This window comes from Dromiciops gliroides, chromosome 1 (genome assembly GCF_019393635.1).
Source record: "Dromiciops gliroides isolate mDroGli1 chromosome 1, mDroGli1.pri, whole genome shotgun sequence".
Lineage (NCBI taxonomy): Eukaryota > Metazoa > Chordata > Mammalia > Microbiotheria > Microbiotheriidae > Dromiciops > Dromiciops gliroides.
The window spans coordinates 218,147,885-218,219,973 of NC_057861.1; the positions used below are offsets into that span (position 1 = coordinate 218,147,885).

Here is a 72,089-nt window from a genome sequence, read left to right on the forward strand (position 1 = left end):
CTTCTTCATCAGCAGCATCACATAATATCATTCTCCTCCCACCTGATCCCTTTACAGATGCTGCTGTAAAAGGAAATTAAATACACCAAGCTGAGTAAGGCTTGCCAGGAATACATCTATGTGAACATAGGGAAAAGGACATGGGTATACATCATCTAAATCTACCTGTTCCTTGGCGCTGAGTGTGCATACAAAAGATGTAGCTTGAATGATGCAGGTTGGCTAATCACATTGGTCAAGTCAATCATGTAATTACTAGATCTCTCATGTGTTTTGTGCTGTTGTAGCCAGGAACAAAGAACTGTACATGTGTCACAAATGATCTCAGTATCCTTGATCATCGTCTGTCATCAGTTCAGTTGAAGACACATACTGTAGGATATATATATATATATATATATATATATATATATATATATATATATATATACATATATATATATATATAGTCAGTAGAGTGATGAATTTATACATTATGAACACCAACAGCATTGCTTGATTTTACTTTTAAATAGAATGTGAAGCTGTTAGTTTTACAGTAATAAAACAGAACCCTTTCTTAGATTTTATGCCAATTCTATTTTTCTAAGATATTTAAATATTTTATTTCCTATTCCATTAATTTGGACAATGTATACTTTTTTAATATGCATCCATTTCACTTAAATTGTCATATAATTGGGAATATAATTGGGCAAAATAACTTCTAATAATAGTTTTATTTCATCCTCATTGGTGGTATAATTCATCCCTTTTATTTTTTATACTAGTAATTTGGTTTTCTTCCTTTTTTAACCAAATTAAGGAAGGGGTTATCTATTTTATTGATTTTTTTCATAAAACCTACTCCTGAGTTTATTTATAAGTTCATTGGGTTTTTTTTTAATTTTCAATTCTATTAATCTATCCTTTGATCTTTAGCATATCCATTTTGATGTTTAGTTGCAGAATTTCAATTTTCTAGTTTTTTTTAGTCACATGCCCAATTCATTGATCTGTTCTTTCATTGATTGATATGAGTATTTATAGTTATAAATTCTCCCCTAAGTACTGTTTTGGCTTCACTCATAAATTTTGGAATGTTGTGTCATTGTTGTCATTCTTTTTAATGAAATTATTGATTATTTCTCTGATTCATTTTTTGACACACTCATTCTTTAGGATTAGATTATTTAGTTTCAAGTTAATTTTTAATCTATGCTTCCAAAGTCCTTTATCAAATGTAATTTTACTGCATTATTATCTGAAAAAGGTGCATTTAATAATTCTATTTTCTACATTTAGTTGCGAGGTTTTAATGCTCTAAAACACAGTCAATTTTTGTGACATTACCATGTGGAGTCAAGAAAAGAAGTATATTCCTTAATATTCCCATTCAGTTTTCTCCAAGTCTATCATTATCTAACTTTTCTAAGATTCTATTCATCTCCTTGACTTCTTTCTTATTTATTTTATGCTTAGATTTACCTAGCTCTGAGAGCGTAAAGTTGAGGTACCCGACTAATATAGTTTTACTGTCTGTTTCTTCCTGTAACTTATTTATCTTTTCATTTAAGAATTTTGATGCTATGCTATTTGGGATATATATTTTCGTATTGCTATTACTTCATTGTCCATGATTCCTTTTAGCAAGATGTAGTTTCCCTTTTAATCCCCCTTTTAATTAGGTCTATTTTTTTCTTTTAAATATAATTTTATTTTCCAAAATATATGTAAAAACAAATTTTAACATCAATTTTTTAAAACTTTGTGTTCCAACTTCTCTTCCTCCTTCCCTTTCCACCCCCCACCCACAAGGACTCATGCAATTCAAAATAAGTTATACATAAGTAGTCATAGAAAACATTCCCACATTAGCTAGGTTGTGAGTGAAAACAGTCAAAAAAAAAAAAAACCTTCAGATTAAGGACTTGTCAAAGAGGAAAAAAAATAAAGCAAAATTTTTAAAATGTGTTTCCATCTGTTTTCAGATACTATCAGTTCTTTTTCTGTAGATGGGTTGCAATTTTCATAAGTAATTAGGTCTACTTTTTATTTTACTTTGCTGAGATCATGACAGCTACCCACGCCTTTTTCTACTTCAGCTTGTGGTAAAAAGTTTTAACAGTCGGTTAGATAATGGAGACGCCAGTTTTGGGGGTTTTTTAGGACCACCCTTTTGGGGAGGAGACCGACAGCATTGCCTGCTGAGCACTCGACTTCTGACTTCCGGGGTGCGAGCTTAAAAGGCAAGGAGAGAACGGAAGTGGGAGCTTTTTCCTGCTCTGCTGGTCTCCTGGCTGTGCTGCACAGACAGATGCGGACTGGAGTTTGACTCAGCCCGGCTCTCAGTTAACAGCACGTGCTTGACTTGGTCTCTCTCCCCAAAAGTGGCCTTGGGTTTTGGTGAGTTTTATACAGAATATAGACTAAGCCTAGACTTAAGACGATTTGTATTGTATTTCTACTTTCCTATCCTTCTAATCAACATCACCTTGTGACTACCATACAATAAAGGCTCTATCTAGAAAACCAGAAGCTTCTTCCATTTACTAGTCTGGGAGATAAATTAAGGGAAAGGTTAAGTAGGGGAGATTTATGATCTAATATCCAATTTTAATCTCACAAGCTGAAACATAATAGATTCTGTTCTAGTCCTTTATTTTAATTCTGTATGTGTCTCTCTATTTCAAGTATGCTTCTTAAAAACAACATATTGTTGGATTGCAGTTTCTAATCTGTTCTTCTATCCACTTCTGTTTTATAGGTGAATTCAACTCATTCACATTCACATTCATGATTATTAAATGTGCACTTCCCAACATTAAATTTTCTTCTGTTTATCCTTCTCTCTATTTTTATCCTGTTCCTCCTCTAAAATTTGCTTTACTTCTGACTACTGCCTTCTTTTATCTGCTCTCCCTTTTATCACCCTCCCTTTCTTTTATTCCCCTTTTCTCCTACTTCTCTGTTGGATAAGATAGATTTCTGTTAGCAATCAATGTATACATACACACACATATAAATAGAAGCATATGTGTGTATGTATAGTTCCCACTTTGACCGAATTTATATGTGAATGAGATTGAAGATTTTCCCACCTGACCTCCACCAATATCCCCTGCACTGCAAAAACTCTCCTTTGTGTAGCTCTTTGCTGTGAGTGATTTTTCCCATTCTTGCTCTTCCTTCCCTCTTATCCCAGGGCATTCATTTTTCTCACCTATTCATTTTCTTTTATATCATCCCAAGATAATCGACTCACTCCCATACCCTCTTTCTATATAGAATCCTTATAACTGTCCTAATAACAAAATCATCTTGCCTTATAGTAATGAAAACTGTTTAGCCTTATTGACCATCTTATGATTTCTCTTTCATGTTTACTTTTTTATACTTATCTTGAATTTTGTGTCTTAAAGTCAAATATTCTATTCAGCTCTGATATTTTCATCAGGAATGCTTCAAAGTATTTTATTTCATTATGTATCTGGTTTTTTCCCTGAAGTATTCTACTCATTTTTGTTATGTAGGTTATTCTTAGTTGTAATCCCAAAAGTTTTGCCTTCTGGAATATCATTTTCTAAGACCTTTGCTTCTTTAATGTGGTAGCTGCTAAATCTTGTAAGTTCTTGACTGTGGCTCCATGATACTTGAATGATTTCTTTCTGGATTATTGAAATATTTGCTCTTTGGCCTGGGAGCTCTGGAATTTAATTATAATATTTCTGAGTGTTTTCTTTATGGAATTTCTTTCATAAGCTCATCAGTGGATTCTTTTTTTAAAATGTTTTTTGGCAGGGCAATGAGGGTTAAGTGACTTGCCCAGGGTCACCCGGCCAGTTAAGTGTCAAGTGTCTGAGGCTTGATTTGAACTCAGGTCCTCCTGAATCCAAGGCCAGTGCTTTATCCACTGTGCCACCTAGCTGCCCCATCACCAGTGGATTCTTTAATTTCTATATTACCCTCTTGAACTATAATATCAGAGTAGTTTTCCTTGATAATTTCTTGAAATATGATGTCCAAGCTCTTTTTTAATATGACTTTCAGGTAGTTCAATTATTCTTAAATTACCTCTTTTCACTTTTTTTTCCCAGGTCAGTTGCGATAGTACTCCTCATTGTTTCCACTCTCTTTTGACCAAAAGTGCTCCTCTCTTCCCTTGAACTATGACCTAGAAGTAGGTACAGGCAATGGAGTTGCCAAATAGTTGTCTCTAATGGCTTCTATTCCTTCTTGACCAAAAGCGCTCCACTCTGCCTTTGAATTATGACCCAGAATTGGGTATAGACAATGGAGCTATTAAACAGTGTCCGGTCCTGCACCCAGTGCTAGAACAGGGGTCCAGTGCTAGCTAATATCTTTCAGTTACCAGCTGCTGCTGCTTCTATCACTATCACCTAGTCCCATCACTGGTGTTTTATCTAAATGGACTCTGGACTAGCCTCCACCCCCTTTACAGATCTCTCTAGCCACCTGTGTTGTCTTTGGCTGAAAGGATTTCTCACTCTAACTTTTTGTTGACTCTACCACTCCAGAATTCAAGCTGAGGCATTATTTTAAAGGAAGAATGTTGGGGATACTCAAGTGCTTTGTCTACTCCACCATCTTGGAACTGCTTCTAGGAGTCCCATAATGCCTGTTCTTTACCAAAACTCCATTAATCAATAGAACCTTGCTTCTAGAGTCACATTTAAGTAAGATTATCTCCTCACTAACATCTCTATAGCTTTACCCTAAAATTTCTGTCTATTCTATACCTATTCAAGTAGTCTCTAAATCTTTTCTGGATTCTCTATCCTCAGTCCACTGGTCTTACTCTCTACTCTTATCCTAATAAGAGACATACACCTCACAGTTCCTTTAGGATAATATATTTTTTTCTCCTCCTTTGCCCCAGTCTCAGAGGATACATCAACAAGTCCAACAACAAGCATTTATTAAGTGCTTACTGTGTGTCAGGCACTGACCATTCTCTTTCCTAAGGCTAACACATCTACTCATGCTCTTGATCCCATCCTCTCCCATCTTCATGAGGATATTGATCAATTGGTCCTCACTATAGTAAAGAAATCTTTTCATTCTCCCCAACTGATAATCTATCCCACTTATCACAACTATTCCAAACATTGTCTTCTCTTCTGAAGCCTTCCACATCACATTGCCCCCAAACCTTCTTAACCAAGAAAATCAAGGTCATTTAATGTGAACTCTTTATGCTCCTCTTATCTACTCTCAGAACCCCCTGACATAATTTCCCCTATTATCTCCTTTATTCCAGTCTCTTATGAAGAGGTAGCCTTTTAATCTTCTCTTCTCCACAAATTCCCCCTGTCATCATAACTCATTCTCTCTAGTCTTTAATCTCTCCCTAGCTACTGTTGCCTTACCTTCTACCTCCAAATGTGCTGAGATCCCTACCATTCTTTTTTTTGGGGGGGGGAGGCAATTGGGGTTAAGTGACTTGCCCAGGGTCACACAGCCAGTAAGTGTTATGTGTCTGAGGCTGGATTTGAACTCAGGTCCTCCTGACTCCAGGGTCGCTGCACCACCTCACTTCCCCCTGTCCCTACCATTCTTAAAATAATTTCATTATGTTTTCCAATCTCAATTATCTAAAAATCCACACCTCTGATATCTTTTTCAGCCAAATTCCTTTAAAAAGCTATGTGAATTGTTTCCAATGTTTCTCCTCTCACTATTTCTGAATCTTCTGCAATTTGGCTTCTTCCCTCTTCCCTCTTCCCTCTTCCCTTGTAGATGAAATTACATCTACAAAGTTATTTGATGATTTTTGATAGGCACATCTAATGAAATTTTCTCAATGTCATCTTTCTTTACCTATGTGTGGAATGCGACACTATTGACTACATTCTCTGTGTCTTAATATCTCTCTTTTCTCTTAGTTTTCCATGCAATACATTCTCAGTCTCCTTTTCTGGATCATCATCTATGCTATGTTTCCTAACAAAGTCCCAAAGCTTTTGTCCTAGACCTACTTTTCTTTTCTTTCTATACATTTTAACCAGTGATCTCATCATCTCCCATGGATTTAATTATAATCTCTAAAAAAATGATTCACACATATCAGACATCTATATATCAGGCTTGTACCTCTCTACATCTCTAATCACACAACTGCAACTGCCTGTTTAATATTACCTCCTGAATATACTATATGCATTTCAGGCTCAACACATCCAAATCACATCCATTATCTTCCCCACAAAAATCCATCATCCCTTCCAAACTTCTATTAGTATAAAGTGCTAGTCACCTAGTTTCATGACTTCAGTGTTATCCTTGACTCATTCCTGTCATTTACCTCACAAATACAATCCATTTCTAACTACCTCCCCTACATGAGGTCTTTCCCCTCAGCTGCTACTGTCTTCTCCTACTTTATACATTTTTGCATATATCTATAGATGTACATACTATTTCCCTCATTAGAATATAAGCTCCTTAAGGGCAGTTTCATTTTTTTTTAACTTTTGTCTTTATGTCCTCAATTTCTGACAAATAGTAGGTGATTAAAATAATGCTTGCTTAATTGATGATCACTTACACCTTCATCAATCTTTCCTTCTCATATGTAGTCTCTTCTAGTATATGAACATGCTAACTCCTCAAAAGATAATTGTTCCTCTCTCCTCCCCTTCCTTGCTGAAATTCTCAAAGAGTAGTCTACATTTACCAATTCTACTTCCTTAAACCACCCCCCATTCACCCTGTGACTCCCTGATGGCTGTATCCCTACCAATCTACTGAAGCTATTGTCTCCAAGATCACCAATGACCTACTTCTTATTGGACAAGTCCAATAGCCTTTAGCTGGCCCTTATCTTCCCTGGATCTTTTCAGAGCATTTAAAACTGTTGACTTTTTTCTACTCCCTGGCCCTCATATAACTACTCCTCAGCATTCTACACTAATTCACCTTTCTCTGTTCCTACATTTTGGCATTCCCAAAGTTCTGTTTTTGGACTTCTCTTTCTAAACTCTTTCTCATGATAACAATTTCATCTATGTTCATGGCTTTCACTCTCATCTTTATACAGATGATGCCCAAGTCCATGCAGCCACCAAAAAATCTCTTCTATAAGTTCTGGTATTGTGCTTCCAACTGCCAAATGGACGTTTCCACTAGATCTCCCACCAGCACCTCAAAATCAACATGTCTCAAAATGAAATCAACATCTTTCTTCCCTAAACTTTCCCCTCATCCCAATTTCCTTAATTCAGTTACCTGCACCACCTTGTTCCTAGTCATCCAGACTTAAAACAGATATGTCTTTGGATTTTTCCTCTTCCTCAGTACACCTCCAAATAAGCAATACATTGAATCTTAGATATTTTATCCATGATATCTCTCCAATCCATACACTCACACTGTCACTACCTTAGTTCAAGCTTTCATCAGCTCTCACATAGACTACCATAATAAACAACTGTTCTTACTGGTTCCAGTATCCACCTTCTCCAATTCACCTTTTACCTATCAAAATGATGTTCTTAATGTGCATATATGACCATATTATTTTTTGAAAATTTTCAGTAGCTACCTATTACCTATAAGGTAAAATATAAACTCCTTAGCCAGTCATATAAATCTTTCCATAATTTGGTTCCAATCTATCTTCGCTGTATTAGTTCATATAACTTTCCCATTATATGCATACTTCTCCAAATTAAAAGATTAGTTGCTTCATGATCTTACCCTGCAACCTCCTATTTCACATATTTGCAGCTTACTAGTACTGGAATGTATTCTTGTCATATCTTTATTAAAATTCTTATTTTTCTTTCTTCAAATCCTTCTCTTGCCTTGTCAGCTAAAAATAATGGTCTCATATAGTATACATATATATGGTGCCCTAAAACTATTAATCCCATTTCAATAACTTCAGAAGTATAAATTTTGTAAATTTACTAAAATAGCATTCCAATATTTAATTAGGGGGACAGAGCCAAGAGGGGGAGGAAAGGCAGTGACCTCTCCCCAAAATCCCTCCAAATACCTTCAAATAATGCCATAGAAGAATTGTTGGAGCAGCAGAATCAAAAAAAGGAGATACTGAAATAATTTTCTAGCCAAAGACAACTTAGAGGGTTGGAAGGAAAGGTCTATTGTACCAGGATGAGAGTGGAGCTCACTAAGTGGACCTAGCCCCAGCCCTAGCTGGGCTCTAAGCTGTCTTTGGCTAGAAAAACAGAAACCAAGACACAATAAAGCAAATCCAAATGAATGAAACAATAGAGGGTAATGTGAAATATCTCCTTGGAAAAGCAGCTGACCTAGAAAATAGACCCAGGAGACATAATTGGAAAATCATTGGACTACCTGAAAACCATGACAAAAATAAGAGTTTAGACATCATCTTCCAAGAAATTGTCAGGGAAAATTGCCCTGATATTCTAGAAGCAGAAGGTAAAATAGAAATTGAAGTAATCCACCAATCACCTCCTGAAAGAGATCCCAAAATGAAAACTTCCAGGAAAATTATAGGCAAATTACAGAGATCTCAGGTCAAGGGGGAAATATTGAAGCAGCTAGAAAAAAAGGAATTCAAATACTTTGGAGCTATAGTAAGGATAACACAAGATCTAGAAGCATCTACATTAAAGGACTGGATGGCATGGAAATATGATATTACAGAGGGCAAAGGAACTGGAACTATAGACAAAAATGAACTACCCAGCAAAACTGATTATAATCTTTTAGGGGAAAAAATGGGACTTCGAGGAAAAAGGGGACTTTAATGAAAAAGAAGATTTTCAGGCATTTTTGTTGAAAAGACCTGAACTGAATAGAAAATTTGACTTTCAAATACAAGACCCTAGAGAAGCATAAAAAGGTAAACAGGAAAAAGAAATCATGAGGGATATTAAAAGATTAAAATGTTTACATTCCTAAATGGGAAGATAATACTTCTAACTCATAAGAACTTTCTCAGCATTAGGGCAGCTGAAAGGAATATACTTAGACAGAGGGCAGAGGTGTGAATTGAATATGAAGGAATGATATTGGAATGATTGGAATGATGCCATCTGCTGGAGAGCTACTGTAGGAAAGCTCCACCATGAGGAAAAGGCATCTGAGGGCAAGCCATGTGGTCCCGTCCTTGGCTTCAGGAAGTGACGTTTGCTTGTGGGTACTGTCAATCAAAGCTATCAGCCAATTAGCTTGGAGCTGTGTGTGTGGGGACAGGACATTTCCAGTTTTCACAGGAGGCTTGTGGGATTGAGAGAGGTGTGGTTCGCACTCTTTCGTGAGGGAGGACTCTCATGGAGGGTGGAGCTAAAATGCACTCTCCCTTTAATAGATGAATCTAGGCCTTTTTCTCTCTCTTCACCAAATTCTTATTCTCCTTAATAAATGCTTAAAAGTCTAACTCTTGCTAAAGCTTATAATTTATTGGTGACCACTCATTAGAAATTTTAGACAGACTAGCTAGAATTTTAGCCACTTACAATGTCTGTAATGATATTGTTTATCCTTGTTTTTTTATGGGGCAGGCAGGGTGTGGTGGCTTGTGTCTGGGGCCAGATATGGGCTTGGGGCCTCCTGGGTCCATGGCTGGTGCTTTGTCCACTGTGTCATCTAGCTGACCCATCATGACATCTTTAAAATAAGGTTAATGGGGAAGAGGAATGCAGTGGATGAAAGGAAAAGGGAGAGGTGAACTGAGGAAAAGAAGCTCACGTAAAAGAAACAAGTAAAAGCTTATGTAGTGGAGGGAAGATGGGGAAGGAGTGGGGAAGTGAATGAACCTAACTCTCATCAGAAATGGCTCAAAGAGGGAATAACATACACACTTAAGTGGGTATAGTAATATATTTTGCCCTGTGGGAAAGTGGAAAGAGAAGAGGATAAGGGGTAGGGGTGAAGGAAGGCAGGGCAGATTGTGGAATGGAGCAGTAAAAAGCAAAAAAATTTGAGGAGGAATATGGTGTAGGAAGATAGAAAATAGAGTAAATATCAAGGGGAAGGAATAAGGTGGAGGGTAAGACAGTTATCAATAGTAACTGCGAAAGAAATGATGAGCAGGATGCTTTCAGAAGGATGTATGAAAAATGCAAACCATCAACAGAGGAAGAACTGATGGTATCTGAATACAGATTTAAGTATGGTTTTATTTGTTAGCTCATCTTTCTAAAGTTATTTTGTCTCTTTTCTTTCACAACCTGACTAATGTGAAGATATTTTGCATAACTGCACAGGTATGACTTATATTGAATTGCTTGATTTCATAGGGAGGGTTGAGGAGGGAGGGAGGAAAAAAAGTTAGAACACAAAGTTTTTTAAAAATCAATGTGAAACAAATTTGTTTTTGATGTTTTTTACATGTAACTTTGAAAAAATTCTAAATAAAATGAATTTTTTTAAAAAGAAATGATGAGCAGGATGCTATCAGAAAGACTTAGGAAAAATGCAGTCCATCTACAAAAAAAGAACTGATGGTATATAAATTCAAATTGAAGTATAATCTTTTGTTAGTACTAATGTGGAAATGTTTTGCATGACTGCACAAGTATAACTTATATTGAATTGCTTGAGTTCTTAAAGAGGGGTGGGGGGAAGGAGGGAGGAAGAGAATTTGGAACACATAGTTTTAAAAAATTAATGTGAAAAAATATGTTTTTTCATCTAACTTGGGGAAAATTCTAAATAAATAAAAATTTAATTCAAAACTTTTTTAAATTTTTTGTAAATGGGGCAAAAGGGGCAAAGAATCACACTATTTAAAATGCATATATATCCTTTCTAGAATCACAAAAAATAGGATTTTAGAGTTGGGGAAAAAAACTTAGATATCATATCCTCTAACCTCTTCAGTTTGCAAATTAGGAAACAGAGATCCAAGAACTTGCCCACGATCACACAGGTAGTAAATTTTTGTGAGAAGATTAAATGCAGAGTTTATTATTCCAAATCTAATAAGCTTCTACTACATGAAGCTACCTTTCTTTTCCCCTATAATGAGCTCCTTTATATCACACATATTTCTGTACATGACATATGTAACAATTATTCTGACAAGGTTTGACTGGTTGCCTTGTAAGTGGCCCCAACCCATTAAAGACCCTGGCAGTTGCATTGCTTCTCAACTTGGGAAGAAAGGAATCTCTTTCAGGATTAGAACTATAAGACAGATGAGACCTTGACATGATTTTACAGGCTAAGAAAATCATGCTGGAAGACAGAGGGGTCAGGTGATTTATTCTGATCATATATTGAGTATTTAGTAACTGGGGTCTACAGCTAGCATTGAAAGCCAGTTCTAACTCAGAATCAAGTGTCCCCCCATATATCCATATTTATATTGCCAGTAAGGGCTTGGAAGGGTGGTCATGCCAGATCTGTTTTAAGAAGACCTCTCAGCACTGAAATTGCAACTGGCAAAAAGAGATGAAGGGATTCTGTTCTTCAGTGGTTATGATTTTTTCTTCTGTTGTTCTTTTTAAAATACATCTGTGGGGGCAGCTAGATGGCACAGTGGATAAAGCACCGTCCCTGGATTAAGGAAGACCTGAGTTCAAATCCGGCCTCAGACACTGGACACTTACTAGCTGTGTGACCCTGGGCAAGTCACTTAACCTTCATTGCCCTGCCCAAAAAAAAATGTGATGGAGGAGGAAGAGGTAACCAGTAGGCATTCAAAAGATGTAATCATGTTAGGAAATGCAGGAATCAGTGGGAGTAAGAATAGTGGAGATTTGGAGAGTGGAGGGGTGGGGTAAAAATCAGTAGAATCAAAAGCAAAAGCAAAATTGTCATTACACAGAAGTATTCTACAGAGCACCAATATACAGAAAGATCAATTCACAAGTTTTGCAGAAAGGCAAGCTATAGAGACAAGTATATGACATCATGGATAGAATCTTGGATCTCTGAAATTGGGAAGTTATGGAATCGAGTTATTCACTAGAGCTCTTTTCTCTCTGCCAAAACTAGAACCTAGATTTTAAAGCACTTGACTTAATAATTCTTAATTAGAAGAATCTAAAAATAAAGTGAGCAGCCTTAGGAGGAAGCAACTTTCTTTTCATTGTTAGTCTTCAAGCAAAGGCCGGATGATCATTTGTCAGATAGGTTATAGGTCACTTCTTTCCAGGTGTAAGTGGGAACAGATAACCTTTGAGGTTCCCTCAATTCTGAAATATTCTAATTCTGTGATGCTAGAGCACTACCTACTCAAAGCTCACAAACAGGTTATTTGTTAGCTGGGCAGCTCCAACTGTTCTTTCCTTGACCTCTCTGCAGATTTTTATACTCTTAGTCAGTCTCTTCTCCCAACACTCTTTTCTGATGGCTCCTGGTTCTTTTTCTAACAGTATGACTGCTCTCTGTTATCTTTTGCCATATCTGCTTATTATGGCTATTCTCCAAGGTTCTGTCTTGTGCCCTCTTCACTTTCTGCTCTATTATCTTTCATTTGTTGATATCATCAGTTCCCACTGAGTCAATCATCTCTCAGATCTATTTATGTAATCATAACCTCTCTCCTGATTTCCTATCTAACAACTCCAACTTACCATTAGACATTTCAAACTGGATATACAGTAACGATCTTAATCTCAATGTCATTATCTTTCCCTCAAAGTCATTCCCTTTTACTAGGGCACCATCATCCTCCTAATCACATAGGCTTGAAATCTAAATTTCATCTTTGACTACTCACTCTCACCTGCCATATATAATCGGTTAAATCCTGCTAATTCCACATTCACAAAATCTCTCATATACAGCCCCTTTTCTCCTCTTAACGCTAGCTCTCTATTACCTCCAGAATCAAATATGAAATTTTCTATTTTATTTTTAAAGCCCTTAATAAGCTGACCCCTTCCTACCTTTCCAGTCTTTTTACCCTTTACTCTTCACCACCACCACTTACTCTATGATCCAGTGATATTGTCTTCCTTGCTATTCATCACACAAAACACTACCCCACCCCAGGAGAATTCTCCACCTTCTAGCTTTCCTGTCTTCTTTCAAATCTCAATTACGGTCCCACCTTCTGCATGAAGCATTTCCCAGATCCATTTAGTGCTAATGCTTTCCCTCTGAGATTCCTTTCAATTCATCCATTTATCTTGTATATATTTTCTTTATATATAATTGCTTGAATGTTGTCTCCCCGTTAGAATGCTGGTTCTTTGGGAGTAGAATTTGTTTTTGCATTCCCAGTGCTTAACACAGCACTTGGCACTGTGTTTCTTGCTTGTATTTGTATCACCTTAGCGCCTGGATGAAAAGCACAATTAGGCATAATAAGCATGCATTGAATAGTTTTTCATTCATTCAGCTATTCATTCACTAATCCATTTGTTCATGATTCTAGGATGTACCAGAGCCTAGGCCAACTGACAGTACTCAAAATAATCAATATCAGGAGTAGGAAACCCAGGGCTGGTTCCCTCTGGCCAAAAAAGAAAAAAAAAGGATGGAAGAATAGGACAAACAGGTTTTCTTTACTTACTGGAAGGCTCACTCATGCTGCTATATCTCTCCTTCCCTTAGTATACAGTGCCTAATTTAGAACAATGGGCTTGTAATAAGTGTTGGCGACTAACAGATACAAAAAAAAGCAACACCAGCTTCTCTTCAGGAGTAAGGTAAGGCCGACAAACAGCACTTTTTAAGCAAGTGTCCTTTCTGTGGTTGGTTACCAGGGAAACACTCTTTGTCTTCTTCTTTTCAATATTGATTAAAATTCATCCATCTTTCTGACCATTTTGCACATATCCCTCCTTTTCAAATGTTTAATTCTTTATCAGTGACTAACTACACCAAACAGTTTTTTACCTTTTCTTTTGATTTTTATTCTTTGTGAATTTTAACATACTGGACTAATGCTAATCTTCTATGATAGTTATCCAAGCTGAATATCTCTCTTCTTCCTTATATCTATGGGCTGATCAGGATTAAGGTGGGAAGACTTATGTCTTATTTAAATATCAAAGGGAAATACAGTTCAATTCAACAAGCATTCATTTAGTGTCTATTATGTGCCAGGCACTGAGCTAGGTGCCTCAACTTCTTAGGTCCCTTATACTTCTAAATCTATGCTTCCATGACCCAAAGTCCAGCTATAGATAGGGTTTATAGGATCCCTGCCACCTAAGTTGACAGCATATTACCTAGGTTTATGCTCTTATAGTATAATATAAACAGTTAGGGAATGGACTGGATAAAAAGCTGAAACTGGAGTCAAAAAGTCCTGAGTTCAAATCCAACTTTGGACAAATTACTTTACCTTTGTTTACCTCTGTTTCCTCAACCATAAAATGAGGATCATAATAGGACCAACCCCCCCCCCCGGGTTGTTGTGAAAATAAATGAAATAATATTTGCAAAACACTTCATGAATCTTAAAGTGCTATTTAGGTTAATGTTAACTATTATTACCATTGCTACATAAAGTGGCAAACCATGCTTTCACTTACTGTAGTGCACTTTAAAAGCTAATTTTAACATATGACATTGGTGAGAGCAAGTCTGATGGGGAAGCCTATAATGGAAATATCTCAAAAAGGAGCTCAGGACTTTACTGATGAATAGTGACCTGCAACAGAGCTAACCAAAAGCTTCCTGTGGTGCCCAAAGGTGCTGAACAATGTCACTTTCAGCTTTTATCAAGAACTCTCCTGAAAAGAAAAAAGAAGAAATTAGAAGAAATCAAACCAAGATTTCATAAGGGGGAGAAAAGCAAAATTACCTAAAATTATCCAAGATGCCATTAAGAAAGAATACCAAAAAATCCCCTTTATGCAAGGAAACCAATCACAATCTAAAGTAAAAAATAAAAATAAAATTTAATTTAATTTAATTTTTAAAAGCATTTAGCCTTAATGTCAATTTTTCCAGTATATTAAAAGTCCCTCAGGAGAAAATTCAATGAGTCAATTATTGATTGCAAATTTGGGGGCCAGTTTACTAACCCACCCAAAACAAAACAACACATGGTGCTTTTTCTTCTACTTAGTAGCTCCCAAATTGTACTTTCAAAATATTTTAGCCTGAGCTCTACCTGAAAGAAATGTATCATTGTCATTTTACTCCAAAAGCAATTACAGTGAAGCTATTATCAAATCCTCTTTTGAAAGTTCTAAAACAATTGGCATTTATTCACTGTGCAATGACAAGTAATTGCATAATAGTGCCCCAAGACATTAAAGGGGTTTCCAAAGCAGCAAAGAAATTTTTGGGATTCAACTTCAAATTCTTGAACTCAAGAATAAATCATATTTTAATTATTTACAGATTAGTAAATCATCCATGATACTTGGGATAACTTGCTCTTAACTATAAATTTTCTCTCATTCCTCAACTATGTCAATTAACTAAAATTTTAAGTGTTTCTCCAAGCACTCTCTTGTGACTAATAAGGGAAAGCACTAAAGAAACTCCCTGAAATGTCATTTACTTTTTGGCAAACTTTTTAAATGATTTATGTAGTCAGGGAGCTTGGAGGTCCAAAGGCAGCATTCTGATGTTCTCTTATCTTGACTACTAGGAGAAGGCAGGCATCAACAGAAGAGCAAAACAGAGTAGGCAACACTGACTAGCCTAAGCAAGTATCAAAATTTTTCTGAGCAAAGCTTCCATCTCATAGACATGACTTTTTTTTTCTGTCTTTCTTTTTGCATATCTAGCCAGCCCTAGGTCATTTTTCACAACTCATCCAGCTTTCCACTAAGGAATCAGGACCTACCCAGTCTTGCCGTCTGTCATGTCACCGTTGGAATACTTCAATTTTCTTTCTACCTCTTGTTCTTGGCTCTGGATTCAGTAATCAAATGAATATTCTCATTGGGAAATGTGTGGCAATCACCTCTTCTATTGCTCCACTCAGAATTTCTGTGACTGTCTACATCAAAACATTCTTCCCTGACCAGCACTTCACTATATGTGTATTATCATCCTAATAGAAGGTAAACTCCTTGAGGGTAGAGACTGTCTCACTTTTGTATCTGTGTCTTTAGCTCCTAGCATAGTTCCTGGTACAAAGCAAATGCTTAATATAATCTCAGTTATTCATTCATCTCTATGGCTATGAGTCCTAGAAGTATGGTAAAGTGCAGAGAATCCTCATCTCAGAGGCAGAAGCCTAGGTTCCAGTCTTAGCTATTATTAACTGGCCACTAGGCATGTTATTTCTCTGGAACTTGTTTTTAGCATCTACAAAATTGAAGATATTGGATTATGTCATCTCTAGTATCCCTTTCAGCTGAATAATTCTATGATTGTGAGACTTCCACAATCTCCTCCTTATAGCTCTTCATTTTGCCATGTCCTCCTGCATTTATAGCAAGAATAATAGGAAAGAAGTATATAGGGGCAGCTAGATGGCTCAGTGGTTAAAGTGTTGGCCCTGGATTCAGGAGTACCTGAGTTCAAATCCAGCCTCAGACACTTAACACTTACTAGCTGTGTGACCCTGGGCAAGTCACTTAACCCCCATTGCCCCGCAAAAAAAAAAAAAAAGAAGTATATAGCTGCTGCTTTTTAAGAATATATTTCAATGTATGAATACTGGCTACAAGGAAGAAGAGTTGGTAGTTATATTTAGTTATTAGAATGATGGTAAAATAAGGTGTTTTAGGGAGACCTATTCTGCCAAGAAGTTTTGGGTTAAATTGATTGTGTGTGTATGGGGGCGGGGAGGTCAGTTTCCTACAAGGGATACAAATCTCTGGAAATTATTTGTGTTAAAAGCATTTGAATTACCACTACAGTACCCCCTCTAGAGTAAGAAGAAAGGTGGAGTTGGAGTGAGGTGTTAATGAATGAGATTCTACTACACATCAGGTGTAGGTGTTTAGGGACTTAAGCTCCTTTTGACCAAAGAGAGAATATTATATCCCATGTGAAACTATATCTTTAAAGTTCATATATGGAGAGCTAATTTTGTTATTTCTACAAAATAATAATAAAAAGAAACTCCAAATATATAGATACATCTAAATGAGAATATCATTCAATGACAGGGCAATATGGGGCAATATATGTAAAGTGCTTCCCAAACTTCCCAAACCTTAAAGCACTAGATAAATGTGATCTATTAATATCAAAAATATCCTCACACATTCCAACATACTTCTCAAATCCCATCTTTCACTTCTATTAATGATAACGGTATGTTCTAGTCACTCAGTCATTAATCATTGATTAAATGTTTCCTATGGGTCAAACATTGTGCTAAACACTGGGGATAAAAAGAAAGGCAAAAATAGGGTCCTTCACTAATCTACTATTGGTGGAATTGTGAACTGATACAGACATTCTGGAAAGCAACTTGGAACTATGTCCAAAGGGCTGTATACCTGTGTATACACTTTGATCCAGCAATACCACTGTTAGGTTTATATCCCAAAGACATCAAAAAAGGGGGGAAAGGACCTATTTGTACACAAATATTTATAACAGCTCTTTTTGTGGTGGCTAAGATTTGAAAATTAAAACGATTGGCTAAATTCCAATTGGGGAATGGATAAACAAGCTGTGGTATATGATTGTAATGGAATATTGTTATGCTATAAGAAATGACAAGCAGGATGATTTCAGAAAAACCTAGAAAGACTTACATGAACTGATGTATATAGTGAAGTGAACAGGACAAAGAGAACACTGAACACATTAACAGCAATATTGTTTGATGAAGAATTGTGAATGACTTGGCTATTCTCAGCAATGCAATTATGCAAGGCAATCCTAAAGGACTAATGATGAAATATATTACCCATCTCCAGAGAAAGAACTGAGATTTATTGAATACAAACTGAAGCATACTATTTTTCTCTCTTTCATTTTTTTCTTTTATTCATTTCTTCTACAAATGACTCATATGGAAATGTTTTATATGTATAACCTATATCTGATGACCCCACCTCAGGATAGGGCAAGAGGAGAAAGGGAGGGAGGACTGAATTTGGAACTCAAAATTTTAAATAAAAAAAATGTTTATTTAAAACAACAGGGTCACCCAGGAAATGGAGATGTCAGCCCAGTCCCTTCCTACCTTAGCTGGTGGCCCAGCTAGAGCAGAGGATGGCCCCCTGTGGCCCCGGCATATGGACTAGGGTGCAGTGGCCATGAAAGCTGGCAACATGAGGATCTGAAACAAAGGTCATCACCCAGCAGGTGGTATCCAAATAAAAAATGAGAAAAATAGACCATCTTTGAAAACTGAAAAATGATAACAAATCAGAAAAAGTCTAAATATAAGCCACTCTGAGTGAAAGTATTTTATCTTGATTTGCCATCTGTTATGATCTCTGAAAGTTTGGAAAAGGACATAGGAACTAAGAGGGAGAGTTGAAGAATTTCTCAGTCAAGTTATGTTACCTCATTTCAAATAAAAAGGAAGCAAAATACGCTCAGAAATTGGGATGTATTTCTCCTGTCCCAAGTTCAGAATCAACAAATACAGGAGGATACACTTCACTGCATCTTAGCTGTGATGAAAGTTCATTCAAGACTCCCAATACAGTATGTATCAGCAGAGGAAAATTATTAGTTGAAAAAGCAATCAAGGTACATACATTAAATACTATCTTGAACAAAAGAAAAAATTATTGTATCAGATCAAGAAACCCAGCACATCACTAAGAGAGGCAGGGAAATGATTAGGTGTTCAGAAAACCCGAAAAAGGCTCAAAAAGACATTTGTAAGTGAAAGATTCAAGCCACCATTACAAACCATTTTACCTTCAGTTGACCAATATACCTCTTATAAACTATTCCTTTACTAATTTTGCAATTCTTTTGATTTGGATAAATCATCTAGTCTGTAGAAACAAACACAAGCTAAACAAAGGAACAGAACAGATTGTGAAGCAGATAAAGGAAGGGCAGAGCCAAGATGGTGAAGAGAAGCCTCCCATGTTTCCCTCAAAAACAACATTAAGGGGCAGCAGGTAGGTGGTGCACCAGCCCTGGAGTCAGGAGTACCTGAGTTCAAATCTGGCCTCAGACACTTAACACTTACTAGCTTTGTGACCCTGGGCAAGTCACAACCCCAATTGCCTCACTAAAAACACACACACACACAAAAAAACCACAAAAACATTAAATCAAGCTTCTAAACAGACTCTGGAACTATAGAACCTACAAAAAGACAGAGAGACACAGTCCTCATACTTGAGATAATTTAGAGGACTTCGGGAGAGGTCTGTCTCACCTGGTGCCTCAGCATGGCTGGGCTTGGCTCAGCTTGGCTGGGCTTGGCTCAGCTTGGCTTAGCTAGCCTTGGCTCAGTGCTAATCAGCTCGGCACTGCTTGGCTCAGTGGGCAGCTCAACACAGCTGAGAGTGGGGCTAGTCAGAACTGTAAGATGCTAGCAACACTGACCCCTATGCCCCAGAAACAGACCTCAACTTTATAAGTTTAAAAATAGACTACAATATGAATAAAAAACAAAAAAGGGCCCTTACCATTGATAGCTTCAATGGTGAAAAGGAAGACCAAAACTCAAACTCAGATGAGTTTGTCAAAATGCCAGCAAGTGAAGACTCAAGTGGGAAGAGGATCTTGTCTTAATACCAAAAATTCTTCTTTGAAGAGTTCAAAAAAGCTTTTACAAACCAAATGAGAGAGGTAGAAGAAAAAAATGGAAAAAGAAATGAGAGTTATGCTGGAAAAAGAAGCACAAAAATAGATTGAGGAAAACAATTTCTTAAAAAATACAATTGGCCAAATGAGAAAAAAAACTGGCCAAATTGTTGAAAAGAATGGCTGAAAGGGAGGAAAAAATGGCCAAATAATGCCTTAAAAATTAAAATTGGGCAGATGGAAGCTAATAAATAACTCCATGAGACACCAAGAATCTGTCAAGCAGAATCAAAAGACTGAAAAAATAGAAGAAAATCTGAAATGCCTCATTGGGAAAACAACTATAAAATTTTATATCTGAAAACTCCTGACTGCCTGGCTGGCTATCTGAAAGAACTATAGCTAGCTATCTGACTTTCTGTAGGCTATTAGCTGCCTAAGCCAGCCTGTAGGCTTTTATCTGCCTAGCCAATCTGTATGGGGGGCTTCTAAAGATGTCCCAGGTTTGTTAGGCCCATGTGAGCCAATCTGTAGGGCCAGCCCCCTTCGCAATTGCTTCTCCCAGACCAATAAGAAAAAGCCTCTTTCAATTTAACAACAAAAACAGGGTTTATTTATAAGAATAAACTTAGAGATAAGGATAAAGAAAGATATAAGACCGGAAACTTCAGCCGACCTCAGCCAACAAAGTCGGCTGCTTCCTATCCCCCTGAGCTTCCTCTTGCCTCTCCTTCTCCTCTCCATTTGCTGCATCTCCTCCATAGCATCCCCTCTTGCATCTCCTACAGACCATGCCCCTCTTCTTTGCTACTTCTCCCCTTTAGCTACCCCCTGCATCTCTTAAAAAACCTTCATCTCTGAGGAACCTCAGGCCTGCCAACACCCATGCCCCCCAAGCTAATTCGTTGGCAGCACCCAAGGCCAGCTGGGTCACAAAGCTCACCCCCCCCCAACCTGTGCTGGGCACACCCGCTGGATGGAGGGAACCAGGCAGGGCATGAGGTTTTCCATGCTTATCCACACTGGGAAGAAGAACTTGAGGTGTATCCCAGCTGAGCAGGGTGTGGTACAGGAGGCTTGCATGCCCTGGTGGGGGAAGCAGGGAGCCAGGCAGAGCCCACTCAAGGTGGGGGTCTCCAAATCAATTCTGACAGAAATAAACAGTTAATAATCTTAACTGTGAATGTGAATGGGATGAACTCTCCCATAAAATGGAAGCAAATAGCAGAGTGGATTAAAAATCAGAATCCTACAATATATTGCTTACCAGAAACACATTTGAAGCAGAGAGATGTACACAGAGTAATGGTAAAAGGTTGGAACAGAATATATTATGCTTCAGCTGAAGTCAAAAAAGCAGGGGTGAAGCAAATAAAGGGCACTGCCCTCTGTTGCAGCTCCCCCCTCAAAGAAAACAATAAGAAGGGATACCATGAGTACTGCTCCCAGAAATACAAGGTACTGCTCCCCAAAATAGGAGGCTCTCCAGGCCCATCTTCTCACTAAACAACACAGAAACTTTGCATCAAGTATTCAGTATCAAGTTGTTGATGATATCATATTCAAGTTGGTGTATGACTTTGTAGAACACAAAAGCAATATATCCAGAAGAGTAAAATGCAGTATTGGATCTTTTGCCCCCATGATTGGAAATACTTTTAAAAAGAATGAAACTGAAAAACAACTGGAATTGCATGTTTCCCTGAATGACCTGTAATGATTGGAATGATGCCACCTGCTGGAGACTTACTGTAGGAAAGCTCCACCATGAGTAGAAAGCCTCTGAGGGCAAGGCCATGTGGCTTTTCTTTGGTGTCAGGAAGTGACATTTGCTCACGGGTACTGTCTATCAAGGCTACCAGCCAATCAACTTGAGGAGCCTCCCATTTCTGGGAGGAACACACGAAGTAGGAAGCGAATGCTCGCAGAAGAGATTGCTCTCTTTTTGGTTCCTGACCTGGCCATGGTGGAGGCTAGACTCCAGAGGACTTCACAGGGGAGTTGAAGAAATGAGTGTAGAGCACTGAACTTCTCCTAAGGATGTTAGCATTTCAACTTTGCAGCTCACTCTCCACTTTCCATCTCCTACTCTGTTTGGTTTGAACTTCATGGAATAAGATGTCCATGTGCTGGGTACCCCCTATTGTCACCTTCTCTCCACCACTTTCTAGCTTCCTTTCATGTGTTGTCTTCCCCCATTAGATTGTAAGCTCCTTGAAAACAGTACTGTCCTTATTTGTGTCTCCAGCACCTAGCATAATGCCTGGCATGTAGTAATCACTTATTAAAAGCTTATTGAGGGGGGGCTAGGTGGCGCAGTGGATAGAGCACCAGCCCTGGATTCAGGAGTACCTGAGTTCAGATCCGGCCTCAGACACTTGACACTTACTAGCTGTGTGACCCTGGGCAAGTCACTTAACCCCCATTGCCCGCAAAAAAAAAAAAAAAGCTTATTGAATTGAATTGAAGATTTGTATGAACTAACGCAGAATGAAGAGAACCAGGAGAACCAATTAGGCTGTGACAATATCACTGTAAAAAATGTACAATGTTGAAAAAATCAATAACCCTCATAAATGCAATGATCATTCATGATTGTAGAGGTCCAAAGATGAAGAATGCTACTGACTTTCTGACAAGGTGGTGCTAGAATCAAGATATAGAATGAGATACATTTTTGGACATTGCCAAGATAGGAATTTGTTTTGCTTGACCAGGAATATAATTTATAAGGGTTTTCCTTTCCTTTTCTTTTTTTTCATGGAGGTTGGGAGGGAGAATTAAAAAAAAACTTAATTTTAAAATAAAATTTAATTTTAAAAATGTTTCATACACACTAAAATAGTTATAACAACAATTTTTATAGTAGTAAAAATTGGAAACAAAGTAGATGCCCACTAACTGAAGAACAACTAAACAAAGTATGATATATGAATGCATTAGAATACTGTTATGCTATGTGAGGGCCAAATTTAATATATGGAGAGTTAATTGAGTGGCTCACAGTAATATTGGGGTCCAGGAAATGATGAGGGACCTCTAGGTCCAAAGCTCCCTCCCCTGAACTGCCTTTTTAGATACTTCTCCCAGGCCAATAAGAAAGGTGCCTAACAGCCTCTTTTCCACAAATGAATCAGGTTTTATTAATGGGAAAGAAATAAACAGTAAAGGTGAAATTAATAAAATCAAAGACAAGGTAATAGGGAAAAAGAAATACAGATAATCCTCCTAACTCTAACCTAAGTCTATACAATCCCCAAACTCGCTTCCAGTTTAGCTAATTCAAAAGAGCAGAGCTCATATGTTAACTCACCACCTGGGGTCCGTAGCTTCAATTGAAAACTAGATTTGCAGCTAGGGCCTGCAGGATTCATCTGCTCCTGCTGCTTGTACCACTGGAAAAAAAGTCACTCCAGAAGAAACTCAGCCCCCCTCAGTGAGTGTTTACTCTTCCTCCTCCAAAAGGGGAGGTCCTTCAAAACTGCCTGTGGAGAGTGGTTTCTCCTGCTGACATCAGCAGCACATGTCACTCAGGGCAGGTCAGGTGTGTCTCATCCCAATCGGTCTGCCAAATTCCAATAATCTTACCACAGGTATAAAAATTATGAATATAGAACATTGTTCAGACACAGCAATATTGTTTGATGAAGAACTGTGAATGACTTAACTATTCTCAACAATACAGTGATCCAAGACAATTCCAAAGACTAATGATGAAGCATACTATTCACCTTCGAAGAAATAACTGGTATTGATGGAACACAGACTGAAGCATGCTATTTTTCACTTTCATTTTTTAATTTTATTCAAGTTTTCTTTTACAAAATGACTAATATGGTAATGTTTTACATAATTGCACATGGATAACTCATATCTGTTTGCTTATGGCCTCAGGAAAGGGGAAGGAGAAGGAAGGGAGGAGGAATGAAAATTGGAACTCAAAACTATAAATAAAAATGTTTATCATTTTTAAAAAGAAATTATAATAGGAGTTATAGGTTACTATAACATGTTTTGTGCATTTCTAGGTATACAAATGGGTCTTCTCTGTTTTTAGCAATTGTTTTATAATGGAGAAAATAAATAACTGATCTACTTTATACACTGAATACCTTTCTAGAAGAGACCTTCTATGGAAGACTAGACATGAGTCACACCTAACCTCTGTTTTAGAATTCTACTAGACAAGTGAATATGATGAGCCAGAGAATTTGAGAAAAGCCTCCCCATTTGAGATCCAATTCCCACAGAACTGATTCTAGTTCCCTTGAGTCCATAGCCTTGGACTGTTCATCTTTACATTGATATTCTATGACCATGAAGATAGGAAGAAGCTCTAATCAAGGTCTGGGTCAACCCTAAGCAAGTCACTTAGCCCAATTTGTCTCAGTTTCCTCATCTATAAAATTAACTGGAGAAGGAAATGACAAACCACTTCAGTATTTTGCCAAACAAACAAACAAAAAATTTGTTCTCAAAGAGTCAGATACAACTGAAAGAACCACACAAGAAGAAGTCATTGCAAATTAAGGGAAAAACAATAACAATAACCTGAAGATTTACAAATCACTTTCTTCCCAGACACCCTCTTAAGGTAGACAGTTCATGTCTTATTATCCCCACTAAACAAATTCCAAGTTTGCTGTTCTCCAAGTGCACTTCTACCCACACCTGAATCTCAGCCAGCTGATATCAATTTGCCTAGAGGTGTATATATGGCAATCAAAAGAGTTCTATCTAAAAAACTTCATTCAAAAGAACAAGAATAAATGTTTGGAAATGTGGCCTAGAAGCTAAAGTTAAAGGGGAAAGGTGGTAGGAGTGGGAGTTGAATCATAAGTTAAAACTTTGTTATCTGGGGCAGCTAGGTGGTGTAGTGGATTAGAGCACTGGCCCTGGAGTCAGGAGGACCTGAGTTCAAATCCAGTGTCAGACACTTAACACTAGCTGTGTGACCCTGGGCAAGTCACTTAACCCCAATTGCCTCACCAAAAAAACAAACAAACAAAAAAAAAAACTTTGTTATCACCAGCACTGGTCATATCTGCCCTGAGAAGGCTACGACCATGTTGCCCAATTCCACAACAGCCATGATTTCTTGAACCAGTTGATTTCCTGCCAAAATCTTTGTTGACTGAAGCCAGATTATTACTGACTATAGGATAACCAGAGCTTCTTTACTGAAAGTTTTGTTTGTTTTCAATAAAGATGACGGGGTTTTTTAAATCTTTTTTTTTCTACGTTTTATCTACACCTAATTGATATGACTAATCCATTCATTTTATTCATTTTGATAAACACATTATTGTTTCAGTCTTGAGTCAGTATGAATATTGAAAGTCATAAATTAATTCCTCTTGTGGCTTCACTTCTGACTTCCAGGACTTTGTCTATTTGTCATACCACAAAAACCTCTTTACCCTGGAAGTTCATTTTATCCCTGAACTTCATATATTGGAAGTACTCTCCACTCTCTCCCTCTAATTGGCTGGTTCCTCACAGAACCACCATGAGCTGCCTATTTCTTTATTTAATTTTATTTTTAATTCATGGAATAAAACAAGCATTTCCATAACATTGCATAATGGGAAAAGATCATTTCACATGAAACTGCAAAACTACTATGTACAACTTCCTGTTCCTTTCAAATATACAACAAAATTATCATGTACATTTTTTCTTCCCCCTAGAGATAGTTATCATTATACACAAATAGGTGTGTGTATATGTATGCACATATATGTATATATGCATATATCTGTAAAATTATTCTATACACTCCTATTTATCAATGCTTTCTCTGGATGCAGATAGCATCTTTCTTCACATATCCTATAAAGGATATATAACTATAAATGATATATAATTATAAAGTTAATTTGCATATTTATAATATTCAAAATAATTCATTTGCTCACAGTCATTCCTAAAACAATATTGCTGTTAGTGTATACAATGTTCTCTTGGTTCTGTCCATTTCACTCTTCATTATTTTGTGCAAGTCCTTCCATGTATTTTTTTAAATCATTGAGCTCATCATTTTCTACAGCACAGCAGTATTCCATCACAATGAGAACACAACTTGTTCAGCCATTCCCCAATTGATGGGCATCCCTGAAATTCCCAGTTCTTTGCCTACACAAAGATAGCTGCCATAAATATTCTAGAATATATAGGTTCTTTTCCCCTTTCCTTAATTGTCTTCAGAAATAGACCAAGCAGTGGTGTTGCTGGGTCAAAGGGCATAGGTATTTTAATAACTTTTTGGGCATAATTCCAGACTGTTCTCCAAAGTGTTTGGATCAGTTCACAGTTGACCAAAAATGAATTAGTTTCCCAGTTTTTCTACATCCCCTCCAACATTTGTCACTTTCCCCTTATATTATTTTAGCCAATCTGGTAGGTGTAAAATTATATCCAAAGTTGTTTTAACTTGTATTTCTCTAATCAATAGTAATTTAAAGTATTTTTATATGACTATAAATTGTTTTGACCTTTTCATTGGAAAACTGCCTATTTATATACTTTGATACAGCTAGTGAGTGTCAAGTGTCTGGAGCCATATTTGAACTCAGGTTCTCCTGAATCCAGGGCCGGTGCTTTAACCACTGTGCCACCTAGCTTCCCCCTTTATATATTTTAGATATGAGACCTTTATCTCATCAGCTATTTATAAATTTTCCCCCAATTTTCTGCTTTCCTTCTGATCTTGGCTACATTTGTTTTACTTCTATAAACATTTTTTATTTCATGTAATCAAAATTATCCATCTAAGACCTAACTTTGCTCTCTATCTCCTATTTATTCATAAATTGTTCACCTATTCATAAGTCTGATAAGTAATATGGTGTGTTCTAATTTTCTTTTAAAAAGTCTCTTTATATTATATGTTGGCTACTCTTTATAATATATATTGGCTAATACTCTGTGTTATGACCTATCTATTCCTAACTCTCAAAAACAGAGGCCCTCAGGTATTGTGGGTTCCAATTTCTCTGGAATCAGACCCTGCTATGAACTATATGGAAATGATTCTGGCTCAGAAAGAGTACCTATTCTAAATAAGACGTGTCAGGCACATGGCCCATGGGCTGCATGTAGCTTACAAAACTTCTGAGAGCAGCCTGAACCACATTAAAATGTAATTCCTACTTGATTTTAATGTGTTGATATAGTAATGAGAAAGAAATTTGTAAACATGCCTCTTTTTCTAATGCACTATGCAGTCCACAGGAATCCTTATGTAAGATTTAGTTATCCCTGTTTTCATTTGAGTTTAATACCACTGATCTAGATACATTATGTCACCCCTGTGGTAACTTGTACAATTGATAGGGACCCAATTTAGCCCAGCATAGTGACCTGAAGACAAAGTCCCATTCAGTCTAAGTGGAGAAATATGAGATAACCAGCCAAAATATAATGTTTCTACTTCTTCCAGTAGTAGTGAAGATTAGTAGGATGATGTTACATTACTCAAAATTAACGAAGTTAGGTGGTGCAGTGGATGCAGTGGGGCCTGAAATTAGAACAATCTGGGTTCAAATTTGGCCTCAGGCCCTTACTAACAGTTTAACCCTGAGCAAGTCACTTAACCCTCTTTGCCTCAGTTTCCTCATCTGTAAAAATGAGCTAGAGAAGGAAATGGCAAACCATTCAAGTATCTTTGCCAAGAAAACCTCAAAAGGTGCCATGGGGAGTCAAACACAACTGAAAACCAACTAGACATAAATACTATATAATTCAGCTGTAGTGGGTTTCTCTGTGTGTGTGTGTGTGTGTGTGTGTGTGTGTGTGTGTGTGTGGGTGTGGGTGTGGGTGTGGGTGTGTGTATGTAGTATAGTGTAGAATTTTATACTTATCTGGCATGGATGTGACTATAATCAAGACAGATTATGAAGAACAAGCTAGGAAACTGCTAGAATTAATGGAAAACTGAGACAAAAATTGAAGCACACTTCAAACAAAACAGAAGCTGGCTACAGTACCATCTGCTACCAACATTGTCAGATGTATTTCCTAGAAGAGCTGTATGCAGCATCTAGTGATTGTTTCCAGCTGCATACTGAAATAGAACTCCTTCACCCCAGTATCAAAACTATTTACATATGTTCAGTATAGTTGGATCAGAGAAGTTGTCCCCAATCCCCAAATATCTGACTATGAGATCAACCTATTTCTTGACATTATAATCATGACTATACAGATTTACTTGATGATCACATTAGAGATAAGAGGAGGCAGCCCTGTAAAACTTGGACCTAAGAGAAATAGTTCCCCTAACCCTCTATTTGCACAGGAGGCAGATATCTACTGCTCATTGTTAAAGACCAGGAAACAATTCTACACCACTTGCATGTACATTCTACCTCAGCTACCTACAGAATGGTCACACCTTAGACATCACCATCACCCTTTTATACCATTTATATGACCTTGAACTCTGAAATTCTTTTCTTTGATTATTATCTCCTATTCTTCCATCTCATCCTCTGCATCAGCACTCCTAAATCCATTCTTCATCCTCACTGTAACCTCTACTCCCTATCTCTCCCTGTTCTTCTATACCTTTAAACCTTGCTCTGCCTCACTCTCCTCCCCTCACAGTCTCCGCCTCAACCTGGGTTACACTCTGGATCATGCGTACCATCTACTCCTGGAGGTAGACATGATTCCCTGACAATTAGGCCCACTACAAATTCATGTTGTCTAATTTCAGCTGGGTCATCATTGCTATGGAGTAATTCTTTTATTCTTCTCTGATTGAGTCTCTCTCTCCACATTGGATTTCCATATTCGTTCCAAATATTCTATCTTTAAGTCATTAACACTACTCCACACTTTCCTCTCTCTCCAGTAATTTCACATTCTAACTGGAAAAATCAAGTTCTTAATCAAGAGTAGCAAAATTATCCCTGCTTTATATCTCAAAATCCTTCATCATATTTACTCAATCTCTACTTCTTTGTTCCCGTAACTCATGGTCTCTTCTCCTTTGACCTCCTCCCAGAACTTTCTGCCTTGACTATTATTGCATCCCTTTCTCTCTGTCTCAACTTCCTCTCTCCCAATTTATTGAGGTTAAATACAAATATAGGTCTTCACATAACCGTCACCTTCATATTACCCTGTCATTCCATCGAGGTATTTTGCTATATTTCTTACCTTTCCTTGTCAAATGTGGTCCCTAATAAAAAGAGTCATCTACATTGTCTGCCTCTTCTTGAGTACACATTCTCAAATACTTACTATATGGCTTCTGATATCACCATTCTACTACTCAAACTGTTCTTTCTAAAGTTTTCAATGATCTCCACTACAAAATGAGATGAACTTTTCAAAGACTGTGTTCTCCTTAACCTTCCTATAGTTGTTGACACTGTAACCACACCCTCCACTTGGAAATTCTTTCTTCTTTGAAACAGCTATATCTCCTCCTTTCTGGTTACTGTTCTAATCAATCATCTCCTGCCCATTTATCCTGGGAGTCCTTCATGGCAGATATTGGGCCTTCTCTCTTCAAACTTTCTCCTCGCATGTTCCCATATACCGTGAACCGATAAAAAATGATCTCCTTAAAGAGACTGGTTAGTCAGTCAGAGACTAATTTTGTTTGTTGTTGTTATTTAATTTTTGAAGTTCCAATATCTAATTCAGTTCATTTTACCAAGTAAGCATTTAATAAATATTTATTATGTTGAATTGGTTCTGTTATCATGACTATATCTATATAAAACTATATAATATATGATATGTAATTAACATATGCAATGTATAATTAATAATATATTAATTATTATTATTTAACAATAAATAATTAATGGTGACATATGATAATGTAATATGTGATTTATATAACATATGTATTATATATTTTTATGTGTGTGTGAATACACACACACAAAATTCCCAAATCAATATATCTAGTCCTAACTTCCCTCATGAGTTTTAGTCCCACATCTTCCTGGATATTACTACCTAAATGTCCTCTGCATCTCAAACTCAACATGTCCAAAGTGGAAATGCAATTCAACAAATAGTTATTAATTGCCTACTTTGTGCCAGGAACCATGCTAGACCCTCAAGATAAAAGCCCCATTATCATCACTCTTAAATTCTCCCCACTCTAAAACTCATTCATGTTGAAGAGCATCCCCATCCACCCAGTTTTTCAGGTAAGGGTCATCCTGATTCAGTTACCCAATTATCCAATCAATTGCCAAGTCTTGTCCATTTTAACTCCATACCTGGAGATTAATCTAAACTGATTGAATTAAGTGAGAGTGGTTGATTTTGCTGATTAGCCTAGGTCAGGTTAATTAAATTGTAACAACACCTGGCCGGCCCTTAAGAAGGTATTGTTCTCAGAAGCTAAGCACTTTGAATTCAGCATGAGACCACTTTCAAGTCCAGTGAACCAATGGATTTGGATGACACCTACCAATCAGCTTGAAGCAGTGTGTAAGGATTGCCTCTGCTCCAGACCTATAAAATGCTTCCACACTCAGTTGAAGGAGCAGGAGTTCATAGTTATAGCAGGCTTGTGGCAGAGAACTTGAGGAAGAACCCAACCAGGTTGGAACTCCAGGCTAGATAGGCCTTTTTTCTTAATTTTCTGAATTCCATGTGAATACCTGGTATGCTTTAATAAATGCTTAATGCTCAAAGACTAGTGCTAAAGCTTCTAATTTAAGGTGACCCCACATTTAGATTTTGAACATCACTGTAGGAGAGCCAGCCAGGAGTGGTTACAATCTAATTAACTTGAAGTAGACTAATCAGCAAAGTCAATCATTCTCACTTAATTTAATCAGTTTAGATTAATCTGAAGTTGAGCTTTTGAGTGTCTGACAAATCCCATTATTTTCTCACACCTAAAAGATTATTTATTGAAGAACTCACACAAAGCAAGTGTTCATATGGAAGTCATAAGAAGCAATGCAAGGCAAAAGAGAATTGCAGTAGCACAAAAGAAATGTGAGCCATGCAAATTTAGAGACATCTCCATTCCAAATGTTTATATGGGCTAAGTGAGCCTTCTAAACTCATATCAGTCTGATCAGCCAGTCAGACACACTGCACCTTGAACCCAACAAAGTGATGTCACCTTGGTCCTCTTCAAGAATGAAGGATAAGGGGGATGGGGTGGGGGGCAGAGCCAAGATGGCAGAGAGGAAGCAGCAAGCTGCCTGAGCTCTCCTTCTGTTCCCTCAAAAAGAACATTAAATCAAGCCTCTGGATGGATTCTGAAACTATAGAACTTGCAAAGAGACAGAGAGACACAGTCTTCCAACCAGAGATAATTTAGACTTCAGGAAAAGGTCAGTCTGACTCAGGCAAAAGGGAAGCCCAGCGCAGGGCAGCAGCCCAGCACCGAGGGGGTCGGGGGAAAGTCAGCAGGAGCTATAGGCCACAGCCAAACAACTGAGGCCCCTGGAACCTGGCTCAAAATTCTGGTGGCCAAGAAGAACAGTAAAAAAACCTCCTGGGCTGCAGTAGGGCCATGAACAGGAGAGGCGGGATCAGGCGTCTGGCCGAGTGCACTCAGACAGGAAGTGCAGGGGGGCGAACTGCACATACTATAAAGGCCTCAGAGTAAAAAGCCTGTCACACAGCACCTATACCCCTGCACAAGAAGCCCAAAACAGGGACCCTGGTGCCCCTAGAGCAGACCTCAACTTAAAAAATAAATAAACAAGCTGCAATAATGAGTAAGAAGCAAAAAAGAGCCCTCTCCATTGAGAGCTTCTGTATCAATAGGGAAGAAGCCAACACAAACTCAGATGAGGACAATACCCTCAAATTGCCTACATCTGAAGCCTCACAAGGGAAGCTGAATTGCTCTCAAGAACAAAAAGCCTTCCTGGAAGAGCTCAAAAAGGATTTTTAAAATCAATTGAGAGAGGTAGAAGAAAAAATGGGGAGAGAAATGAAAACAAAACAAGAAAACTACGAAAAAAGAATCAGCAGCTTGGAAAAGGAAGCACAAAGATTGACTGCAGAAAACAATTCCTTAAAAAATTCATCTGGCCAAATGGAAAAAAAGGTGCATAATCTCATTGAAGAAAACAATGCCTTAAAAATTAAAGTGGGACAGTTGGAAGATAAGGAATCCATGAGACACCAGGAATCAGTCAAGCAGAATCAAAAGAATGAAAAAATAGAAGAAAATGTGAAATATGTCATTGGAAAGACAACTGATCTGGAAAACAGATCCAGGAGAGACAATTTGAGAATCATTGGACTGCCTGAAAGCCATGAACAGAAAAAGAATATAGATACCATATTCCAGGAAATTATTAAGGAGAACTGCCCTGATATCATAGAATCAGAGGATAAAATCATCATTGAAAGAATCCACCGATCACCTCCTGAAAGAGACCCCAAAAGTAAAACTCCAAGGAATATTGTAGCCAAATTCCAGAATTATCAGGCGAAGGAGAAAATACTCCAAGCAGCCAGAAAAAGGAAATTTAAATATCATGGAGCCACAGTCAGGATTTCTCAGGACCTGGCAGCTTCAACATTAAAGGACCACAAGGCTTGGAATATGATATTCCAGAAGGCAAAGGAGCTTGGATTGCAGCCAAGAATCTATTACCCAGAAAAAATTTGCATTCTCTTTCAGGAGAAAAGATGGACATTTAATGACATTGGGGACTTTCAATCTTTCTTGATGAAAAGACCAGAACTGAATAGAAAATTTTATCTTAACATACAAGACTCAAGAGAAGTTTAAAAAGGTAAACAGAGGGGAAAAAAAAGGTTACTCAATTAGGTTAAACTGTTTATATCTCTACACAGGAAGATAATAACTCTTAAGAACTGTAAAAGTATTTGGGCAGAGAGAAGGACTTTACACAGAGGGTATAAATATAAATTGTCTTTGATGTGATGACACAAAAAAAATTAAGGGGTTAAAAATGGAGTCTATGGGGAGGAGAGGAAAGGGAAGGTGGAATGGGATGAATTATATCATATGAAGAGGTGAGAAAAAAAACCTATTACAATAGAAGGAAAGAAAGGAGGGGTGAACATTGTTTCAACCCTACTCTCATTAGATTTGATTCAAAGAGGGAATAACATATACGTTCATTGGGATAAAGAAACTTAGCTCATTCTTTAGGGAAGCAAAAGGGGAAGGGAAAGGGGGGACTGATAGAAGGGAGGACAAAAGCAAGGGAGAAAAGGGTAAAGAAAAGAGAGGGGGGTGATAAAAAGGGAGGGCAGATTGGGGGAGGCAGGGGTAAGAAGTAAAATCTTGATGAGGAGGAATAGGGTGAAAGAAGGGGGGAAAGTACAAAGGGGGTAAATAGAATGGAGGGGAATAGAAAGTCAGTAATAATAACTGTGAATGTGAATGGGATGAACTCTGTTATAAAATGGAAGTGAATTGCAGAGTGGACTAAAAACCAGAATCCTACAATATGCTGTTTAGAAGAAACACATTTGAAGCAGAGAGATACACACAGAGTAAAAGTAAAAGGCTGGAGCAGAATATATTATGCTTCAGCTAAAATTTAAAAATCAGGGGTAGCAATCCTTATCTCAGACAAAGTGCAGGCAAAAATAGATCTCATTAAAAGAGATAAGGAAGGAAATTACATCTTGATTAAAGGTATTATAGATAATGAAGTAATATCAATATTAAATATGTATGCGCCAAGTGGTATAGCATCCAAGTTCTTAGAGGAGAAGTTAAATGAGTTACAAGAAGAGTTAGACAGCAATACTATACTAGTGGGGGATCTGAATCTCGCCCTCTCAGAATTAGATACATCTAGCCAAAAAATAAATAAGAAAGAAGTGAAAGAGGTGAATAAATTACTAGAAAAGTTAGACATGATAGATGACTGGAGAAAATTGAATGGGGATAGAAAGGAATATACCTTTTTCTCAGCAGTACATGGCACACATTCAAAAATTGACCATGTATTAGGGCACAAAAACATCATAGTCAAATGTAGAAAGGCAGAAATAGTAAATGCATCCTTCTCAGATCATTATGCAATAAAAATTACATGTAAGAAAGAGCCAGGGAAAAGTAGAATGAAAATCAATTGGAAACTAAATAATTTCATTCTAAAGAATGAATGGGCCAAACAACAAATCATAGAAACAATCAATAACTATATCCAAGAGAATGACAATAATGAGACAACATACCAAAATCTATGAGATACAGCCAAAGCAGTGCTTAGGGGGAAATGTATAGCTCTGAATGCTTACATGAATAAAAAAGAGAAAGAGGAGATTAATGAATTGGGCATGCAACTTAAAAAGCTAGAAAAAGAACAAATTAGAAATCCCCAATTAGATACTAAACTAGAGATACTGAAAATTAAAGGAGAAATTAATAAGATTGAAAGCAAAACTCTATAGAATTAATCAATAAAACTAAGAGCTGGTTTTATGAAAAAACAATAAAATAGATTAAATATTGGTTAATTAGATTTAAAAAAAGAAAGAAGAAAACCAAATCACCAGTATCAAAAATGAAAAGGGTGATGTTACCACCAATGAAGTGGAAATTAAATCAATAATTAGGAATTATTTTGCCCAACTGTATGCCAATAAATTTGACAATCTAAATGAAATGGATGAATATTTACAAAAATACAAACTGCCCAGGTTAACTGAAGAGGAAATAACATCCTTAAGTAAACCCATATTAGAAAAAGAAATTGAACAAGCCATTAATGAACTCCCTAAGAAAAAATCCCCAGGGCCAGATGGGTTCACAGGTGAATTTTACCAAACATTTAAAGAACAATTAATTCCAATATTATACAAATTATTTGGAAAAATAGGTGAAGGAGTTCTACTAAATTTGTTTTATGACACAAATATGGTGGTGATACCAAAACCAGGAAAAGCAAAAACAGAGAAAGAAAATTATAGACCAATTTCCCTAATGAATATTGATACTAAAATCTTAAATAAGATATTAGCAAGGAGATTACAGCAAGTGATCACCAGGATAATACATTTGACCAGGTGGGATTTATACCAGGAAAGCAGGGCTGGTTCAACATTAGGAAAACTATTAACATAATCAACCACATCAATAAGAAAACCAACTAAAATCATATGATTATCTCAATAGATGCAGAGAAAGCTTTTGACAAAATACAACACCTATTCTTAATTAAAACACTAGAGAGTTTAGGAATAGGTGGCACTTTCCTTAAAATAATAAACAGTATCTGCCTAAAACCATCAGCAAGCATTATATGCAATGGAGATCAATTAGAGGCCTTCCCAATGAGATCAGGGGTGAAACAGGGATGTCCATTATCACCCCTATTATTTAATATTGTCCTAGAAATGTTAGCTTTAGCAATCAGAGAAGAGAAAGGAATTAAAGGAATTAGAATAGACAAGAAGGAAACAAAACTATCACTCTTTGCAGATGATATGATGGTATACTTAAAGAATCCTAGAGAATCAACTCAAAAATTACTTGAAACAATTAACAAGTTTAGCAAAGTAGCAGGATATAAAATAAATCCACATAAATCATTAGCATTTCTATACATGGCCAACAAAGTCCAGCAGCAAGAGATAGAAAGAGAAATTCCATTTAAAGTAACAGTAGATAATATAAAATACTTGGGAGTCTACTTGCCAAGACAAACCCAGGAATTCTATGAACACAACTACCAAACACTCTTCACACAAATCAAATCAGATCTAAATAATTGGAAAGATATCAATTGCTCATGGATAGGCAGAGCTAATATAGCAAAAATGACAATACTGCCTAAATTAATTTACTTATTCAGTGCCATACCAATCAGACTACCTAAAAATTATTTTATAGAGCTAGAAAAAAATAATAAAATTCATCTGGAAAAACAAAAAATCAAGAATATCCAGGGAATTAATGAAAAAAAATTCACAGGAAGGTGGGTTAGCAGTACCAAACCTGGAGCTTTACTATAAAGCAGCAGTCATCAAAACTATCTGGTACTAGCTAAAAAATAGAGTGGTAGATCAATGGAATAGGCTAGGCACAGGAAATGCAGTAGTAAATGACACACACTAGTAATGTAGTATTTGATAAACCCAAAGACTCCAGCTTCTGGGATAGGAACTCAGTATTTGACAAAAACTTCTGGGAAAACTGGAAGATAGTATGGCAGAAATTAGGCATAGACCAACATCTTACACCTTATACAAAAATAAGGTCAAAATGGATACACGATTTAGACATAAGAGGTGATACCATAGGTAAATGAGGAGAGAAAGGAATAGTCTACTTATCAGATCTTTGGAAAGGAAAACAGTTTATGACCAAACAAGAGAGAGAGTATATTATAAAATGCAAAATGAATGATTTTGATTACATCAAATTAAAAAAATTTTGTACAAACAGAAAAAATGCATCCAAAATTAGAAGGGAAGTAGAAAGCTGGGAAAAAAATTTTGTGGCCAGTACTTCTGATAAAGGCCTCATCTATAAAATATATAGGGAACTAAATCAAATTTATAAGAATCCAAGTCATTCCCCAATTGAGAAATGGTCAAAGGATCTGAAGAGGCAGTTATCTGATGAAAAAACCAAAGCTACCTATTCCCATATGAAAAAAATGCTCTAAATCACTATTGATTAGAGAGATGCAAATTAATACAACTCTGAAGTACCACCTGACACCTATCAGATTGGCTAAAATGACAAAAAAGGAAAATAATAAATGTTGGAGAAGCTGTGGAAAAATTGGAACGCTAATGCACTGCTGGTGGAGCTGTGAACTGATCCAACCATTCTGGAGAGCAATTTGGAATTATGCCCAAAGGATGATAAAGCTGTCCATACCCTTTGACCCAGCAATACCACTTTTGGGTCTTTTTCCCAAAGAAATCATGGAAAGTGGAAAGGGACCCACATGTACAAAAAATATTAATAGCTGCTCTTTATGTGGTGGGAAGGAATTGGAAGTTGAGGGGATGCCCATCATCTGGGGAATGGCTGGACAATTTGTGGTATATGAATACAATGGAATACTATTGTGCTGTAAGAAACAGTGACCAGGAGGAGTTCAGAGAAACCTGGAGGGTCTTGCGTGGGCTGATGATGAGTGAGATGAGCAGAACCAGAAGAACATTGTACACAGTATCATCAACATTGAGTGTTGATCTACTGTGATGGACTATATTCTTCTCACCAATGCAATGGTACAGAAGAGTTCCAGGGAACTCATGATAGAAGAGGATCTCCAAATCCAGGAAAAAAAGAAAAGAAAAAGAACTGTGGAGTACAGATGCTGAATGAACCATTGGTGTTTTTTCTATTTTGAGTTTTTTCATCATTGCCCTGATTTTTCTCTTATAACCTGACTAATGCAGAAATAGGATTAATGTTATTATGTGGATACACACCACACACACACACACACACACACACACACATATATATATAACCTATATCAGATTACCTGCTGTCTAGGGGAGGGGGAAGAGAAGGGAGGGAGAGAGAAAAATCTGAAATTAGAAAGCTTGTATAAACAAAAGTTGAGAACTATCTTTACATGTAATGGGAAAAAATAAAATACTTTATTAATTAAAAAAAAAAAGAATGAAGGACAAGGGGGGGCAACTAGGTGGTGCAGTAGATAAAGCACAGGCTCTGGTTTCAGGAGGACCTGAGTTCAAATCTGGCCTCAGACACTTGACACTTACTAGCGGTGTGACCCTGACCAAGTCACTTAACCCTCATTGCCCCACCCCCCCCCAAAAAAAGAATTAAGGACAACAACCAAGTTTAGCAAGGAAAGGTAAGAAATACAGGAAGATAACAATGGAATGGTAGGGTCAAGTGAAAGGACTTTTTTAAGGTTACTAGTCAATCTGGCTCCAACTTACTTTTCCAGACTTATTTCACATTACATCCTGTTACACCTTTTACCTTCTGGCCAAACTAGAGCATGAACTACTCCTGAAACTTAACATTTTATCTCCAATATCCATGTATTCACATAAGCCTCCCCTCATAACTAATCCTCCTAAATTCTTTTTCAGAATCTTTATCCTCCTTTACAGCTAAGCTTAGGTGTCACCTCCTTCATGAAGTTTTCCTTAATTTCCCCAAATTGTTAGGGCTTTACTCTTTCAATTACCTATAATTATACATATCCTTCTAATATTCTTCCAGTAGAATTCATGTTCCTTGATGGCAGGGATTGTTTCTTTTTTTTTTGCTTTTGTTTTGTTTTTATCCACAGGGGCTTCAACATTGTGGGTATTTGATAAATTTTTACTGAATTTATTTTCATCAACTACTATACGAATATTGGATTGTGCTATTTGGTTTGTAAAATACATCCACAAGTTTTAAGAGGTTCATGAATTTGGTATTTAGACTGACTGGATCAGTAGAAGGACAGAGGATAGACAGGGGAAGGAATAAATATATTTCAATAATATCTCCATTAATCCTAAAATACTGCCTAAGCATGTTGAATTAGTCCAAGTCATCTAGCACTCTGTGGCAGCATTAGCTATGCATCAAAGTGAAAGTGTGTCCATCTAAGAAAGCAAGCATAGTGCTCCTAGGGAACATGATAGATAGGAAGAATGTCATTATGGATCCATAAAAGGCACAGGCCATAGTACAGGGGATAACCATCCCCTCTCTTTTTTTTTTTTTAGTGAGGCAATTGGGGTTAAGTGACTTGCCCAGGGTCACACAGCTAGTAAGTGTTAAGTGTCTGAGGCCGGATTTGAACTCAGGTACTCCTGACTCCAGGGCCGGTGCTCTATCCACTGTGCCATCTAGCTGCCCACCATCCCCTCTCTTACAAAAAAGTTGCAACAATATCATAATTTCTCATTATGATAACAATGTGGTCACTTAAGTGACACATTCTCCATCTTAATGGGATTTCTCATTACTCTGTTGAAGACTTTCTAGTAGCAGAGAGGTTACAGGATCATAATTTAGATCTGGAAGAGACTTTAAAGGTTATCAAGTCCAACCTCTTAATTTTATAAATTATGGAAATGAGGCCCAGAAAGGTTAAATGCTTTTCCCAAGGTCATACAGGTAGCATGAAGCAAAGCCAGAACTTGAGCTAAAGCCTTCAAAATGACCCAATGAACCTGTTAACTTTTCTGGAGACATGCACAAAAAACATGCATTATGGAGATTAATGTCCCCAATACAAGATGTCCCAAGGACACATAGTAAGGGTCTGAAGCAGAATTCAAACTCAGCTCCTCCTGTCTCTAAGTCCAGCATTATATCCACTATACCACACTGCCTCCGTGAGCATAATGGCCATTTCCAAGAAAAGTTCCATGTTAGATGAACTCTGTCACTGCATTAACATTTGCATGTCCATCCTGGCATGGCCCTAAGTAGCAATCTGTCTTTACCCTGACAGTCTAGTGACAGGCTACAGAGACCTGTTTAAGATCTTGCCCATGGTCATCCATAACTTTGGAAGCTGCAACTGCATCTTAACCTCAACCATTATGTCAAATCATGTGAATTAATGTATTAGACTAGAGATCCAATGAGGTAGATATAGTGTTTTCCACATTCACTAACCCATAATTCTAGGTAATGGAAAAATTAAATTTCATCTCAAGCTTTGCCTCTTCCCAAGAGTAAAATTCTGTGACAGTTGTGACAACCTTTTAACCAAGATAATTCATTCTCTCCCCTGTGTTGGACCTCTCTCACTGCTGCCATTGTCAGCAACCTAATTCCTGAAAGGAAATTTCCAGCTCTCCAACCTTTCCCCTCCCAATACTTTCAATCAGGATTCCCAATTTGTCTCACATTTTGGAGCTACTTTATATAATACTCTGCAAGTAAAGATTAATCTTCTAGGATATATAACATTCAGACAGAGTACTAAGTCTTTTTACTCTTATTCTAAGAATACAGTCCATCTGTCCAACCAAAACATACCTTTCTAAAAAAAACTATTTTCCTTACTCCTTCTCCTTCACTTTTACTTAAACTATGAACGAGGCTGAAACAGGCACTGTGGAGTGCTTAGGGCTTGGTTAGACATTGAAGATGCCAAGGTCATTCACTCCATCCCAAGCCATTGCCAGTCATCTTGACTTTTGTCTTGCCACCACCACATCATCTGTACATGGAACCATCAGTTACAAAAAATGAGAAAATTTTGAATAATGTGGACAAGTTTACTTACCTAGGCATTATACTTTCCAGAGAAGTCCACATAGATGATGAGGTTAATTCATGTATTGCCAGAGCCAGTTCAGTGTTCGGAAGTTTCCAAAGGAAATTGTGGGAGAGGAGGTATAAGACAACCTACAAAACTAAATGTATACAGAGCCATTGTGCTAACCTCATTGTTGTATGCCTGAGAAACCCGAATAGCATAGCAGCATCATGCCAAGAAACTGAATCACTTCCATTTGTATTGTCTTAAAAAGATTCTGAAGATCATCTGGGAAGATATATTACCGGACACTGAGGTCCTTTCTTGATCTAAACCACCAAGCATTGAAACTCAAAGAGCATAACTCTGATGGGCTAGTTGCATTGTTCAAATGCCAAAAATACATTTGCCTAAAAGACTATTTTATGGAGAACTCACACAAGGCAAGAATTCACATGGAGTACAGAAGAACTCATACAAAGACACTCTCAAAGTATCTCTGAAGAACTTTGGGATCAATTGTGAGACATGGGAGACATAGGCACAGGACCACCCAGCATGTTATGCCCACATCAAAGAAGGCACCCTGCCCTTTGAACAAAACAGAATACAAGTAGAGACATATCCATTCCAAATTTTCACAAGGATTATTTATGCACAACCTGTGGTAGAGCCTTCTAACCTCATATTTGTCTGATCAACCACAATCAGACACACTGTACCTTGACCCCAAGATCGAGATGTCATTTTGGTCCTCTTTGAGCACAAAGGAACAACAACCAACCAATCTATCATCTATCTCTGTCTATCAATTTATCGTCTATCTACTACATATGGCAGGGCAGAGGGTTCCAAGAGGACAAACACCTTAGGGAGGACAAACACCTTTAGGGTGAGAGCTTATGGAGCCCTTTTCAGGGCTTCTCATCTACCTTTGGTGTCCACCTGATTTGCTCAACTCTCACCTGTGGTTCCAAGAAGCTATAGCATCTGTTGTGGTCACACCCAGGTAAACCATCGCTGCAGATGGGCTAAACCAGATTAAGGGGAATCAACAGGCCTCAAACCCACCAGTGAGTTAGGGGGATGTCTACTCTAAGCATGTGAAGACCTCCCCTGGAGGAATGGGCAGTTGTGAACAATTTATTCCATCGGCCATGAAGGCAAATAATAAAGCAGGCACTGTGGAACACTTAGAGCTTGGTTAGACATCAAATATACCATGGTCAGATCTACTCCATCCTGGACCATCACCACTCATCTTGATTTTTGTCCTGACACTAGAGTTTGATGACCACGGAAGAGAGTGAAGCTGACTCTGCTTCACTTAAATCCAATTCACCCACAAGTCAAGACATCACCCATGATTTCATTGGTCCTCTTCAAAAATGAAGGACAGGAGCAGCTAGGTGGCGCAGTGTATAGAGCACCGGCCCTGTAATCAGGAGTACCTGAGTTCAAATCCAGCCTCAGACACTTAATTCTTACTAGCTGTGTGACCCTGGGCAAGTCACTTAACCCCAATTGCCTCACTAAAAAAAAAAAAAAAATGGACAAAAACAACAATATAGAATGTAAGTTCCTTGAGGGTAGGACTATTTCACTTTTGTCTTTGTATTCCCCACACCTTGTACTGTGCCTGACATATAGTAAGCCTTTTCTCATGGTTCTTATCTTACCTATTTGACCACTCCTCTTTCTCCTTTGCTGAATCTTCTTCCAGAGGATTCCAGAATGCCCTCTAACCATAAGTATACCTCAGGGTTCAGTACTGGGCCCTTTTCTCTTCTCCCTGTATAGTACTTCACCTGATGACCTCATCAACTCCCATGGACTTAATTACTATTTGATGATTCTCAAATTTACCTATCCTTCCCCAAACTCTCTGCTGACTTCTGATCTTGCATATCCAACTGCCTTTAAAATCTCTCAAAGCAATGTCCAGTAGATATCTTAAACTCAGAACGTCCAAAACTGAACTTATCATGTGTCCTCCTAAACCCACCCACCTTCACCTTCCCTATTACTGTAGAGAGCAACACCATCCTCCCTATCTCTCTGGCTTTCAGCTTTCTAGTCACCCAGGACTCTTCACTGTCTTTCAGTCCCCATATTCAATATGTTGCTAAAGCCCACTGATTTTATCTTTGCAACATCTCTCAAAAATGCCTCCTTCTGTCTTCTGATCCTGACACCACTCTGGTGCAGGCCCTCATCACCATGCCTGGACTATTGGAATAGGCTGCTAGTAGGTCTGCCTTCCTCAAGTCTCTCCTTGCTCAGTTCCATCCTCTAGCCACTAAAGTACAGGTCCAATCATATCACTATCCTACTCAATGAACTCCAGTGGTTGCTTATGGCCTCCAGATCAAATACAAAATATTCTGTTTGGCATTCAAAGCCCTTCATAAACTAACCCTCTCCTAGTTGTCCAGTCTTCTTACACCTTATTCTCTGCCACTTACTTATATATACAGTGCTATTAAACTCCTTGATGTTCCACAAATAAGGCACTCTATCTCTGTAGTCCAGACATTTTCTCTGGCTTTTCCTCAAATCTGGACTACTTTCCTCCTCTGCTCTGACTACTGACCTCCCTGGCTTGCTTTATGTCCCAACTAAAATCCCTTCTTTTACTGGAAGCCTTCCTCAACTTTTCTTAATTCTAGTGCCTCCTGTATATAGTTTGCTTTGTATATATTTGTTTGTATATGGCACCCCACCCCACACCCCCACTCCAACCCCACCATTAGATTGTGAGCTCCTTGAGAGAAGAGACTGTCTTTTGTCTCTTTTTGTATCCTTAGTACTTAGCACAGTTCTTGGCATATAGTAGGTGCTTAACAAGTGTTTATTGATTGATTAAATGAATATTTGTTTTGTTTGTTTGTTTGATTAGAAGTCATGGTGAGGGGCAGCTAGGTGGTGCAGTGGATAGAGCACCGGCCCTGGAGTCAGGAGTACCTGAGTTCAAATCCGGCCTCAGACACTTAACACTTACTAGCTGTGTGACCCTGGGCAAGTCACTTAACCCCAATTGCCTCACTAAAAAAAAAAAGAAGAAGAAGAAGTCATGGTGATATATGAATTTATGGCATTACTGGCTCATGCATGAGTCACAATGGGGAACAATGGGGCCCAGCACAGGCCATATGAGCCACTTCTTTACTTTAGCAAAGAACACAGTTGGGAAAACCATAAAACCACCATAAATACTGAAGCTTTGGGCAAAAAATTTGAATCTGGGAGGACAAAAGTTTACTCCTTCTGATATATGCTTGTATATTCCATTAAGATCCAAGTCATTAGGGCAGCTAGGTGGCACAGTGGATAGAGCACTGGCCCTGGATTCAGGAGTACCTCAGTTCAAATTCGGCCTCAGACACTTAACACTTACTAGCTGTGTGACCCTGGGCAAGTCACTTAACCCCAATTGCCTCATTAAAAAAAAAAAAAAAAAGATCCAAGTCATTCTTTCCTTGAACCTCCCGCTCCTGAATTCAGTTTTCCCATTTATTTCAGGATTTTGGCACTCCAAAGAAACCCTGGATTCAACTTGGGGCAGGTAGGTAACACAGTGGATAGAACACTGGTCCTGAAGTTGGGAGGAATCTCATCTCAGACACTAACTATGTGATCCTGGGGAAGTCACTTAACCCCGATTACCATCTCCAGTCATCCTGATGTATATCTTGCCACTGGACCCAGATTGCTCTGGAGGACAGTGAGGTTGGTAACCTCACACAGCCCTCCATCACTTAAATACAATTATCTGCAAGTCATGTCATCACTCTGATATCATGGTCCTCTTCTAGAAAGAAGGACAAACAACACCAACAACAAAGAAAGAACTCAGTTCACTCACCTTCCAATTAAGACTCTGCCCTATGTCCATGGAAAGGGAAAATGTCTTTGCCCTTCCCCTGTGTTTCCCTAATCTCTAGCATGTGATAGACTTACCTCTGATAGGAAAGAACAGTCTACTCATGATATCTATGTTAGTCACCATGACTAGCAAATGAGGTATCTGGAAAATATTTTTTACTAATTTTTTATCCCCTTTAACTGTATATCTCCAGAGTCCAAAACCCATCATTGTCGTTACACGTGTTTCAAAATGATTCTCAGTATGATGTTCTCAATCTCTTTTCTTTCATTGAAAGATAATTATCTCACTCCTCTTAGATTTTTCCTTGAAAAAAATTTCAATGTCTCAAATTAGTATAATCAAATTATGTTAATCCATATACTTCTTAAACACATAGGAGCTCTGAAATCTATAAAAAGCCTTTGCTCAGCTCCCCATTAAAATATTCCATGGCAACACCCCTACCTAGAGTAACTGCTATTTCTTGAATATGAATTCTATTTACCTTGTTTAATCCCCATCTTAGTCAGAAGCTCATTCTATTCTTCATGTTTTTCTCTAAGTTCCTAGCAATTTTGAGTAATATTCTGAGAGGAGAAAAATCACTTCTTAAATATTTGGTTTGAAAATATAACAGCATGAAATCTGAAAAGCATTGTTTGCATAATAGCATTCTTTTATTTAAAAAATAATTTTCAATGATGGCCACCTCGGTTTATCCTGTTTCTTGTAATATGACTCCTCTCCTGGTGTGAGGTAGTCTGTGAAATAAAATACATTCTGAGGGTGGATGAGATGAATAATTTTCTCTGGAATAAATTTAATCATTTGGGGGCATAATAACATTGGTTATTTAAAAGCATGGTACCCACAAAAATTTTCTCTGTTTAAAATGTATTCCCTACTAAAAAAAAATAAGCATATCATGCATGACTTTAAAAGATCTTCCTTTTAAAGGACCTTTGGCCCTTTCATATTCATTCCAGGTTTTGGTGTGGTGTATATGTGTTTTTGTGTGGTTTTTGTGTGTGTGTGTGTGTTTAATTTTATATCATCTCTCCAAATAGTCACTTACCTAAGACAAATAGCAAAGAAGCCAGGTGACTAGAAAGTAATTGCAATAAGACTTATACATGTCCCATTAGAAAGTATGGGACATGGACAGAGAGCTAATCTTGGAGTCTGAAAGACCTGAGTTCCAGTCATATTATTTTCTCAAATAAGATTTTTCTCCTCAAAATTAATCTTAAAAGAACAGTTTGGGGGCAGCTAGGTGGCACAGTGGATAGAGCACTGGCCCAGGATTCAGGAGGACCTAAGTTCAAATCCAGCCTCAGACACTTAATACTTACTATCTGTGTGACCCTGGGCAAGTCACTTAACCCCAATTGCTTCACAAGAAAACAAACAAACAAAAAATAAGTCAATTAAAAAAGAACAGTTTTTAAAGTTCTATATGTCTTTTTCAAGTGTTGACATTCAATGTACACCTTATGTTAAAATTCCAAACATATCTCTGTTTAAACATCCAGATCCTGGCAGCACAAAGAGGGAACTGATAAAGTGTGCTAAGGGCAAAATATGCTATACAGAGGGCTAACCTGTTATATCTACTTCCCTCTCTGCTGAGCTTGAGAGGAATTCCACATATATTCATTTATCCCTGGCTAGAGACTTATATATGTGTGCTTGTGGTGCATGTGCACCCATAGCTTCCACTATTTCTTCTCCTCCTGTATTTGCTCTTTTTTCAATTGGAAGGTTTCCTCCAATATTTCTATTTGAAACCCATCTGTGCCTGCCTATCCAGGGGGATTTACCACTCTTGTTCAAGTCCTCCCATAAGTTCACCACAGGGTCTTCACCCAAAATGTCTGATTGATATCAGTGATACTTTTTCCCTCCAAGATTTTCTTTCCAAAGCTTTCAAACCATCCACAGATTATCCCAATAGAATAATTGACCTAATCATCATCCCTCTGTAAATATTGTTTCAACCAATCCCAATCACCTATGCAAGTGACCATCTATTATAATGGATCAGAATTATGGTGTAATACAGTGGAATCACAGAAACAGGCTTTGAATTCCAGTTCTGACATTTACTACCCATGTGACCTTGAGCAAGGCATTTTACCTCCTATAGGCACAGTTTTCTACTCAATAAGGAATTTGAAAAGATCAATCAACAAGTATTTACTAAGCATCTCCTATGTGCTGAATACTAGGGATACAAATACAATGAAGAGTCTGCACACAAGAAGTTTGTAGGACCTGTAAAGCCATTCTAAGGTTTGAAGTTTTCAATCCATGATCCTATGACAAATTAGAAAGTACAGATCTTGGACTTGGAAGGGACTACAAGAGTTTAGATCACCTGGTACATAATATGAAGGTCTCTGCAAATTCATCCTAAATAAACCCTTGAGAGATTTGTCTTACCAGCCTGAGATTCCTACCATTGATATTCTATTTTAGGTTTAAGTATTGTCTACACAATAAAATGTTAATATATTCCACCAAGGAATTAATACCTTAATGTATTAAGAGCCATGAATGCCTTATTAATGTGTCAAGAGGATGAATGAGTAGGTGGAAGCAGTCTCTCTAGCACTGCCTTCCTGCTATCACCCACCCCACCCCCAAAAGACCTTTCTAAGACCCTTCTCTTTGGCTCAATCACTTGACTTTCTGCTATTCTCTCCTTCCCAAAGACCCTTCTTAGGTCAATGTTCTATTTTAGGTTAAGGTATTGTCTAAACAGTCAAATGTTAATAAATTCCACAAGAGTAGCAACACATTACCATATTAATAGAAATGAATGCCCTATTAATGTGTCAGGAACATGAATGGGTAGGTGGGGGCTGCCCCTCTAGCACTGCCTTCATGCTACCACCCCCAAAGACCTTTCTGAGACCCTTCTTTTACACTTAGTCTCCATTAGCCTTCTGAATAGCCCCAAGCAAAGAACCCAGATTACTACCAATTCTATCATGTCATACCACAGTGAAAATGAGAAAATTTTACTTAAAATAGCAAGCACTGCTTTTTTTGTTTAAAAATAGATCATTTTCAAGTATTGCTAATACCTTTGGCAACCAAATCCCTTTGCCTCCTCTTTGTCCCTAAGGATGGATGGTTTTGAGCCTAAGCTGGCTCAAGGTACAAGGCTACTCTAGGGAAGCTACAAATAAAGGGAAAACAACTTGCCCATTTCCACAGGAACACTGCATCTTCAGGATATAAAAACCACTCCTGCTCACCACAGAAACTTGTACCAGGAGATGTGAAGGAGCATGAACCTCATTCAGTCTGAAAAGAGTGCTGAAATCTCTTGGTGTTACATTTCTTGCGGGGCAATGGGGGTTAAATGACTTGCACAGGGTCACCCAGCTAGTGAGTATATCCACTGTGCCACCTTGGTGCCCCCTTGGTGCTACATTAGTGATATAACATCAGATCTCAATAGAAAGGTAGAAGATATCTTAGAGTTGGCAAAAACCCCACATACACACACAATTCCTCTAGTTCTCTCTTCTCAGTAAACTTTTTGACATCATGGTATATCTCTGTCATGACTTGAGCTCATCCAACAGAGCTAAGAACTGTAGCATCAATTGCTATGTCCTGAAAGACTTAGGAATTCTGTTTAATGCAATAATCATTCATGATTATAACTCATTATGAGGAATGATATCTGCTCAGAAGTGTGCTGGTAAATGTTTAACAACCAGCTCTCTGAAAAAAAATGTGCATGTCCTACTTTTCATTTTGATTTGTATGTTTAACATTTTTCTCCATCATTTTCTTATGTTTAGACAACCAACAAAATAATAAATCAAGCCCCAATTTGTAGCATTTGTAAATTTCCAGTATATGAATGATTACTGTGAAAACATAATAGGGTTTTGGGAATGCCTTCCCCCCCCCCTCACTGATTGGATTAAGATTGATTAGGATCGACTGACTTCACTGATTAACTCACTTAAAGTTAATTCAATTAAAACCACACCTGCCTAAGGGGCAGCTAGGTGGCACAGTGGATAGAGCACCAGCCCTGGATTCCGGAGGACCTAAGTTCAAATCTGACATCAGACACTTAACACTTACTAGCTGTGTGACCCTGGGCAAGTCACTTAACCCCAAATGCCTCACCCCTCAAAAAAAAAAACACACACAGATGCCTGGTCCTCAAGAGGGTGTGTTCTCAGAGGGTGTGAACTCTGACCCCAGCACAGGACCACCCTCAAATCCAGTGAACCAATGTATTTGGTTGATGCTAGCCAATTAGCTTGAAACAGTGTGTAAAGACTGACTCTCCCCTGGACCCAGAAAAAGCTTCCACATGCAATTACTCTTGGTTAGACTCTCTTGGAGGCACTCTTGGTGGCAGAGGACTTGGAAGAAGAAGCAAGCTCTATTTTCCCTCTAGGGTAGAAGGCCAGGCTGAGCTCTATTCTCTCCTCTACACTAGATAGGCTTCTTAACTTTCTGAGCCAGGTGTTCTCTTTTTACTAATACTTGGTATGCTTTAATAAATGCTTAATGCCCCAAACTAGTGCTAAAACTTCCAACTTATAAGTAACAAATATATTAGAAACCCCAGCTAATTTTCTCCAAACTTGGGACAGAAATAAGATGACCACATATAGTTTTACTCAATGTATTACACTGAAATTTTAATAATAGGCTCTCATGGACCAACACAAACTGGCTCCATTATACCCTCTTTACAGAGAAGTGATAGATTAAATATGCAAAGTGATAAACATTTTTAGACATGATTAATGGAGGAATTCTATTGCTTGACCATGTATATTTGTTATAAGGGGTTGTTGTTTTTTTTTTTTTTAAGAGCTAGGGAGAAGATAAAAGAGATAGGGAGAATGAGAAAAAATGTCTGAAGGTAGATATAAACTCAGATCTTCCTAAATTCAGGCAGAATTTGTGTCCTGCACAGCAGAAATAATTGACAAAATTTTTAAAAGAATTTGAATCTATAGGGGCATTTAGGTACCTGGAAGACAATGTAGGTGATATGAAGGTCATGAGATATACAAGTCTTTAGTAGCAAGTGACCATTGCTGTTGTTGTTTCAGACTCCATTTCTACCAAGGACTCCCTGCCATGTCTGTTAATCTGTGTCTACTCTTACATGAAAGTCACCCAAAATTATAAACTTGTCCTCTTTTGGCACACTGATGATGAGGGTCTCCAAGTATTCATAAAATTTTTCTTTGACTTCATCAGGGTGCATCATGATGGAAGCATATGCACTGATTACGGTGGGGTGGCACTTTCTTATAAGTCACAATCACATCGTCATGAGCCTGTCATTTACTCCTTTTGTTAGAAACACAAGCCTGTTAACAAGAAGAGTTTTGATCACAAAACCTATACCAGTTTCTCTTTCACTGCAGACACTCCAAAAACATATGTATCCAGCTCTGATTTTGGTAAAGTGGCCTTCATTTGCCAGCCTTGTTTCAGTAAGGTCTGCTATTGCATGCAATACCTGCTGAGTTCTTTCACAAGAAAAGCTATTGATCTTTTAGGTCTACTGCATTTCATGTTGGCCATAAGTGCACATATCCCAGGGGGCTGCTGAGTCCCACTGCTGCTTCCGGTGAGAAGACAACACTATGGATTGGGCACCTTGTGAAGGATTGTGAGTAGTGTCACAACCATTGTATCCACACAGGCTGCTTTATCACTTCCTGTTACCACAGGACTTTGAGGTAGGTAAAAACGGTAAAAAAAAAAAAATGGTATTGGTGATGTTTTTTGATTAACACATTAATTAGATTTAAGTGAGGCAGAGTTGGGCAAAGTTATTGACCTTACTCTTTCTTCAAGAGTCATCAAGTTCCCGTAGTAGGACAAAATCAAGAGGACTGGTGATGGCTCAGGATCCAGTGGATGACCTTGGCATCTTTGTTGTCTAACCAATCCCTAAGCATCCTCCAGTGTCTGCTTCAGCCGCCTTCATGACCACTGGAACCAATTGTTTTCATCTAACTATTCCATCAGAGAAGTCTTCCACATGCTTGGGGCAGATGCCTCCCTACCTCACTGAAGGGATTGAGACCCTTTGATTACCTTCAACCTGGTTTAGCCTGTCTGCTAAAATGATTTACTAGGGTGTGGCCACTGTGCTTCTATGGCTTCCTGGAGCCACAGGTGAGTTAGGTGGATCACATAAATACCAAAAGTGGAAAGCAACCCTGAAAAGGCTTGGCCCTCACACCAAAGGTTCTAGTGCTCCCTGAACACACCCTACACACTCCCCCCCACACACACACACACACACACAAACACAAATAATAATGATCCTTCCACAGGACATTGTATACTTGAAAGGAAGGAAAGAAACATTTCTTGATTACCTACTATGCGGAAAACACTGCTTTAAGCACTTTACAAATATTATCTCATCTGTTCCTCACAACAACTCTGGAAAATAGCTATTATTATTGTCCCCACTTTACAGTTGAGGAAACTGAGGCAAACAGAGGTTAAGTGACTGTCCAGTGACACCCAGCTCTTAAGTGTTGGAGGTCAGATTTAAATTCAGTTCTTCCTGATTCCAAGCACTGTGTTCTATCCATTCTGTCGCATAGGTGCATCTCTCAAAAAAAGATAAACAAGGAGACTTCATCATGATAAAAGAAACCATAAATAATAAACCAATCTCGATATTAAATTTATATCCTCCAAATGCCTTGGCATCTAAATTCATAAAAAAATTAAATTATTAGAACATATACAGTAATTGCAGGAAACTGCAACATCCCTTTCTCTCTCCCCCTTTGGACACACCTAATAGAAAGATAAACTAAAGGGATATATAAATTTGAAAAAGCTATTAGAGAATCTATAGCTAAAACACAAGGTGTCTTCTGAAAAGGACTGCTAAGAATATACACATTTCTCAATACCATATGTAAACATTTAAAACACTTTATCAAGTACTATGGCACAGAGAGATTGCAAATAAAATTAAAAAGGAATAGCAGGCATATTTTATAAATAATTACACATTGACCAAGATTGACACTTAAAATGAAATCTTATATAACAAGTGGGTCAAAAAATAAATCATAGAAATTAACAATTATGTGAAAGAAGATAATAATGAAACAGTATATAAAAATTTATGGGGTGCAGCTAAAGCAGTTTTCAGAAAAAAAGCATATTCTTATAAAAAAGTTAATAAAATAAAAAGGAGGGGAATAATGAACTGAATTTGCCTATTTTTTAAATTAGATAATCAACAAATGAAAGCAAAAGAATCACAAAAGAAGAGGCATATAAATTTAAAGGAGAAATCAATAAACTGGAAATCAAAATGACTATACAAATTATCAACAAAACTAATATTTTTAAAAGACTAATAATCTCAAAGGATCTTTAGCCAATCTGAGAAAAAGAAGACAAAAAAATTAAATCGACAAAATATCAAATGTACAGAGTGAAATCACTTTATCAGAATAAATAAAAAGGACTGTCAGAATTTACTATGCACAGTTATATGCTAACAAAACACAGAACGCAAAAGAGAATAGATTATTTTTTAAAACCTTAACAATCCAATCTCACAAAAGAAAATAGAACTAATGGGAAAGGAACTATAAAAAGGGATTTAAAAAAAACAGAAGAATTCACGGATAATCCTATCAAACTTTGAAAGAATAATTAGTATCAACACTACACAAATTATTCTCAAAAGTTGAGAAATTAAACACTCTACCAGACTCCTTTTATTAGACAAATACAATCTTAAATCAGGGAAGGAAAAAATTTTAAAACAGAGCTATAGATCAATATCTTTAATGAATATTGATTCCAGAACTTTAAATAAAACCTTGTCAAACAAATTTATCCAAGAAATCATTAATCATCACTAAGTTACATTTATCCTAGGGATGTAAGGGTAATTCAACATTAAGAAAACAAACATTTAATCACATTTTTTAAAAATTCAAAACCACATGATTATCCCAATAGATGAAGAAAAAGTTGTTGAAAAAGTTCAAAATTCATTTATGTTTTTAAAATGTTTAAAAAAATATGGATGTAGAGGGACCTTTTAAAACAACATACAATCATCTGTCTAAAAAACAAAATGAAGCACTAACTACAATGAGGATACATTAGAAGTTTTCTCAATACAGAACTAAAGCAAGGACATGCACTCTCCCTGGGATTATGTGGTATAGTTCTAAAAATGCTAGCAAAAGCAATAAGCCAAAAAAGGGAATAATCAAGTTAAGGTTGCACCTAGCTTCTTCAAAGTAAAATAATTAGAAAGTTTATTAACATATATGCATGCCCAAAAAAGTCCCATAGAGGGTTAGAGATTTAAAATTCTTTTGGGCTTATTGATTACTGACTTTAAGAAAATATTTAATTCAGAGCAAAATTCAGCTGAATAGTTCTCCTAAGACAAGGTGTTATATCAAAATAATAGGACTAGGATGGAAGTCACTATGGAGAAAACAGAGCAAGCAAGGTATTCAGTTGAAAGTATTTTCACCTAAGGTGTTCATTGTCATGGAAGTTGTCCAACATAAAACCCTTTCACTCTATTCTTTTCTGGCTGCAACCTTAACTTGATTGATATGTCTAGTTAGTGGTTTGGTACTCTGAAAGGGATATATATATTGAAGGATCTTCAAGAGATCAATACAAATAATCAAAGGCATGAAATAAAAGGACCCATTATGGAATTATCATTAGGGAAGGGACTACCCAAAATCAGCAATACAGACTTTCATAATTGCCACTATCCTTGGCCTTGCCACAAAGATGACCCAAATTTACAATTAGTTCAGCTAAGGCTGGACAGTCAGTTTCTTTTTTTTAATTATAAAAGTATTTCATTATTTTCCAGTTACATATAGAGATAGTTTTCAACTTTTGTTTTTATAAGATTTCTAGTTTCAAATTTTTCTCCTTCCTCCCCCTCCCTCCCCCCTCCCCAAGACAGCAAGTAATCTGATATAAGTTATATACGCACAATAACATTAAGCATATTTCTGCATTAGTCATATTATAAGAGAAGAATCAGAGCTAAAAGGAAAAACCTCAAAAAAGAAAAACAACAGCTCCAAAAACAAAAGAAAAAGTATGGTTCAATCTGCATCCATATTCCACAGTTCTTTTTTTTTTTCTGTATTTGGAGAGTCTTTTCCATCATAAGTCCTTTGGAACTATCTTGTACCATTGTATTGCTGAGAAGAATCAAGTCTATCACAGTTGATCAACACACAATGTTGTTGATACTGTGTACAATGTTACCCTGGTTCTGCTCATCTCACTCATCATCAGTTCATGCAAGTCCTTCCAGGCTTCTCTGAAATCCGCCTACTCATCATTTCTTACAGGACAATAGAATTCCATTACATTCATATACCACAACTTGTTCAACCATTCCCCAATTGATGGGCAACCCCTCAATTTCCAATTTATTGTCACCACAAAAAGAGCAGCTATAAATATTTTTGTACATGTGGGTCCTTTTCACTTTTTTATGATCTCTTTGGGGAAAAGACCCAATAGTGGTATTGCTAGGTCAAGGGGTATGAACAGCTTTATAGCCCTTTGGGCATAGTTCCAAATTGCTCTGCAGAATGGTTGGATCAGTTTACAGCTCCACCAACAATGTATTAGTGTTCCAATTTCTCCACAGCTTTTCCAACATTTATTATTTTCCTTTTTTGTCATATTAGTCGATCTGATAGGTGTCAGGTGGTACCTCAGAGTTGTTTTAATTTGCATATCTCTAATCAATAGATATCTTTGATTTCTCCATCAGAAATGGATAGTCAGTTTCAAACAAAATAAAATAGCCAATATTTTTTCCTTGATATTTTCTCTTCCTCCTCACTGAACTCTACCTAGCCCACCCTTAAGGAAAAATTTTAGATTTCAGCTACTTGGTTATTCTAATATGTTTTAAACTAAAATTTTAATAACATGAGCACATTTTAAATTCATACTTTTTATCTCCACTTCCTAAATTTCTACAGGTCATGAATTCCTCACAATACTTAGCATAGTGTCTTGCACACAGTAGGCATCCAAAAACTAGTTCTTAAATGAAATCTGGAACACTTTCAGAAAATGGCCTGCGTTTTTCTTTTCTTTTTTTCCTTTTTTTCCCACAAAATGTCTAGCTACTTTAGCTCTGGAATTTATTCACAGGTTTAACATTTTAAATCAAAGTAACAAATAAGTCATGAGCTGGACATTGTAATAAACATGGAACAAAGACAAAACCTCTTCATGAAACCTCTTCTTTTACCCCAAGTTGCTCTATTTCTCTATTAATTCCTGGTCTCATTCAGTCTTCCTGTCTCAGCCCCTGTCTGTCTGTTTCTCTCTCTTTTTTCCTTCCTTTCTCTTGCTATTTCTCCTCCTCCTCCTCTTTCTCTCAACATTCGATCATTTTCATCTTTCAGTTAAACCAGGGCTTTTTTCCCTACAACCGAAAGTACTTCCATAAGTATTTAGGTGCATATGGGACCTTTCTTTCACTCTATCACTGACCAATAAGCATTAGAAAAAGCAGATCAAAAGGAATAGGAGGGGGCAGCTAGGTGGTGCAGTGGATAAAGCACTGGCCCTGGATTCAGGAGTTCCTGAGTTCAAATCTGGCCTCAGACACTTGACACTTACTAGCTGTGTGACCCTGGGCAAGTCACTTAACCCCCATTGCCCAGCAAAAAACAACAACAACAACCAAAAATAATAATAATAAATTTAAAAAAAAAGGAATGGGAAGTTTATACATAATTACATAATTCAAAATTGCTTTTCATTTTACAGTGCCAGAAATGGTTCATTAGTGTGTCCTTCTTTCTACAGCCCATCCACAATTGGGCAGTTCCATATTTTGTCATCTGTCAATTTGATGCCTATGAGTGGAAATGTCACAGCATTGTTTTGATTTACATGTCTTTTATTAGTGATTTGGAATGTCCTTTCATATAATTTTTAATAAACTGGAATTCTTCTTTTAAGAAAAATCCATCCAAATACTTTGACTACTGAACTATTGCAGGATTACTTTTGGTCTTATATATTTTGTTAGTTGCCTATCTCTCTTAAGTGTCAGCCATTTATCAGAGATATTTCATACAAAGAGGTTTGGGGTTTTTTTTCCAGTTTGAATATTTTTCTTCTGATTTTTGTGGCACTGTTTTTATTCAGCTGCATATGATCAAAATTATCTATTTTAGTTCTTGTAATCTTCCTCCCTTGTTTAGTTAAGAATTCACTGCATAGTCACAAATGAAAGGGAATATAGGAGACAGGTCTGGGAAGGGAATAAGCATTTATTGTTGTTGTTTTTGTTGTTGTTTTGTTTTGTTTTGAGGGCCAATGAGGGTTAAGTGACTTGCCCAGGGTCACGCAGTTAGTGAGTGCCAAGTGTCTGAATCGGATTTAAACTCAAGTCCTCCTGAATCCAGGGCTGGTACTTTATCCACTGCACCACCTAGCTGCCCCCAAGGGAATAAGCATTTATTAAGTGCCTTCTATGAACCAGGTACTGTGTTAAGCACTTTACAAACATTATCTCATTTGATCTTCACAACAAGCATATTAGATAGGTGCTATTATAATCTTGATTTTACACTTGAAGAAACTGATATAGAGAGAGGTTAAATTGTGTACCCAGAGTCACTCAGCTAGTAAGTGTCTGAGGCTGGATTTGGATTCAGGTCTTCCTGACTCCAGGCCAATGCTCTTTCCATAGCACCACCTCACGGTTATATGTGTACAAGGTACATGAGCTTATTTTCTTCTCACTTTTTATGGTATAATACTTGACTTTTGCTTCATGAATTCATTTTAAATATATTTGGTATATTGCAGAAGATATTGGCATAAACCTATTTTCTTCTAATTTTCCCTGTAATTCTTCAAGATAGTAAGTTCTTTCTTAGTTCTTTACTTATTTATAGGTTTATGGGAGGTTATTTAGTTCAATAGGTTTTTATTTGGCCTGATCTAGTCTGTTCTATTTATCTATTTTCCCATTTTTTAACCAATATCAAATAACTTTGATGCTTATTTATAATATAGATTGAGGTCTAGATGGACTATTCCCATTCAAGTTTCTTTTTTCATTATTTCTCTTGATATTCTAGATCATTTGTTCCTATAATCAAATTATAAAGTATGTACTTAGTTTAATTGATAAAGAAGGAGCAGCTAGGTAGCATAGGGGATAAAGCACTGGTCCTGGAATCAGGAGGACCTGAGTTCAAATCCGGCCTCAGACACTTGATACTTACTAGCTGTGTGACCCTGGGCAAGTCACTTAACATTCATTGCCCTGCCCCAGAAATTTGATAAAGAAATAAATGTGTAAGTTAATTTTGGTAATATTGTATTTATATTACCATGTTCTGGCCATGAACACTGGAATATACTTCCAGTCACTTAAGTAGATCTTAATTTCATTAAAGGACATTTTGTAATTAAATCTTTATAGGCATTGTGATTTGTAAATTGACTCTCAAGTCAATCACAATTATTTTCAATGGAATTTCAAGTCAATTTAATTCAGCATGCATTTATTAAGTACCTAAAATGTGCCAGTAACTGTGTTAAGTACTGGGATATTTTTAAAAGGCAAAAAAAAATTGTTCCTGTCCTCAAGAATTTCACAATGTAATGGCAAAAACAGAATGCAAATACCTAAGTATATTTAAACATAGGGAGTATAGAGATATATAAAATTGGACACAATCACAAAGAGAAGACACTGATATTAAAAGGGGCAAGGATTTTTTTTTGCTAAATGGAGATTTTAGCTAAGATGTAAAGGAATCTAGGGAAGTCAGGAGACAGAGACGAGGATAGATAGCATTCCAGTTATAGAATCCAATCAATGAAAATATATGGTGTCAAGAGATGTGTTATTTTGGTCTAGGCACAACTGGTGCTAATGTCACATAATTATAGATTATATAGAGAGTAGTACTGTAAAAGATACTAGAATGAAATGAACGGTTCAGATTATGAGGGACTTTAAAAAACAAATTATTTCCTTTTGATCCTGGATGTAATAAGAAGTTTCTGGAGTTTATTAAATGATCAGATCAGCATTTTAGAGAGATCAGTTTGACAGCTGAATTGAAGGGAGTGGATACAAATTTTAGTCAGGCAGACCAAATAGCAGGCTTTTTCAACAGTCCAGGCATGAGGTGATAAAAGAGATACTATAAAGGCAGAATCAACTTGACTTAGCAATGGATTAAATATGATGGGTAAGAAAGAGTGAAAAATCAAGGATGTTACGTAAGTTGAAAGCATGAGTGACTGGTAGGAAAGTAATGCCCTTGACAGTAACAGGGAAATTAGGAAGAAGGGAGGGCTTTGGGGGACGGGAGTAGAGAAGAATGAGGTCAGTTTTCCCTTTCCATAATTCCTTCTTGTGTTTTGTTATTGACATATAGAAATGTTGTTGATTTTGTACATTTATTCTGTAATTCACTATTTTTTTCTTTTTCTTTTTCTTTTTTATTTTTTAGTGAGGCAATGGGGGTTAAGTGACTTTCCCAGGGTCACATAGCTAGTAAGTGTTAAGTGTCTGAGGCCCAATTTGAACTCAGGTACTCCTGACTCCAGGGCCAGTGCTCTATCCACTGCGCCACCTAGCTGCCCCTGTAATTCACTATTTTGCTGAAGCTATTAATTGTCTCAACTAGTTTCTTTATGGAATCCCTAAGATTTTCAAAGTAAACTATCACATCAACAGCAAATATTTTATTTCCTTTTCACCCATCTTTTTTGCTTTTAATTAGTATTTATTTTTTATTAGTATTGCTAACACTTATAGAATTGTGTTAAATAACAATGGAGAAAAGGACACCCCTTTTATTTAATTTTTGTTTCTTTAAAGTCATCTTCTGAAAGCACAGGTCACAACCCCTCCCCCCCCCAGTAAACTCCAGTGACTCCCTATTGCCTCCAGGATCAAATAGAAAATATTCAACTTGGCATTTAAAGCCCTACATAACCTAGCCCCTCCTATATTTCCAGTCTTCTTACACCCTACTTCCCAACAAGTACTTTTCAGTGTAGTGGCCAGGATGTTCCATGAACAAGAAATTTCATCTCTATCAACTCTAGGAATTTTTAATGGCCATTTCCCATCCCTAGAATGTTCTTGCTATTTTGCCCATTGACCTCCCTGACTTCTTCTAAGTCCCAAATAAAATCCCTTCTTTTACTGGAAACTTTCACTCATCTCTCTTAACTCTAATGCCTTCTCTCAGTTAATTTCCTAATTATCCTGTATATAGTTTATCCTGTGTGTGTGTTGTGTGTGTGTATATACACACATATATGTGCATATACATATATACATACATATATATGTATGTGTATCCATATATCTATTTATTTGAATGTTATCTCTCACATTACATGATAAGCTCCTTGAGCTTATAACAATCAGGGACTTTTTATGTATCCACAGAGCTTAGCACAGTGCATGGTTCATAGTAAGTACTTAATAAATATTTGTTCATTGATTTATTGATTGATAGTTATTGATAAAGCTTTTAGTGTTACCTTCTGCAAATTATGCTTTCTTTTCATTTTATATAAATACATTTTATGATGTAAAAATGTCCTTCTATGTCTAAGGATTTTTATAAGCTTTTTAGCAAAAATTAGTATTAAACTTTGTCAAAAGTTTTTCTGTATCTATTACTATAATCATGTGTTTTTATGTTATTGTTTTTGTTATTATTATGGAGTTTCCTAACATTTAACCATCCCTATATCTTTAATATGAATCAAAATTAATTATAGTGAAAGAGTTTCTGGAAAAATTACTATATTTTTTTCAAGATTTTATTTTAAATATTTGAATCAATATTCATTAATGATATTGATCAAGGCATTTCTTTTTTTTTCTATAGCCTGCCCTGACTTTGCTGCCGTAAAAAATGTTTAGCATGTTTGTCCAATAAAAAGTGTTTGGCAGAGTACTTTATTTCTTAATTTTAAAGAATAATCTATGTAGTATGAGGGTTAATTTTTCTTTAAAGGTTTGGTTAGAATTCTTCTGTAAATCTACCTGGTCTAGGTTCATTCAACAACCCCCCCCCAGTAATTTTTTTATGACTAAATCAATTTTGTTTTCTTAATTTGGATTATTTAGGAATTCTAGTGTTCTTCCAATTTGGCCTTTTTCCTTCATCTTGTACCTCTTACATCTCCTCTTAAAATAGCATGATCAGTGTCTGACAACCTATTTGATATATAATGAAAGGTGGGATTGTATAGTGGATAGAATTCTAGACATGGAGTCAAAAGTCCTAATTCTTGAATCCCACCTCAGATACTTCCTAGTTATGTCATCCTGCAAGTCACTTAACCTTTCAGGGTCTCAGCTTCCTTGTCTATAATGTGGGAATCATAACACTTGCACTACCTACCTCATGGACTGCATGAAGTGACTAAAAGGAAAGTGAATTATTTTCTTTAAAGCCCTACATAAATGTAAATTATTATTATAAATTTCATCCCGAGAAAGGCTAAATAGAACTTCTTTGACACTCCAGTCTGTTGCCCATGAAAGGTTATTGGCCCATTTTTTCCAACTTACAAATAGGCATATCCAGACTATATTTGCTCTGGGTGTCTTTCTCCTTTCCCTAATTGGATTAGGAAGGAAAAGAGAAAGATATGGATGAGGTTATAGAGGAAGATTTAAAAGGATACTCATTAGACAGAAGTAATGAAGGTTAGATGAAAGAACCTTAGTGAAGAATTGTAGGGTTTGTATTTTTTTAAACCACATTCATATATTCTATGTGGGATTACTGCTATTTGACAACCTAAACATTCAATGTGATTCAGCCTCATGGATTCAGAGAACTGCTTCCAAATTACTATATTCTCTTTCTATTTGAATTTGCTATTTATCAACAATTCACTGTGAACAGAAAATATTCAATCACAGCCCTAGACTACTGAATTTCAGTGGGTATGTTGGAGCAACTTAAATGATTTCTGCATCATTCTGCATGTGTGACTAAGGGTATTGAGTACATATGTCATCACAGAAAATTGGCAGAACACCTAGGTGTTAATCATAATCTGTCCTATGATCTATTATGTGCCTTTGAGGACACAATTTCCTATTAATAATGACAAAATAATTACATATTTCTTTGTTTAGTCTTGTGAAATATGGGCAATTGACTTGTTCTATTCCTCAAAATTACTAATAAGCCAAATGCTTACAAACTATTTTGAAAAATGTGGTGGAAAGTTTAAAACAAAACCATTTCCAACCATTCCCATGGCATCTTATCTTCAGAGTCTCCATTTTTACAGTTTTTTTAAATTCTAAAATAAATTTCAATTCTGGAACCTTATTCAAAAAAGAGAAAAAGCAAAATTTCTGTGCTTGCATAGCAGGTAAATTCCACGAGAAGGATTTTCAGATCTTCTGTACTTTCCATTTTCTTGAGGCCTATCCTCTCAGAAACATGCAATTTAATTAATATGACCTTGATCCAAGGTCATGACAACAAAATAACTGTCTCTCTTTTTGATGCATATGTTCCAGGCACTCTCTGTTACAAGGTCTATGCTATTTGAATTTCTTTCAAAGTAAACTCACTACCCATGGTCTCAGCCAGAAAGCAATTTTCTTCAGAGCTGAAGGTAAGTTCATGCTTTTCTAGTTTCATAGTTTCTTAAATTTCTAGTATGATACTACCTAGAATAATTAACAAGACTAAAACAGGGGAAAAATAAGAATTATCCACCAGCTCACCTCCTTAAATATTTGCTTTTTTTGTTATGAAATGAAATTTTGTTTCATTTCTTTCTTCTTGTCTCTCTGTCTCTGTCTCTCTGTGTCTCTCTCTGTGTCTCTGTGTCTCTGTCTCTCTCTCTCTGTCTCTCTCTCTCCCTCTCCTTTCTCTCTTTCTCTCTCCCTCCATTCCTTCAGCTTTTATTTTGTTGCTTTTTATCTCTTTTCCTCCAGATCAGTTATCACCATCTACAACAAAAATGGAAGCTTTTGCCCCTGATTCACATTTCTTGCCCCTAACTTTTGAGAGTAAGAGGGGGAACTTTGTAGTCTTCTCACTCATGAGAAATATTGATTTCCAAAATTTTCCCCACCCAACTCTTCCAGCATATAAAATATGAATATTGCTATCATAATTATCAGGGATGTTGACTATTGGGGAGGCAGAGGTGGATATTATTCTTACAGAATAAGCATCTGAAAACCCTGAAAGTCAAAAGATATATTTCTATTTCTAAATCTCCTTACCAAAAATCTTCTGTTATACATCTGATCAGTTTGTCCTGGTTAAGCACTTATTGGATCGCTTGCAGTAACAGGGGATGCTGCATAAAGCTTAATAGAAGTCATTATGTATATTATTCCAGGTTGTTGACAACTATAAATTAAATGTGGATCTAAGAAGTTTATGGCTTTATAATAACCATGCTGTAAGACGAGAATGGGGAGGAAAGGGAAATGTCAGTAAGGAGGAGTAATGTTCACCTCTCTTGAGGCTTAGGAAACACACATTATGCAAATATGGATCCTCAGCTTTCTTTTTTAGGAGAAATATTTTTGTTCTTTTTTCATTCCTATAAAGCTTTAAGATGCCTGGGACAGGGCTGGCAGTACATTCTTTAAGCAGAATGGGAGAATAGATATCCTCTGCCCCCTCCGAACCTCTCTGGGAAACTTGGCAAACCTTAGAGGTTGGCAAAAAGAGGGGCAACAACAACTAGATCAGTATATATAAGAGGGGAAATCTTACCCTCGAACACAGACATGTAGGTTTGTTTTGTTTTGTTTTATTTTGGTTTTTTTTCATAAGCAAATTGTTTCATCAGCAATTTCAGGTTTATTTGGAAAAGACATGTAGTAATGCAGAGTTACATATACAGGTGTGTGGGTGTGTGCATGTGCAAATAACATTATAATAAATGTATATATTATTACTTATTTCCTTCATCCTTGTTCCAAAAAAAGGTTAATTCCTAAACCTGTCTTTGATAACATCCAGATCTTCCTTCTCCAGTAACTTTATTCAACAATTATTCTCTCTCCCTCCTGTGTCTTCAGTCTCACTTTCTCCACTGGTCCTTTCCCACCTACCTATGAACCCTAATTTTGACTCAGCTTCATTGATTCATAGAACTGTTTTCAGATTGCAATATTCCATATCTGCCTGAAGGTGCTATTTCTTTCCATTTTACAGTCAACAGAAATGTACACCATGGACCTTAAAACACAGAATTTCTGTTAGGCATGGTGGAATGACATACAATAATTTCTGTATCATTTTGAATATGTTACAGTGGGACTGGGGAGAAAGGGAAAGGTTTCGATAGCCTATTCAATGACAAAATCATGAGGACTTGTTGATTGACTGGTTATGAAGAAAGGAGTAAAAAATGGTCACAAGGATTCATGACTTGAAAAAAAACTCCAACTAGTAATAGATATTTCCAATTTTTTAGGGTATTTATATGAATGAAGTTGCTTATATGAACATAGATTGTATATTTTAATACTGGGAAACTAAGGAATTGTCCAGCTTCCTGGAGAAACTGTGCACTATACAGGAGGCTGATAATTTCCCTACTGTTGCTGTCTTTGACGCTAAATATATTGTATGTGAAAGCTGGAGGGAGTGTGGCAGGGGGTGAGGAACAGCATTTGTAATGATCAGCCCAATGTACCAAAGTTCTAACTCAGTTCTAACCCTGATTTCTTCCAAATGATGCAGTTCAATCAGCACCCTAGTCCATTTTTCCCTAATACTAAGTGCTTATGCCTGAACTACACCATAATTCTATTCCCATCCCCATAATAGCTTCCAATCATGCCAGTTTGGAAAGAACATTCAGCATTTTGTAACTTGCCAGGGTCAGCTCCCTTTATCTCATTTATCTGAAGAAATTACATAAAGGGGCAAATGACGTTGCCAAGGACCCAAGGACATATCCCCTTCTTCCCAAAAGTAACCTGCCTAACATCTCCAGAGACATGAATAATTTAAGTTTGGCACATGCTGCATATTTTATAGAAATCAGTGACATCGAATAGAAAAAGGAAAATAATTTCAAATGCACAAAAGAGGAAAGTCAAGGAAAGAAGAAAAGTCTAATAATTAAAGAAAGATCAAACATTTAGAACTGCAAAAGATCTCAAAGACCATCTTGTCTAATCCCCTCATTTCATAGATGAAGATACTGAGACCCAAGGTCACACTGGTAATGATAATGATATCATTGCTGTTCAGTCATTTTCAGTCATTTCTTCATGACCCCATTTGGGGTGTTCATGGCAAAGATACTAGAGTTAATTGGAGTTAAAACAATTCTATGGGCTAAGAGAGGTAAGTGGCTTATTTGGAGTCACATAGCCAATAAGTATCTTAGTAAGGATTTGAATTCAAGTCTTCCTAACTCGAAGTCTAGTGTTCCATCCACTGTCAACTACTTGCCTTTAAATATCAAAAGCAGAATTTGAACCAAGGTCATTTGATTCCAGAGCCATGCTCCTCAAAATATCATGCTGCTTCCAAAGTCAATAGGTCTTTAAGATGCTCATCAAAAGCATGATCAAAAAAAATTTTTCGCACATCTAGCATGATAGACAGATACATAGATATAGACATATATATGTATTTTAGATCTAGACCTATGATTTCATTCACATAGGGAACTCTGTGTGTGAAAAGTCCCTCAACCACTGAAAATGGGCAACTTATCTGTGATTTATAATTGTAGAAATGTCCTGAAACAATAATTGGTTGACACGTAAAGATTAAATGACTCATCCATAGTCACACACTAGCATGAATAAGACAGGACTTAAATCCAAGTCTTTTTGACTTTCACATTGAGATTCATTGAAGGAAAAGGAATAAGAGTAAGAATTCATTAAGTTCAGACTATGTGTCAGGTACCAAGCTAAGTCCTCCTTGCAAATATTATGTCATATAATGCTCACAGCTGCCCTGTGAGGTAGGTCCTATTAATATCCCCATTTTATAGTCAGAGAGACTGAGGTTAAGTTGACTTGCCTAGAGTCACACAGCTAATGTCTGAAACCAGATTTGAACTCAGGCTTTCATGACTCCAAGCCCAGAGCTCTATCCACTGTGCTATCCAGTTACTTAAAGAAACTGAAGATATTTATTTTGGAAAAGAAAAGATTCAGAGGGGTATTGATATCTATCTTAAAGTATTAGACAAAGTATCATATAATAATTATATCTAGCATTTATTTGGCACCTAAAGGTTTGCAAAGAACTTAATAAATATTATCTCATTTGATCCTTACAACAACTTTGGGAGATAAGTGCCATTCTGCCTCTCACCTTGCCCATAGTAGGAATCAAATTTGATAATATATCTAAAACATTGTGCAACTTTGAAGCACTATATAAAATGTTAGCTAGTATTTGGGGGTGGGGGCAATGAGGGTTAAGTGACTTGTCCAGGGTCACACAGCTAGTAAGTGTCAAGTGTCCGAGGCTGGATTTGAACTCAGATCCTCCTGAATTCAGGGTTGGTGCTTTATCCACTATGCCACCTAGTTGCTCCCAGCTCATATTTTTAAACACTTAAATGCTTAGTGAATGTTTACACACAGAAAGAATTTAATAAATATTTATTGAACTGAATTAACAAATTAATGCAAAAATTAATATTGGGCCAAATCCATAGGCAGGTTATTCCTAGTTCCCTGAATGGTTCAACTAAAACATAACAGTAGCCTAAGCTATCTAGATGATGAAATTTAAAGTTGAACATGTCATCTATAAAAATGGAAATAATTGGATTCCTGAGTGCTTCAGTAACACTTAGATACACTGGAGTAAATTCCCCCAAAGCTCGCTTGACAAAAAATATCAGGGCAATTCTGGACTAGCTAGTGCTAACTCAGACTATTTAGCATTTGCGGAATGTACCTCACATGTGCCATCCTGGATCTAGCTAGAGGATGGATAGGGAAAATCTAATCCGGTTCAGAGCCAACCAGGGGATTTGAGTTCCTAGCCTTGTTAGAGATCTGCTGAGACATTCTATAGCTCACTTTTAAATCTAATGCCTCTAGATGAGCCCCTAACAGAGTCACAGAATCTTGGGAGTAGAAAGAACCTTTGTTCACACAGACATCACCTTTTGTCTGGACAATTGCAACAACCCCTAATTAGTGTACTTTCCTCAGATCGCTCCTTCCTCCAAACTATCTGCTACAGGGGTAAGTAACTTAATCTTTGTCTTCCTCAGTCTCCTCAACTGTAAAATGAAATATAATAATAATTAATAATAATAAGATAATAGTAAAATGGGTGATAATAGCACTTGCCTCACAGTGTTGTTGTAAGGATTATAAGAAGTAATAGCTATAAAAAACACATCATGCCTTGCACAGAGTATACAGTTAATAAATGCTTATCCCTTTCTTTTCCCTTTAATAAGTCTTGCCCTTCAGCTTCAAGCAATAGTGCTAGTGAAATCTAGAATTAAGCTAAGACTGAAATGAAATATTACTTAAAACATTAAAATATAAAATCTGTATTCTGTACCAAGATCATAATCCTCATATCATCTGTTTGGGTTTTTCCCAATTCCTTAATACTCAGATATTTAATATACTAAGATCACATAGCTTATTCAATAAAGCACAAAGGAAAAAAATTGCTCAAATATCCTGTAAGGAGTTTTCTGTCTTTGTTGATCTCCTGAAACTCCTTCTACCTATTCTCCAGATCTTTAAGGGGTCCTGGGGAAATTTCCACATTGCCTATACCTACAGACTATAGAAAAGAATTGGGAAAGCCAATGTGTGCCCAGGATTTGTAATTCAATAAAAACTGCTAGAAAAACTAGAAAGCAGTCCAACAGAAATTAGGCATAGATAAACATCTCATATTTAACAAGATAAGCTGCAAACAGATATGTGACAAACATAAAAGGTCACTTCATAAATGAATTAGAGGAGAAAAAAGAAATTAGCTTTCAGATATCAAGATCTGAATATGGGAATGGTTCATGAGCATAGGATAAAGAGGATCACAGAATGTAACATGGACAATTTTAACTACATAAAATTTACAAATTTTGCATAAACAATATAGCTAAGATTAGAAGGTAACTAAACTGGGGGAAAATCTTGGCAACAAGATTCTCTGATAATGGGCTCATTTCTAAGACATATAAGAACTGATTAAAATCTCTAAGGCTAAAAGATAAATGTTCAATGGAGAGGGGAAGGTAGTTTTCTAAGGAAGAAATTCAGGCTATCAACAATCAAATAAAATGTACCAAGTCATTAAAATGATAGCAACAACAACATACATCAAGTGAACAAAGATAATAAAAAATGAAAATGAAAATTGTTAGAAAGACTGTGGGAAAACAAGCACAGTAATGCACTATTAGTAGAGCTGTGAATTGGTATAGATCTTCAGGAGTTCAATCTGGAAATATGCCATAGAAGTGCGGTATAAACATGGTACTAATGGGGGAAACCCCTAAAAAACATTGCTGAGCAAGGAGGTATAGATCCCCAGCCTAACAGGTTCTTCTGTCACTGTCACTGTCACTGTCACAGCACAGATGGTGAGGTTATTACAAGCATCCCATCTTTCTTATCTCAGAGTTTGCTTTATATATTGAACTAAAAAGATCACTTAAAGCTCTATCAATCAGTGAGTGACATTATCTCTGGTAGAAATGGAAAGCTAAGCTGATCAACATTCCCCTGACCACAATATTTTTAGATTTTTTTATGACTAGTTTATGATGTAGTTGAGATTCCCAGATAATCTAGCTCCAGAGTTTCTCACTTCATAGTTTCTCAAAGTCAGGATTGCTTATGCAATATTCACATACTCCCAAATCAAAAGCCTCCAATTCTCTTTCTACTGTAGTTACTGAGTATTCATTGAGGGTTCCTGCTTTGATTTCCACTCATCACTCTGCCCAGAGGAATCTTCTATTTCCAGAGTTCTCCTGATTGAGGAGAGTGGTAGCTTATGAAATTCTATCCACTTCCATGAATATGAGCTTTTTAAGCAAAATGGCTTTCATTTTTGTCTATGTACACCTAGCACCTACCTGTGTTGTTGAAGTCAATTTATTCTCTACTTTCTCCTTTTGTCTACACATTTAGTGTCTTCCAGAAGTAGGCTATGATAGTATATATGCAGCAGGTAGCTGCCAAAATCTAAAATACACTGTATTAGTACCTTTAATAATTTATAGAACAGTTCAAGCACACCACTGACCTATTTCCATCATGGCCTCTTGGGGCTAGATTCATTCAACCAGCAAGCATTTTATTACTCTGTTATGTGGGTATTATGTGCCTCGTGGGGCTACTAGGTGGTGCGGTGGATAGAGTGCCTGTCCTAGAGTCATGAAGACTCCTCTTCATGATCTGACCTCAGACATTTACTAGCTATGTGACCCTGGGAATGTTGCCTAACCCTGTTTCCTGCAGTTTCCTCAGCTGTAAAATGAGCTGGAGAAGGAAATGGCAATCACTCCAGTATTCTTGCCACAAAAATTCCAAATGGGGTCATGAAGTATCAAACACATCTGTCTAAGCACTGAGTTGTGTTGAAATTACAAAGACAAGGATTAGCTAGGTGGTACAGTGGAAAGATTACTGACCCTTAAGTCAGGAGGACCTGAGTTCAAATGCAGCTTCAGACTCTTAATAGCTTCTGGGACCCTGGACAAGTCACTTAACCCTGATTGCCTAAAAAGAGAAAGAAATTATTTTTTTAAAAAAGAAGAAGGTGGGGGAGGGATGTTCTGGGAAGGGTACAGGATGTATAAATGTATCTAAATACACATAAATATATAAGTTGTGCATATATGAGTTATTTAGGTCTTATTTATATAGTAATTATATTTAAATAAATTTGTCATATATTATTTATATAAATTGCTATGTATATATTATTTATTTATTTATTTATTTATTTATTTTTGCGGGGCAATGGGGGTTAAGTGACTTGCCCAGGGCCACACAGCTAGTAAGTGTTAAGTGTCTGAGGCTGGATTTGAACTCAGGTACTCCTGAATCCAGGGCCAGCGCTTTAACCACTGCGCCATCTAGCTGCCCCCTATATATTATTTATAAAACAGTTATTTACCTGTATAAAAAACCAGAAATTCCATTTTAGAAAGGAGTCCAGAACAGACATATCTCATTCTCAGAACATCACCACCATGCCTTGGCATGGGCACTTCTTATTTTTCTACCACCCTTTTCCGCTGCCCTTTTATGTGTTGTCTTCCCCAATGAGACTTTAAGCTCCCTAAATACAGGGACTAACTTTCTTTCTGCTTGCATTTGTAAATCTGTCTTCTCCCTCCTGGTAAACAGTGTCCAGCATACAGTAAATACCTAATAAATGCTTGTTGACTAAAAGCAGCCCCTGCCCTCAAGGAGTCTGCATTTTATTTGAAGAAAAAGGAGATATAAATGTAAGTGGATACAAAATATATACAAAGTAAACAAAATTTTACAGAGCTACTTAGCAACTGTAAACTGCCAAGGAGGTCTCAATTCATTTCAATAGAATTTCCTCATCAAGTGTTCTGTATTACACCAATAAAATCACAGGTTCTGTCCAACAAAAACAAAGCTAACTTTTGGAAGAAGGAAACAGATGCTAGAAGAATCAGTAAAGACCTCATTCTAAGAGAATTCTTTTAGAGCAATCTAATAGGGAAAAGTAAGGACAATACAAAAACACAAAGACAAGATGTGAAATGTCATGTTTGGGGATTAGCAAGTAGGCCAGCTTGGCTGGACTCTAACGTGTGAAGTAATGTGTAATAAATCTAGCAAGGGAAGCTGGAGTCAGAATGTAAAGGACTTTAAACACCAAGCAGAGGAATTTTTATCTGAATCAAGAAGCAATAAGGAACCACTAGAGCTTATCAAAGCAAGGAGTTGATATGATCAGATCTGTGTTTTAGAAACACCCCATTGACAGATATATCAAGTTGCACTGCAGACGAAAGAGTCTTGAGGCACAGAAACCAAATTAGAACACTATTGCAACAGTCAAGCTAAGAGGAATAAGGGCCTAATGGTGAGCTCGTGAATGGAGAGAAGGGGATGGATGAGAGAGAGGTTATGGAGAATCAACAACTTTGGGCACCTGATAGGATATGGAATGGTTACATGATGCAGCTCCCTAGCATTGGGATTTAGTGAAAAAGATAAGTGAAAAGGGCAACCTCAGAGAACTTCAGAAGAAAAGAGAAGCTCAGCCAAGACACAGCCTAAAAGGATGTGGTTGTACAATCAGTCACAAGTATATCTCTCACTTTGTCTCCAGATAGTAAACATGGGGTTTTTTTATTTTGTTTTGTTTTTGTTTTCCTCCTTCAGTTTTGATTTCTTTACACTGTCCTGGTTCAGGTGACATTTTCACAATGAAACAGTCTTACTTTAAGTGATCTGTTTTCTTTCCCCTTTCCATTTTCTCCTTTAGTAAAGCAGGTATATAATTTTACATGTTCTAGCAAACTGGGAGTCCAGAATACCCACTGGAAATGCAAAAAGGAGAAATGAGGTTGTAGAAGGAAGAAATTCTCCCACACCCATGTAAACTTTCCGAGTTCTCTTCCATTGGTTTGCAATATTTGAAACTTATGAGTTGAATAGTTTCATAAAATCTAGAGCTAGAAAGGAACTTTGAGATCACTTGGTCCAATCCTTTTCATTTTACAGAGAGGAAAACAGTCCCCAAAGGGGAAAATGACCTGTCCAATACTTAATATTGAGTGTCAGTTATTACACTCTAACAATAGAATAGAACATGCTCTCTAGGCAGAGTGAGCATCCTGAGGCAAGCTTCTCTAGGACAGGACTTGTTTTGTCATTGCATCCTCAATGACTATAATAAGGGCTGATCCACAATAGGCACTTCATCAGTGCTTCTTGAATTGAGTTTTGCATGGTGCTTTTGCTCTTAAAATCAGAATGTAGAAAAGAAAATTTGGTCCCCATTTACTATTAGCTGCTTGAACAAGACCTGTTTCGCTACCAGAATCCAAGAAATATTTTATTTTTTAAGCTCCACTTCTCAATATTGAGAAGCTACAGGGGAAAAAAATAAACACAAGGAGACAAGCCAAGAAATACAGATAAATGGAGGAATTATCCATGCTAGAAAGGTTAAGAAAGGTACAGGGAAGAAATGGGGCAATAAAGAAAGTAGGAAGGGTCATGAATACTAATCAAGTAATGGTTATTTCTCAATAGCAACGGCTATTCGTGATCAGACTTTAGAGATCCATTGGTGAAAATATGACCCATGCCCAAACTTGAAGATCTGGAGTCAAGTTAGATCCTGATATAAAAAAAAGTTATCTTTCCTGAAGTCTAAGATGTTCATTTCAGAAATTATTCAGCTAACATAATCTTTTCATGAAAAGATGTATATCAATCAGACTTCTATTTTTCCTCAAACAACTATGTGGCCTAGATATAACACATCGTCAGACCTTTAATTGTGCCATCACCCACAAGTATTCCACTCCTATGGTCATTTTTCCTGATTATAACCTTTTATCCTTGTATCTTTCCCTAAGCTTTACAACCTTAACCCTATCATTCAATCTCACTAGGACCTCCAATCCCTTCAGCCTCCCAGTTCTTTCCCAAATCATCTCCTCCTACATTGTCTAACCTCTCTTTTCTTCTCAATCTAGAGACCTATTCATGAATCAGTTCAACTCTCTACTTTAGTCTGTACTCAAATCCTTTGTTTCCCCGACCATTCCTTGGCAAACTACAACCTTATATTACTCCCACTATCTTCCCCATTAATTTCTATTTACATACGGTTCATCAGAACTGGAGAAAAATCACAAAACCATGCCAACTAGGTCCACTACAAATTCATTTTACATAATGTCAACTTGTCCTTCACTGCATCAAAGCAATGTTTGTCCATCTCCTTAATCAATTTGCCATCCCTATCACCAAAACAGCCATTCCAAACCTTTTCATTCCTCCACAAGCCCCAACTGATGACTTTGACATACACTTCGTGGTAAATAGTGAAGCCATTCATAGAGAGCTTCCTTTTCTCCCCTCACCTCAGATCAAACATCTTCTCATACTATCTACCTTTAACCTTTGTCTCTCACACAAGGATAGCTCATCTTGCCAAGGCAAAACCCTGTCCAACAGTTTGCAGAAGAGTTGCATCCAACAGAGTACAAAAAACCCTGTAATCTCCAATAGCTTAGAAAATACTCACCCAATCACCTCCATTCTTTTCCTACTCTACAATCACTCCCTATCCACTGGCTCCTTCTCTGTTGCCTAGAAGCACCTATGTATGTACAAACATCTGTCATTCCCAACCTGAAAATATAAAATAAAAAACCCTCACTTGATCCTATCACCACCACCAGCTATTTTCCTGTGTCTCTGCTCTCTTCTTGGCTACACTACTTGAGAAAACCATATGCACTAGGTGCCAGAGCCTTTTGTCTCACTTACTTCTAAGCCCAGTGTAATTTGGCTTTCTACCAATATTTCTCCTTCCAAAGTTACCAATGATCTTTTAATTACCAAATCTAATTGCTGATTCTCAGATTTCATCCTTCATGACTTTTCCACAGCCTTTGACACTGATAATCACTCTCTTCTCCTGGATACTCCTTCCTCCCTAAGTTTTGGTGACACTGTTCTCTGTTCTGGTTGTCCTCCAACTGACTGTTCCTTCTCAGTATCCTTTATTGGATATTCATCCAGATCACACTCATATTTCAATGAATGACCCCTACAGTCTGTCCCAGATCCTCTCATTTTTTCAACTGTACCTTATCTCTATCTATTGATGATTTCATCGGCTCACGTAGGTTCAATTATCATCTCTATGTAGAAGATCCCTAGATCTATATATCAATATCCCTAATCTCCCACCTGAGCTCCAATCCTGTATCACAAACTTCCTTTTGAACAATTTTTTTTTAATTTTTTATTCCTTTTATTTTTAATTTATGGAATAAAACAGGCATTTCCATAACATAGTATAATTAAAAAGATGATTGCACATGAAACTGCAAATCTATTATGTACATCTTGCTATTCCTTTTAAATATATAACAAAATTATGTAAATTTATTTTTCCCCTCTTCTCTTTCCTCCTCTAATGATAGTCTAGAAATGGCTATCATTAGACAGATATGTGTATTTATATACATGTGTGTAAAATATATGTGTATAAATACATGTATGTGTATATATAAAATGTATATAAAATAAAAAACCCTCACTTGATCCTATCACCACCAGCAGCTATTTTCCTGTGTCTCTGCTCTCTTCTTGGCTACACTACTTGAGAAAACCATATGCACTAGGTGCCAGAGCCTTTTGTCTCACTTACTTCTAAACCCAGTGTAATTTGGCTTTCTACCAATATTTCTCCTTCCTTTATAAATATGTGTATATGTAACGTGTATATATGTAAAATCATTCT

The 72,089-nt window shown here is 36.9% G+C and overlaps 1 pseudogene; it reads left to right on the plus strand.

The window, feature by feature from the left end:
- The first annotated feature begins 18,077 nt into the window (after positions 1 to 18,077).
- LOC122747425 lies at positions 18,078 to 21,253 on the plus strand (annotated as a pseudogene).
- Positions 21,254 to 72,089: the final 50,836 nt, after the last annotated feature.